Genomic DNA, 72,089 nt, shown 5'->3' with positions numbered 1-72,089 from the left:
GAAACAAACAAATGAACAAAGAAAACAGAACAAAAATGAACTCGTAGATACAGAGACCAAATTAGTGATTACCAACAGGGTAGGGGGTTCGGGGGTCAGCCAAATGGGTGAAGGATCAATTGTGTGGTGACAGATGGTAACTAGACCTTCATTGTTGATCATTTTGTAGTGTATACAGACGCCAAATTATAAAGCTGTGCACCTGAAACTTCTATGTTACATGCCAATTTTACTTCAATTAAAAAAAAGAAAAGGTTTTTTAAATGAAAAAAAAAAAAAAAAAAAAGAAAGTTTAAGACATTGTAAGTCTTCAAGAATTAAGTTTACGGTGTGCAATTTAATCAGAGTTTGAGATTAAATCGGGAACTGGGTATGTCGAAGAGGATGGAGGAAATATTTATCTTAGCCAGGATTTAGTTGCTCATAACCCTGAAATTTCAATAAAATAAGTGAAAAGTGGTAGGTGGAGAGACTCAGGGCTATAATTACACTGAACAAAGAGAACTAAGCCCAGATCCCTTTTTCTAGCTGGCATCATGAAGATGTCCTGGAATACACTTTTGTCAGTGACGAATGCTACCTTGTGTTACACTGAGTATAAGATGCCTATAACGCACGATCAGAAGCAGTCGTGAAAGAAGGGCTATATCTACTCCTGTAGATGACATCTGTACCAGTGCATAAAATTGACTCTATCCTGCATCTATGCATAAAATTTACGCTTATATCCTCTCTTCGCTTTGTTTCTTTTAGGCTACACATTTTCTTTAAATATGTGAACAAGATCTATTGGTTTAATGTACCCGTTATCCTAAGACCTAGAGGATGTTAAAATGGACTTGAAGAACATAGGTGAAACCCTGAAGAAAAAAAAAGTCAATAAATTTTTATCTTAAAGGAGTTGCATTTTTAACGTTATTTTCTTGGAAGATGTGCCTTTGAGATAGCTGTATATATTTTGTTCAGGCAGATGCATTGTGACTTCTTGGTTTAAAAAGATGTAGAAGTCTGTGAGAATCACTAGAAGGGGAAAGGGTAACACTCCTTAACTTCACTGAGGCCATGGCAGGCAGATCTATTTTAAATTCTGGTGGCAAAGGGATATTTGAAAAGTATTTATGAAGTTATCTCATCTGTTTTTCCAAATAATATTCTTCATGTTCTCCAAACTTGGGAAAGCTTTATGGAAAAGAGTGAGCCATAAAGTGGATGATCTTGCTAGTAGTACGACATTAATTTTCTTGTATGATTCATATTTCAGGATAGAATTTGTTTTTAAATATTTACATATTAACAAAAAAGCACTTTTCCTTCATCCTTTTTCTCCCAATCATTTATTTTTCACCTTTACAACTTTTACATTCCCTAGAGAAAAACATGGGCTATCTTCAGCACACCCCAAAATTCTGCCTTGTTTTCAAGCCCAGTGATTCTACTTTGACCAACCTCCCACCAAAGGAGATAGGCTTTGTCATCATACAGCCTTTCGGCAGCACTGAAAGATATAGCACAAGTCACATGTGAGTTGAGCCTTAAAGAAGTTACTTCGATGTCTTTGAAAATGCAAAAATGCTCACCAATAAAGAAGAAAGCGACCAAAAAAAAATTATAATTTCCCCTTGCAGGTAGTTTTAAAAAAGTGTTTTGTTTTTAAATCAGGTTCAGAATTATTCTGTTTATACTGAAGTACAGATCTCAACAATAAGGGTGAATCCTTACCCAATATAAACAAGAGTTTAATATTGGTTCCATCTCTGGGTGAAAATAAATAGCTCTGAAGAGTCAACTTTCTCATTTTTTCCCCCACACTCTGCCTATAATAGTTGTTTTATGTCATTCCTGTCAGAGCTCTGATACAAAGTTGGAGTAGTATGATATAGTCCAGCTCTAAGTCTTTATGAAAGTTATGAAAGGAGATGTCTTTGCCAGCAATTTAGAATTCTAAATGGTCAGTCTTTCTGGATTTTAGGTTGCTCCTCCCAGACCAACCTGTGGTAGACTTACTCATGGTCTTTGGAATTGCTCATATTTGGGGTTGAAACTTTACTCATCTCCTTACTTGTGGTTTTAATTTACCAGGTCTCTTTTGAAGCCATGCTTTTTTCTTCACCCATGGAATGGGATAATGAATATGCCAACCTCATGGAGTTGTGAGACTTAGGTCCCATTTGTTTATTTTTATTTCCATTATTCTAGGAGTCAGTTCCAAAAAGATATTGTTGAGATTATGTCAAAGAGTGTTCTGCCAATGTTTTCCCTGTGAGTTTTATAGTATCTGATTTTACATTTAGGTCTTTAATCCATTTTGAGTTTATTTTTGTGTATAGTGTTAGAAAATGTTCTAATTTTATTCTTTTGCATGTAGCTGTCCAGTTTTCCCAGCACCACTTATTGAAGAGACTGTCTTTTCTCCATTGTATATTCTTGCCTCCTTTGTTGTAGATTAATTGACCATAAGTGCGTGGGTTTATTTCTGGGCTTTCTATCCTATTCCATTGACCAATATTTCTGTTTTTGTGTGAGTATCATACTGTTTTGATTACTGTAACTTTGAAGTATAGTCTGAAGTTAGGAGCTTGATTTCTCCAGCTCCATTTTTCCTTCTCAAGATTGTAGTTGTGAGACTTAAATGAGATAACATAAGCAGGGAACCTAGCTCAGAGTCTGTTACTTGGGAATTGCTCAGTGGAAAGCTACAATTTTCATGATGTTGCTGATGGTGTCATAAAGGGGTATTTCCAGTCTTATAGCTACTGAAGCTCCCCTTCTCGGGTATGAGCAACCAACCAGAGGCATCTGAAAGCGAATGAGCTCTAGTACTGAGACGCACTCAGGACGTGTGGTCACTGTTGTTGGGTTTACTAACCATTAAAAAGAGTGACTCACTTCTTACAACAAGTGACTTGCAGCTCCAAGGCCCTAAAAGACTGTAACCAGTAGACACTGCCCTTCAGTGTGCATGCCTAACTCTATTTTAGCTGTAATTAAACACCTTAAATCTGATCGTTTCTACCTAAGCTAATATGCTTTAGTGAACCCGGTACCTAGTACAGACCCTGGGGTGGAGTAAGCAGGTGTTCGGTATATGGTCATCGGGGAGTAAATCTAGCTCTTTCCTTGGTTCTTGGTGGGAACTCTGGAGCACACCTTAATAAACCTTAGCAAATACAGAAGCAACTGGATATTCTTTGAGGTGATCTGACACAGTTGTCATTCCTTCATTTCTACTAATATTTATCAAGTTTATGTGCAAGCTCTTTAGTTAGTATTCATATTCTAATTTTGTTTAATCCTTACAGGATTAATATTGAGGTAAATAATATTTCTATTTTTCAGATAAGGAAATCGAGGCTTAGATAAAATGACTTATTAACTAACATCAGCTAAGTTTACTGTGATGTGTGGACTTGTGTAACACCTTAGCTGCTATCTGGATAGTGGCATGCCTCACCTGGAGTGAATTTGGGGTACTGAATGCTGTATATTCAGTTACCCCCAAGATCCTTCCTCGAGAGCATATTATTCAATATTTAGATGCATTCTTTTTTTTCAGGCTTGGGCTATGTTATGCACTGAATGTTTGTGTTCTTCCAAAATTCATATGTGAAGGCGTAATTCCCAATGTGACTATTTGGAGATAGGGCCTTCACGGAAGTAATTAAGGTTAAATGAGGTTATAAGGGTAGGACCCTGATCCAATAGAATCAGTGTCCTTATAAGAACAGACACCAGAGAGCTTGCTCTGTCTCTCTCTCTCTCCACCGTATGAGGACATAACAACAAGGCAGCCATATACAAGCCAAGAAGTGAACTGTGTTGCACCTTGAGCATGGACTTTCCAGCCTCCAAAACTCTGAGAACATAAATTTCTGTTGTTTAAGCCATGCAGTCTGTGGTATTTTGTTACAGCAGCCTGAGCAGACTAAGACAAGCCCTCATAAGGTGTAGATGCTTGGATGTTCTCTTGTATGCTCAGTTAGTACACTGGTAAGCAAAAATCAGGTGTGCAAAAAAAGTCAAAATGTAAAATTGATTAATTTTATTATAAAATTATAATAAAATTTATTTATAAAATTAATTTTAATTAATTAATTTTTTAGACAATTTTTTAGAGCATCTTTAGGTTCACAGCAAAATTAGAAGGCAAGTATAAAGATTTCTCCTGTCTCCACACATGCATAATCTTGCCCACTATCAATATCCCCTAACAGAGTGGTACATTTGTTACAACTGATGAACCTACATTGACACATCATAATCACCTAAAGTTCAGGGTTTACCCTAGATTTTACTCCTGATGTTATACATTTCTGTAGGTTTGCAAAAGTGTATAATGACATGTATTCATCATTATAGTTTCATACAGATTATTTTCACTGTCCTAAAATCCTGTGTGCTCCACCTATTCTTCCCCCCATCAACCCTTGATAACCACTGATCTTTTCACTGTCTCCATAGTTTTGCCTTTTCCAGAATGTCATGTAGTTGGGATTGTATGGTACGTAGCCCTTTCAGAAGGATTCTTTCACTTAGTAATATGCATTTAAGGTTTCTCAGTGTCTTTTTATGGCTTGATAGCTCATTTCTTTTTTTTTTTTTTTTTTTTTTAATTAATTAATTAATTAATTTTATTTTTGGCTGTGTTGGGTCTTCGCTTCTGTGCGTGGGCTTTCTCTAGTTGCGGCGAGCGGGGGCCACTCTTCATCGCGGTGCGCGGGCCTCTCACTGTTGCGGCCTCTCTTGTTGCGGAGCACAAGCTCCAGACGCGCAGGCTCAGTAGTTGTGGCTCACGGGCCCAGTCGCTCCGCGGCATGCGGGATCCTCCCCGACCAGGGCCCGAACCCGTGTCCCCTGCATTGGCAGGCAGACTCTCAACCACTGCACCACCAGGGAAGCCCGATAGCTCATTTCTTGTTAGCGCTGAATAATATTCCATTGTCTGGATGTACCTTGGTTTATCTATCCATTAACCTACTGGGGAACATCTTGGTCGTTTCCAAGTTTTGGCGATTAAGAATGAAGCTGCTATGAAAATCCAAGTGCAGGTTTTTGTGTAGATATAAATTTTCAACTCCTTTGGGTGGAGTTAAATCCAGATCTGCTGACACTGCTCCAAGAACACACAGCTATAAATAGCAATGTCAGTGTGGGCCGGAAAATTGAAATCCACCGGCTTCCCCTGTTTCCATTTGCATTCCTTGACTCAGAGGTGGTACTTAAAATAAAAAAAAATGTAATAGTGCACTCAAAAAGTCAGCTTGCTGAAGAGATATCTCTAAAATTTCATTTGTTTTCCATGTTCACAGCAATTTTTTGAATTTTAATCTATAAAAATCTGTATCTCCATGTACAACTTTTCCTTTCCTTTGATAGGGTCACTTCTAGAACAGGCTGGAAATCAGAGTCAGAAAAATGAAATAAAACTCTGAGTTTTCATTCATCCACATTCTTATGTATTCTTGAGAGTCTCACTTTTGTTACCAATGACAGTGACAAAATTAATTAAGGACAAAATGACTTAGTATCCTCTAAAATTTCTCCTTTGTTCCTGTAGTTTCTAACATTTCTGGAGAATAATACTTAGAAAACATCTGCGTTTTGACCTCTGGGTTTATTGCACTGAGTGAAAAACAGGGTAAAAGGCGGTTATTAAGTCATTGAAAATGGTATCTGTATTTACTATGCCCTTTCATTTATGCCTTCTGCTCTTGACTTTAAACACTTGTTTCCAGGAGGGACAAAGCTTTGCTAATGCTCTGAGGCTCACTTTTCTCTCACGATTGGAAGAATTTGATGGTATCCAGAATTACGCATGAAAGGTAGAAAAGCTGTAGGGTTACACTGAAAGGCATCTTGGGAGAGGCTGAGTTTTTCTTTCACCTGAATTAGGAGCAAAAAATATTAATGTGTGTATGCCCCCAAAAGAACAAAAAGGGATCCATTTAAAGAAATAGCTTACAGGAAGGTCATAGCATTTTAGTGCTGACAGTCACTCCACCCTTACCTTATATTCTAAATGAGAAAATTAAGACCCAGAGGAAGCTCCAGACTTTTCAGTTGGTCATTGTGATGTCAGAAAAGTTTTGAAACATATGCATAGTGTTCTCAAATGCTTGTGCTATTCAGTGCTCAACTGAAGACTTCAGGGGAACCTCTGCACATTTCTAGAGGTCTCTGTGCAGGATTTTCCTCTGGGATCCTCTGCCCTGTGAACTGCAGCTGCTTCAGCTTTTCCTGGACTCAGCTGTCTCCTCATCTTGTGGAGTCCCAGCAGGTGTTCTGGAAATGCATCAGGCTGTAAGAGTTTGTTTCCCCTCTCTTGGGAAATGCATCTGTAAGGCTGTAAGAGTTTGTTTCCCCTCTCTTGGGAGTCACTGTCCTGCTGCTGCCTGATGTCCAGTGTCTGAAAAGCATTGTTTCATATATTTTGTTTGTTAGCTTCTTTATTTAGTGTCATTGTTTCACACAGGAGAATAAACCTCGCCCGTTTCTCCATCTTCCCTCCAGCTGTTTGATCCAGGCAGTTCAGTTCACCTTCTGTTTTATTAACTTCTGCTCTTTATTATTTCCTTCCCTCTCCTTTCTTTTGGTTATTCTGTTGTTCTTTTTCTAAATATGTTAACATATTTAGTTAACTTTTAGTCTTTCTAAATGATGTATTGAATGGTTTAAAATGCTTAATGTTTTCCTATTTGCTGCTTTATATTTTGGTAAGCTATTTAATAATTGTTATGACTTACTAGAAAATTATTTTTTTCTCATCATGTGATGGTCCTATTTATCTCTGAAAATGCTTTATCCATAAGTCTATTTTATCTGATGTTGATATAGCTGCACCAGCTTTCTATATTTTTATAGTTTCTTTACATTCTTATTGAGATTTAATACACATACAGCAAAGAGCATGGAGGGCGCTAATCTTAAGGGTTGAGCTCGATGAAATTTTTAAGTACACAGCCATGTACACACCATGTGGATCAAGAGAGAGAACTTTTCTAAGCATCCCAGAGAGTCACCAGCATTTTTTTCAGTTGATATTTTCTGTGTACATCTTTTTCATTCCCTTTACTTTCAACCCCTCTGTGTCGTTAGTTTGAAAGATTTTTCTTTTAAACAATGTGTAACTTTTCCCAAAACTGTAGTAAATAGATATTTATATTCAATCAATAAAATGTATTTATTTATTTATATAAATTACATTAAACCTAAGCCACTAGATATCAGCAACATCCTTCATCCCTGGTCTCCCCCATGAGTAAAAGTAGGTTAGCAATAATTATTGAGAATTTCTGTGTGTCTGCAAAAGGGTGTCCTTAACTGCTTATGCTAAAAGACTCAATCCGTATTTTCTTTTAGTATTTTTCTGGTTTTATTTTTACATCTTCAACTTAATTATGCTAAATGTATAATGTGGTAAAGAATAATTAATAGACATCCGTTATTTTTCTTCTTGAGAATTCTAACAAGTTTTCTTAATACAAAGAACAATCTACCTTTTTTATTGATCTGAAAACAACTTTCCTTTCACATTAAATTATTATGTACATTTGTGTCTATACATGAACTATAGTCTCTGTTACATTCTATTTATCAGAATATCTATTTCTTTACCTACACTATGTTCTTTTGGTTAACATTTAATGAACATAGCTTTATGTTATGTTATAATACACACCTGGAGAATTTCCCATTCATTGTTCTTTAGTGTCAGGATTTTCCTGGCTATTAGCACACTTTAATTCTTCAAGGTCAGGATTTCTCACCCTCAGCATTATTGACATTTTGGGCTGGATGATTCTTTGTTGTGGGTGTCTGACCTGTGCATTGTAGATGTTTCATGGCATCCCTGACCTTTACCCACTAGATGCCAGTAGCCCCACCCCACCAGTTGGGACAACCAAAAATGTCTCCAGACATTGCCAAATGTCTCCAGGGGGGAAATTGGCCTGTATGAGAACCACTGTCTACTAAATTTAGTAATAATTTTGTCAGAGGGACAGCAGAGCACAGTGGTTATCTGTGCAGGCTGTGGAGTCAGGCTGCCTGGGCTTGAACCCTGACTCTGCTACATACTCACACTCTTGGAAAATTACTCAGGCTCTGTGTGTCTCAGTTTTGTCATCTGTAAAATGGGAATTAATATACCTGACAGGTTATAGTGAGAATTAATTGAGTTGTTTTTATAAAATGCACAGAATATAGTGCCTGGAATGTAGTAAGTTTTCAATAAATATCAACTTACAGTTTTTCACTTTCCAAAATATATCTTTGATATTTTATTTAATTTATTTTTTTAGCTATGGTTTTCTTGTAATCTTATTTTCTTAATTGAAGTACAGTTGGCTTACAGCGTTGTGTTAGTTTCTGGTGTACAGCAAAGTGATTGTTTTATATATAATGCATATATATTTTATATATACATTATAATATGAAATATATATATACATTATATATTATATATAATTCTTTTTCAGATTATTTTCCATTATAGGTTATTACAAGATACTGAATATTGTTCCCTGTGCTGTACAGTAGGACCTTGTTATTTGTCTATTTTAAATATAGTAGTATGTATATATTAGTATATATCCTAATTTATCCCTCCCCTCCTTCCCCCTTTGGTAACCGTAAGGTTGTTTTCTATGTCTGTAAGTCTTTTCTGTTTTTTAAATTTAAGTTCGTTTGTATCATAATTTAGATTCTACATATACATGATATCATATATCATTGATATTTTAATTGCATTGATTTGGGGGATTAACTGATCTGGGGGCAGAAGTGATCTCTTTGGGACATTGCAGCCTCCTTTCAAAGAACCAGACATGGCCTTTCCATTATTCTAGTTCTCTTCTAGCTTCCTCAGTAGCTTCACAGCTTTTTTCATAGGGTCGTGCTTCTTTCTTAATCAGCACACATAAACGAAAAATAGAAGTAGGGTCCTTCCAATTTCCTCTGTTTATTTCTTGAAGCTCTACTCTGTGCCCTCAGGTAGAAATGTTACGCCAACGCCAGTGCCCTCTCTCTGTTTGGTCCAAAGCAAATAGTCTACAGAGCTTCTAGTATGAAGTTGGGGTTATTTCCTAATTTTGAACAATATTAGCTTTTATTTTACAGTTTTCTTTATTCTTTTGGTTCATTCAAGCACATTTCAAATAGAAGGACTTTGTGAGTGTTTTCTTAAACTGCTAACTTCTCTAGACATGTTCAGCTTTTTACAGAACTACTTAAAATTTTTCTTTTTCTTCATCTGTTTTTAATTAGTCTGCTAATGTTTGGGGTTTCCAAATGATTTATTATTTTATCCTTTTTCATTAGGGGGTGATGTTAATAGTGAATTTGGGATTGGAAGCAACTGTTTTGTTGGAAATCAATGGGAACTAGTACAAAAATGGACTGTGATTTTTACCTTTTGTGCAATTATTTTGGCTTCTTACAAGCTTATGGCACTTTCCTTAGTATTTACCACAAACAACTAAAATTGTATAAAAATTGTCATTCCCCTCCTTACACTAAACTGCAAAAAGATTTTTTTTAAAAAAATTGAAGTGCAGTTGATTTATAACATTGTGTTAGTTTCAGGTGTACAGCATAGTGATTCAGTTATATACATATATTTTCCAGATTCTTTTCCATTATAGGTTATTACAAGATATTGAGATATAGTGACCTGTGCTGTACATTAAATCTTTGTTGTTTATTTATATAGTCCATTTGCAGCAACATGGATGGACATAGACAATATCATACTAAGTGAAATAGGTCAGACAAAGACAAATATTGTATGATATCACTTATATGTGAAATCTAAAAAATAATACAAATGATTTATTTACAAGATAGAGACATAGAAGTAGCCCTTTTAAAAAAGAGTTGTGGTTGCCTCTTGCAAGCAGCCCCATGTAACCTGATATATAAACACACTAATTGCCTTTTTTTTCATACTTGAAGATGGTAGAATAAATCACTAAACATTTCGTGTTATCTGAGGAGGATGGATATGTTGGGATGATGTCTTCCTGCCTGGGGCCAGTGTAATGCACCATGCAGTCCCCTCTATTTGCCCTGTAACTCCATCTCCATCTCCCATACATTGCTTTGATACAGGCAAAAGCTGAGGTCTTGCTACTCATCTCTTAGTCCATTTGCTCTTAGTAATTTTCTTTATAGTTACAGCAGCATTTATTTCTTTTATTTACCATCGACCTATCCAAATGTTTTCCTTGCTTTTGTATGTGTAAATTGATTTCCAGCTTGTTGGCAGTTCTCTTGTAGCTACTAGTATAAAAATAGAGGAAATGTATCAATCTTATATGAAAAACTTCATATGGGTGTGTGTGTAGGGTGTGAGACAGGAAGAAGTAATCAGTATACAACAGCATATGTCTGCCCTATAAAGTTTTAATATTTATCAGAGTTTATAAAGGGGGAAAAATTAGTGGGTATTTTGGAGATGCTGGAAGATATTTCTAAACATTTTTCTAAAAGATTGCTCCAGATTACTTTACTATATAACAATGAGAGCCTCAGCATATGTGGTATTATACTAAAAATAACACTTTCAGTTTCATAGATAATCAAGCAATTTCCTATTGTTTTAATTTGCATTTTAAAACATTAGCGAGGCTGAAAATAAATTAATGCAATTTTGAAATATGCGTGCCTAAAAGTTGAATAAAAGTTTATCGGTCAGAAGGTAGAATGAGTTTTGGAACAAGTTAGATGTTTTGAAAAACAACATTGAAAGTGTTAAATATTTTCATAAGATGTGATAATTGCTCTAGCAAAATTTTACCTGTCCGAAGTGTCTGAAAACTTTCTAGTCAGTCCATCAGTCATTCCACAAATAATTTTTGTAATGATATCTCTTTTCTACTCACTATTCTAGGCACAGAGAGGTCCCCCCCAGTCATTGCCCTCGAGAAACTTACATGCTGGTGTCTGTAGGTGGCATATAATAAGTGGGGAAACCAATGCTACAGGATGTTGTGAGACTATTCTATTCTCTTGGAATTGCCCACTAAGATCCATAACTGAAAACAAGAATGACTGAAAACCACCCCTTTCTAAAGGGAACCACTGAGGTGGTCTCACTGCTGGTGCCAGACCTCCTCACAGGGCTTTCTTTAAGTTTATAGAACCAGACCTTCTACTGGGCTAGTCTATATAAGAGGAAAGTAGACAGAAGAGATTCACTGGGGCTTCATTGTCAGTGACTTGGTGTGGTAAAGGGTGAGGCCCACTCCACCCCATTCCCAGAATCTAAGTGGGAAAAGGCAGAAGGAAGCTCTGAAAGAAAAGCTTATAAAGACTGGTGATGCTTGCAGAAGAGGTGGGCAAGACTAACATTCTGTTTGGGCAGCATTTTGCCAGGATGCTCCTATTGCTACATGAGTAGCGGGGAGAGAATTGGGGCTGGACAAGAGGGCTCAGAGAAGGGCAGGGGTTGAGTGGCTGAGCACCATCCATTTGATGTGTAAAGATGCCAGAATAGGGCTTCCCTGGTGGCACAGTGGTTGAGAGTCCGCCTGCCGATGCAGGGGACGCGGGTTCATGCCCCGGTCCCGGAAGATCCCACATACCGCGGAGCGGCTGGGCCCGTGAGCCATGGCCGCTGAGCCTGCGTGTCTGGAGCCTGTGCTCCGCAACGGGAGAGGCCACAGCAGTGAGAGGCCCGCGTACCGCAAAAAAAAAAAAAAAAAAAAAAAAGATGCCAGAATAGCCAAGGGATCAAGTGGAAAGTAGCTGAAGAATTACCCTGTTGGTATCTTACACAAGAAGCCTGCCCCCCAGGCCAGGAGACACTAACAGTAAGAGCCTTGGGATAAGAACTTGGTGATGGGAATTGAACAAGAATGGAAGAGGCAGAGCTGGCATGAATCCCCATGTTATGGCAAAGCCCTCTGAGATTACCTCTATGACTTTGAGAAATCCAGCATTGAAATTTTTTTTAATATTTATTTTAAAATTTTCTTTATTTTTTTGGCTGTGTCAGGTCTTAGTTGTGGCATGCGGGATCTTTTTTTGTTGTGGTGTGCAGGCTCTTCGTTGTGGCACGTGGGCTTCTTTCTAGTTGTGGTGTGCGGGTTTTCTCTCTATAGTTGTGCCGGGCGGGTTCCAGGACATGTGGGCTCTGTAGTTTGTGGTATGTGGGCTCTCTCATTGAGGCGTGCGAGCTCAGTAGTTGTGGCACGTGGACTTAGTTGCCCTGAGGCATGTGGGATCTTATGTTTGATCCCGGCCAGGGATCAAAACCCCCGTCCTCTGCATTGGAAGGTGGATTCTTTACCACTGGACCACCAGGGAAGTCCCTGACCTTTTTTTTTTAACCTTTCCAACAAACAAAAAATTTTTTTTAATCTTATTTTATTTTTTGTTTCATATATGTTCTTTAATAATCCAGCACTGAACTTTGACTCCCAGAGTCCACTGGTGGCTGGATTGTGTAAGCCAGGTCAGCAGCTACAACCATTAAGCAAATGACCACAACCACATACAGTTAAATAAAACGATGTCCGTTCTATGCTTTTTGTTCTCTGCTTCCAACCCAGGGGAGCTAAAGCCTAGAAGGAAGAGGGTAGTAGCCATGGAACTTTGAATTAGGTACGAGATTAGCATTTTGAAATTGGAATCATTTTAATAACAAAAGGGACTGGAAAGTTTATTAACTCTCCAAGATGTATCTAAGGAATAAGAAAGGTATATTCCGTATAGCCTAAGTGAATAAAAGATTGAATTTTTTTACTTTAAAGAAATGAGACTTTTTTTTTTTTAAATAAATTTATTATTTATTTATTTTGGGATGTGTTGGGTCTTCGTTTCTGTGTGGGGGCTTTCTCTAGTTGCGGCGAGCGAGGGCTACTCTTCATCGCGGTGCGCGGGCCTCTTACTGTCGCGGCCTCTCTTGTTGCGGAGCACAGGCTCCAGACGCGCAGGCTCAGTAGTTGTGGCTCACGGGCCTAGTTGCTCTGTGGCATGTAGGATCTTCCCAGACCAGGGCTCGAACCCGTGTCCCCTGCATTGGCAGGCAGATTCTCAACCACTGCGCCACCAGGAAAGCCCGAAATGAGACTTCTTTATAACCAGTTTACAAATAAAGAGGATAGTCCTAGGGACTGAGTGCTATGAAGAAAATAAAGGAAAGAAAAGAGGTAGAATTGAATGGATGGAGGAGAGAAGAAGCTGCTTTGCCTTGGCGTGGCTGGGGAGACCTAGTTCATTCGACAACATTTTATTGAATTTTTCTGTATTTCATTCACTGTTCCCAGGTTTGGGGATATAGTAGTAAGCAAAGCAGACAAAAAAATAAAATCAACAATCTTCTTTGAAGGTGTGAGGCAGGAATGATGTGAAGGAGGCAGCCCAGCAAAGGTATGAGGTAAAAAGGAGAAAAAAAAAGAATACAATTCCTGAGAAAGGAGCAAGTGAACTGTGTTGGCGTTTCAGGGAAAGGGTTTGGCTGGAGACCAGTGAACAAGGAGCGGGTTGGAGAGAGATGGGGCAGGGAAGATAAGGCTGGTCAGATCCTTGAAGAGCACGCTAAGGAGTGGGGTTTACTCTGGTGTAATGGGAAGCCCACTAAACATTTTAAGTAGGGGAAGTACATGATCTAACTTACATTCTAGAAAAATTACTCTCATTGCTTTGTGACGGAGAGAGTGTAAGAAACATGAGTAGAGGCTGGAAGACAAAACGTGGGGCTGATACAGATAATCTCACCTATTCTTTTTAGTAGGAATAAATGATACTGGTCGCTTTTCAGTGCCCTCCCTTTTCTTAATTTCAAAATACCTAGGGATAGGGGTACTTTGACCTGAGGAAATTAAAATATTCAGCACTTTTATGCTTGAGTGGGCCTAGAATGAAGTTCATTGATTTAGGTTAAGTAAGACTTACATTAAACTGATTGCTTTCTGATTTAAAGATGATACCTTTGAATTGAGAATAGAAATAATTTTCATATAGTTGGAAATATTTGAAATAATTACTCAACTCCAGTTAAAACAGAAGGTCTAAAAATTACTTTATTAGCTTTCCTCAGAGCACATCTTATTACAAATAATACCACCCACAAGAGAAAAGAGCCATGAGATGGTTCAAGGGCATCCTATGAGTAACTTAAATAGAGGCTGAATAACACATTCTCCTAATATATGATGCACTGATAGCATCTGGCAAAAGCATTTGAAGAGACCCAAACTGAGACAACAACCCTAGTCAATAAGCTCCACTGAGTGATGTTCTTTAACTGATAATGTGAACTCAGGTTGAAGTCTAGTCGTAGACTTGGAAAAGGGAAGTTTGAGAAATTATATATTGTTCATTGTGCAATGACTGACCTGGCCATGAGATCAATTCTAAGAAATGACTCTAAGAGGCAGATAAGTTCAAGGCTAAACTCAAAAAAATAGGAACCACTCAACAGATGTTCATCATCTCAAGTTCTATTCCTAAACCCTTCTGTACTGAAGAACTTTTTGGATCTCCACTGTGGAAATGAAATTCTTGTGTCTAATTTGAACTTACTCTTAAGTTCTCAGTAAGACACAACTAAACAGTCTCTGAAACATATTAGACGTGCAACAGAGTTAAAAGAACTCATAGATTTGGATGACCGTTTTTATCAGTTATAAGTAAAACCCCATGCAGATTAATGCAGGCTATCCATTAGGGAAATGTGCTCTAGCACCTGTCTTGTCATGATTTTTTTTTTTTTAAACTTTGAAAACATTAATGACTTTTATTGTATAACCCACAGATGAAAGATAATCTTTCTCCACCCATCTCAATTCCTGGAACACTTGTGGTACTTCACTAGTGATGTGCATCATGTTTTCTCTTTAATTATAATCATGCCTGTTCAGTAATTTCCTTTCTACATTGCACAGAAGCTTCTTATGAGTAGTTGGCAGATGCTTTTGGAGTGGAAGAAACCTGGGCTTGAAACCAGGTGCCAGTTGTGTTCAAATGATAATTACAAAGACAAAGGAAGATTTAAATTTACAAATTCTCAAGAGCTGTGGGAAAAAAAGCACTTGGTAGGGTTTAATAAATACTTACAATGAAAAAAAAATCCCCTAACAACTAGGAGTGAGCTTCTTAAACAATAATGGTTATAGACTGAAAACTTATAGGAAACATCATTCTTAATGAAGAAAACTTTAGTTCAGACATATTCCTTTAAGAAAAGGAGCAAGAAGGATGCCAAACTGTCAATGCCATTATATAATGTATTACTGGACATAGTGGCTAAAACAACATGTCTTAGCCTCCATGGCATTTAGTTGTGGTTGTGCATCTAAGTCTGGCCAATTGCATGTAAGTGAAGGTTACCACTTCTTCCATTGCCAGTCTGGCCCAGAAAACTTCAACCTGAGCATTTCTCCATTCTTTTTCCTGGCTTAGGTGACTTTGCAGGTTGAAGAGGCACTAAGCCTAGATCCCTGAATGACTGTGTGGAGCAGAAATCTCTCTCCTCTCCCCACCCAGATTCACACTGCACACTTATATGAGCAAAATTACCAACTTTAATTGTGCTGAGCCCTTAAAGTTGGGGCCTCTTTGTTTATAGCATTTAACCTATCTAATACAAGAAATAGGGATGCTACCATAGCGAACCCCTGAAATATATGGCATTGGGTTAGTATTTGGGTGTCAGGAGACAAAGAATTAGATATTATTATTTGGTGAGTGTTATCTACAAACAACCTTAGAAGGAATGTGCCTTCTGCATCTGTAGTTTAGGAGAGTGGTTAGAGAGAGCCCAAATTCTGGTGTTTGTTAATTTTTACTGCTTGCATGGCTGTTATCATAACTGACACTATCTTGGGCACTTACAGTTTTTCCTTTTCTTCCGTATTGACTCTACCCAGAACTATACTGTTGCAGTAAATCACTTCTCTGTCATCAAGGGCTTTGTAGTTAATAGATATTGTTTAACAATAATCAGAATCAGGTGGCCTCTATGCTCTGTTAGTCCCCAAACAATGATGAAAACCTTTGCTGATGTATTCCAGGATCCCATGAGACTAGTTAACCCTTTCATGAATCTTGACTTAGGAATACTTGTCCTGTTTCCAAGCACCTACGCCTATACCTTGGTTAACTGTAAATTGTCCCTATGGCCCCTCACTGGTGCAGAGTGCAGCTGTGAATGCTTCTGGATCATTGCCTGCCCAATCCCACCTTGTGAGTTAGTTACCCAATAATAAATTGATCTATTGATTATATGGAGCTGCCTGCCTCATTTTTTGGTCTCAAGATGTCTTCTTAGCTTGGTGGACACTTTTCATTCCCTCCTTCCTTAAACACTGCCTTTAGCAATATATTTTAAGAAAATAATTAGTTCAGGAAAGAATTGGCTTTTATTTTTAAGAAGAAATTAAGGATCTCAGAATGCTGGAGAAACCAAACGCTTCTGGACCTAAAACAGTAGAAGATAAGACTGAAAAAAACTTAGAGGAAAAAGATGTATCGGTGCTTCTCATTAACCAAAATAATCCATCCCTATGGCTAAGATTATATCAAGAATATTGCTTTTCATCTTAGCCCATTATTGAAGGTGTCTCGAAGGAGCTATCATTAAGTTAGAGGCAAGGATTAATGCAAGTACACAGAGAAATTAAGAGATTTGGAATTGTGTCTCAGAAATAATTTTGGGTGTAGTTACAGGCAGATGGAGCTGATTGAAAGCAAATTGACTAGAAGTCACTTAAGTTTCTAAGGGATTTGTGTTACCAAAGTAACCCTGAGCCTGGCTTGAAAAAAGCCTTTGCCTATTTCTTATCTAAAACAACCCTGGCACCATTAGAAAATGTGTTGCAAAATGTGTACAGTTTTCAGGAAGGGCCCACTGCTCAAAACTCACTTCAATGTGACTGTGATATTTAATCACCAGGAAGAGCCTTTCAAAATGCAAAGCCAAGTGCTATGGAGAACAATAGACACATCTTCTCCATCCTGGGCTTCACAGTTCTTGTCCATAAGATTCTCTCATTGCTTTGCACCAATGACTGACGTGTGTTTCACATTCATATCTTTTTTGAATGGTAATTATTTACGGCTAACATCCTAGCCCAGCTCCACCATTGTGTATGGGGGGTGGCAGGGACAGATAGCTTGTCTTCTTAGTTTCTTGATAGTTTGACCATGAGGAACTACATTTTAAACCTCATGAGAAAACCGTTCACCATCAACGAGATCCTAGGCTTTCAGTCTACATGCTGTGCTAGAGGGGAGAGGAGGAGAGTGTGATTTCTTTGTGTGAGAATAGGGAAGTACACACGAGTATCTCATGACCAGAAGCATGAGGTCATGGCAGGGACTGTCAAACTGTCCACTAAGATCCATTCTACCCTTAGTACTGGGCATAGGGCTTGATTTTTCCCAGACTCCATTGCAGTTAAGTGAAGAATGAGGACTGAGTACTAATCAACAGAATGTGAGTGAAGATGATATATCCTCTCCCATAATTCCTCTACCAGGTTTGTATGATGTTAGGGAGTGTTCCAATTTCATTCTTTTACATGTAGCTGTCCAATTTTCCCACCACCACTTATTGAAGAGCTGTCTTTTCTCCATTGTATATTCTTGCCTCCTTTATCAAAGATAAGGTGACCATATGTGCATGGGTTTATCTCTGGGCTTTCCATCCTGTTCCATTGATCTATATTTTCTGTTTTTGCACCAGTACCATACTGTCTTGATTACTGTAGCTTTGTAGTATAGTCTGAAGTCCAGGAGCCTGATTCCTCCAGCTCCTTTTTTTCTTTCTCAAGATTGCTTTAGATATTCGGGGTCTTTTGTTTTTCCATACAAATTGTGAAATTTTTGTTCTAATTCTGTGAATAATGCCACTGGTAGTTTGATAGGGATTACATTGAATCTGTAGAGTGCTTTGGGTAGTATAGTCATTTTCACTATGTTCATTCTTCCAATCAAGAACACTGTATATCTCTCCATCTATTTGTATCCTCTTTAATTTCTTTCATCAATGTCATATACTGTTTCTGCATATAGGTCTTTTCTCTCCTTGGGTAGGTTTATTCCTAGGTATTTTATTCTTTCTGTTGCAATGGTAAATTGTAGTGTTTTCTTAATTTCACTTTCAGATTTTTCATCATTAGTGTATAGGAATGCCAGAGATTTCTGTGCATTAATATTGTATCCTGCTACTTTACCAAATTCGTTGATTAGCTCTAGCAGTTTTCTGGTAGCATCTTTAGGATTCTCTACATATAGTATCTTGTCATCTGCAAGTAACAGCTTTAGTTCTTCTTTTCCCATTTGAATTCCTTTTATTTCTTTTATTCTCTGAATGCTGTGGCTAAAACTTCCAAAAACTATGTTGAATAATAGTGTTGAGAGTAGGCAACCTTGTCTTGTTCCTGATCTTAGTGGAAATGGTTTCAGTTTTTCACCATTGAGGATGATGTTGGCTGTGGGTTTGTCATATGTGGCCTTTATTATTTTGAGCTAAGTTCCTTCTATGCTTACACTCTGGAGGGTTTTTTATCATAAATGGGTGTTGAATTTGTCGAAAGCTTTTTTCTGCATCTATGAGATGATCATATGGTTTTTCTCCTTCAGTTTGTTAATATGGTGTATCACATTGATTGATTTGAATATATTGAGGAATCCTTGCATTCCTGGGCTAAACCCCACTTGATCATGGTGTATGATTCTTTTAGTGTGCTGTTGGATTCTGTTTGCTAGTATTTTGTTGAGGATTTTTGCATCTATGATGTTCATCAGTGATATTGGTCTGTAGTTTTCTTTTTTTGTGACATCTTTGTCTGGTTTCGGTATCAGGGTGATGGTGGCCTCGTAGAATGAGTTTGGGAGTGTCCCTCCCTCTGCTATATTTTGGAAGACTCTGAGAAGGATAGGTGTTAGCTCTTCTCTAAATGTTTGATAGAATTTGCCTGTGAAGCCATGTGGTCCTGGGCTTTTGTTTGTTGGAAGATTTTTAATCATAGTTTCAATTGCAGTGCTTGTGATTGGTCTGTTCATATTTTCTATTTCTTCCTGGTTCAGTGTTGGAAGGTTGTGCATTTCTAAGAATTTCTCCACTTCTCCAGGTTATCCATTTTATTGGCGTATAGTTGCTTGTAGTAATCTCTCATAATCCTTTGTATTTCTGCAGTGTCAGTTGTTACTTCGCCCTTTTCATTTCTAATTCTATTTATTTGAGTCTTCTCCCTTTTTTTCTTGATGAGTCTGGCTAATGGTTTATCAATTTTGTTTATCTGCTCAAAGAACCATCTTTTAGCTTTATTGATCTTTGCTATCATTTCCTTCATTTCTTTTTCATTTATTTCTGATCTGATCTTTATGATTTCTTTCCTTCTGCTAACTTTGGGGTTTTTTGGTTCTTCTTTCTCTAGTTGCTTTAGGTGTAAGATTAGGGTGTTTATTTGAGATGTTTCTTGTTTCTTAAGGTAGGATTGTATTGCTATAAACTTCCCTCTTAGAACTGCTTTTGCTGCATCACATAGGTTTTGGGCTGTCGTGTTTTCATTGTCATTTGTCTCTAGGTATTTTTTGTATTCCTCTTTTATTTCTTCAGTGATCTCTTGGTTATTAAGTAGTGTATTGTTTAGCCTCCATGTGTTTGTATTTTTTACAGATTGTTCCCTCTAATTGATATCTAGTCTCATAGCATTGTTGTAAGAAAAGATACTTATACAATTTCAATATTCTTAACTTTAACAAGGCTTGATTTGTGACCCAAGATACATTCTATCCTGGAGAATGTTCCATGAGCACTTGAGAAGAAAGTGTATTCTGTTGTTTCCGGGTGGAATGTCATATAAATATCAATTAAGTCCATCTTGTTTAATGTATCATTTAAAGCTCGTGTTTCCTTATTTATTTTCATTTTGGATGATCTGTCCATTGGTGAAAGTGGGGTGTTAAAGCCCCCTACTATGATTGTGTTATTGTCGATTTCCCCTTTTATGGCTGTTAGCATTTGCCTTATGTATTGAGGTGCTCCTATGTTGAGTGCATAAATATTTACAATTGTTATATATTCTTCTTGGATTGATCCCTTGATCACTATGTAGTGTCCTTCTTTGTCTCTTGTAATATTCTTTGTTTTAATGTCTATTTTGTCTGATATGAGAATTGCTACTCCAGCTTTCTTTCGATTTCCATTTGCATGGAAATGGAATTTCCATTTCCATCCCCTCACTTTCAGTCGGTATGTGTCCCTAGGTCTGAAGTGGGTCTCTTATAGACAGCATATATATGGTCTTGTGTTTGCATCCATTCAGCCAGTCTATGTCTTTTGGTTGGAGCATTTAATCCATTTACATTTAAGGTAATTATCGATTTGTATGTTCCTGTTACCATTTTCTTAATTGTTTTGGGTTTGTTATTGTAGGTCCTTTCCTTCTCTTGTGTTTCCTGCCTAGAGAAGTTCCTTTGGCATTTGTTGTAAAGCTGGTTTGGTGGTGCTGAATTCTCTTAGCTTTTGCTTGTCTGTAAAGGTTTTAATTTCTCCATGTAATATGAATGAAATCTTTGCTGTGTAGAGTAATCCTTGCTGTAGGTTTTTCCCTTTCATCACTTTAAGTTTGTCCTGCCACTCCCTTCTGGCTTGCAGAGTTCTGCTGAAAGATCAGCTGTTAACCATAATGGGATTCCCTTCTATGTTATTTTTCCCTTGCTGCTTTTAATATGTTTTCTTTGTATTTAATTTTTGACAGTTTGATTAATATGTGTCTTGGTGTGTTTCTCCTTGGATTTATCCTGTATGAGACTCTCTGTGCTTCCTGGAGTTGATTAACTATTTCCTTTCCCATATTAGGGAAGTTTTCAACTATAATCTCTTCAAATAACTTCTCAGACCCTTTCTTTTTCTCTTCTTCTTCTGGAACCCCTATAATTAGAATGTTGGTCCGTTTAATATTGTCCCAGAGGTCTCTGAGACTGTCTTCAATTCTTTTCATTCTTTTTTCTTTTTTCTGTTCTGCAGTAGTTATTTCCACTATTTTATATTCCAGGTCACTTATCTGTTCTTCTGCCTCAGTTATTCTGCTATTGATCCCTTCTAGAGAATTTTTAATTTCATTTATTGTGTTGTTCATGATTGTTTGTTTGCTCTTTAGTTCTTCTAGGTCCTTGTTAAATGTTTCTTGCATTTTCTCTATTCTATTTCCAAGATTTTGGATCATCTTTACTATCATTAGTCTGAATTCTTTTTCAGGTAGACTGCCTATTTGTTCTTCATTTGTTGGGTCTGGTGGGTTTTTACCTTGCTCCTTCCTCTGCTGTGTGTTTCTTTGTCTTCTCATTTTGCTTAACTTACTGTGTTTGGAGTCTCCTTTTCACAGGCTGCAGGTTCATTGTTCCCATTGTTTTTGGTGTCTGCCCCCAGTGGCTAAGTTTGGTTCAGTGGGTTGTGTGGGCTTCCTGGTTGAGGGGACTAGTGCCTGTGTTCTGATGGATGAGGCTGGATCTTGTCATTCTGGTGGGCAGGTCCACATCTGGTGGTGTGTTTTGCAGTGTCTGTGACCTTATTATGATTTTATGTGGCCTCTCTGCTAATGGGTGGGATTGTGTTCCTGTCTTGCTAGTTGTTTGGCATAGGGTGTCCAGCACTGTAGCTTGCTGGTCGTTGAGTGGAGCTGGGTCTTGGTGTTGAGATGGAGATCTCTGGGAGATTTTTGCCGTTTGATATTACGTGGAGCTGGGAGGTCTCTGGTGGACCAGAGTCCTGAACTTGGCTCTCCCACCTCAGAGGCACAGCCCTGACGTCTGGCACAAGGTGGCCATCCCTGGGTTCACATCAACATGATCTCAGGCACAAACCTCCTTGGTTTTCCATTTTGTCTTTAAGTTACTTGTTGAAACAACTGGCCCGCTGTCCCCAGGAGTGTCACGGCTTTGGCTGCTGGGACACCTCCAGAGCCGGCAGCCTCAGTGAGGCCGCCCTCCCCTCGGGCTCTGGGGAAGTTCCGTGACAGCAGAGGGAAGAGACCCTGAGCCAGGATTTCATAAGCCATTTTTTAAATCAATATTGATCACTTTTTGTAGTAAGTCAGACAGAGAAGGACAAATATCATATGATATCACTTATTTGTGGAATCTAAAATATGATACAAATGAAAACAGACTTACAAAACAGAAATAGACTCACAGTCATAGAAGACGAACTTACAGTTACCAAAGGGCAAAGGTGGGGAGGGATAAATTAGGAGTTTGGGATTAACATATACACAGCACTATATATAAAATAGATACAGAACAAGGTCCTATTGTGTAGAAAAGGGAACTATATTCAGTATCTTGTAATACACCAGAATGGAAAAGAATATGAATAAAGTATCAATCACTTTGCTTTAAAAATTTTTTTAAACTACGAGGAAACACAGTACTAGTTGTATTTCCCTATCTACCTATAGAATATTTGAGAAAAAAGTACATGAACTCCTGGTCTGTCTTAGTTGTGATTTCAAAAAGAGTTACGAGTCATCTATGTAATAATGTACCATTTTGGTGGGCTCTGCTCTAGGAACAGTGAAGAAGTTAGGATGGGAAGATGCTCTGTCGTTGCCTTGAGACTCTCATGGAAGAAAGAATAGGCAAATCACATGATGATAGAAGTTCATGCTGTGTAGCTGTATTAAATAGGAATGAGGAAGAACGCTGGGAACTTTTACCTCCCAATATACTGGAAGTTTTGTGAAAACCTCGCGGTAAGTAAATCAAAACAAATTATTAAGGGTTTTGAAATTATTACAGGTTATCATTTCTTAGTGGATTGTGTTTAGCTTTAGAAGCGAACAAGAACTATTACATGTCAGGATCAATGGGGAACACAAACTCCTATATCTTTTTGGTCGCATGATCCCAGTGAGAGAGATGAGGGCTTCATTTGCTTTCCTTTTGTGTTTTCTTTATAAGCCTCTGTGGGAACCATGGTTACTGCTATATGAGGTGGCCATTAGATAACTAGAAATAAACACTGTTCTGAGTTGCATTGTTAGAAGGGGAAACAGACACAGTTTTCTGCCTTCTGTTGCTGGGGTGACATTGCTGTTGTTTCTTTGGATTTCCAAGAGGGAAAAGTAGCCTGATTCTTCTCATTTTTTAAATTTTAAAAAAATTTTATTGAAGCATAGTTGATTTATAGTGTTGTGTTAATTACTGCTGTACAGCAAAGTGACTCAGTTATACCATACATATATATTCTTTTTCATGTTCTTTTCCATTATGATTTGTCACAAGATATTGAATATATCAGTAAGACCTTGTTATTTATCCATCCTATATATAATATTTTGCCTCTGCTAATCCCAAACTCCCATCCTTCCCTCCCCTAGACCCTTCCCCTTGGCAACCACAAGTCTATTTTCTATATCTGTGAGTCTGTTTCTGTTTCATAGATATGTTGATTTGTATCATATTTTAGATTCCACATATAAGTGGTATTTGTCTTTCTCTTTCTGACTTATTTCATTAGTATAATAATCTCTAGGTCCATCCATGTTGCTGCAGATGACATTTCATTTGATTCTTTTAAACTAGGATTTGAATGAGGTAAAATTTGTTAAGTTGTTGAAATATCATATGCACACTGGCTGCTAACATTACAACAAACAGATATACATCTTAATATGAAAAGAAAGTTTTTAAGACTACAGCACATTAAAAAATAGGATCACATTCCTCCTAAGGTGTACAGACTAAGTTATCTTATTGATGAACTAGGAAACAAAATCTTTCTGTTTCACCCTTTTTTGAAACATTTCTCTTTCAACTTCCAAGAACTATATTTGCAGAGTCACCACACATTTCAATCACACCCAAAAACATGTTTCATGAGATACGGGTAATGGTATGCCAAAATGTCTCTGGTGTTCAGTTTTGAAATAGAGCCCTAGCTTAAAGATATTCAGCAAGAACCCACAAACACTGGTAGCATTTTACTTTTAAACTAGTGGCACTAGTTCTTAAACAACAACAGGAAGAAAGAAACTATTGAATATTGTTGCCCATTTTTTTCTGAACTTGTTCGTTTATGCACCTGTACTTCTGATTTGTTCAGAGTAAACAGGCTATGTTTTCTACCTTTTCACTTAAAAAGTAATTTATACACACATTTTCACACGGAACAGAGTCAACATACTTGTAACTTTTTATGGTTATGGAACAGTCTATTTTGTTAAGATACTAACAAGAAAAATATGACTGACATACAGACAGTACTGAGTTGTTGGACATTTGTGCTGTTTTCTTTATTCATGTTATTAGCCACTGCTATGAGTATATATTATTTTGTAATAAATTACAAGATAATAAATTACAAATTGCTCTTCTATTTTTTATTGGAGTACCTTCTTCAAAATGGAAATACTGAGCCAAAATGTATGGGCAAACTTGTAAATTTGGGGATACATTTTTCTACTGTTTCTGAGTCAATTTAGAGAGTTATACTGATAATGTATGTGTTTTTATCCTTAGCCTTATCTATTTTCATCAACAAATGGTTTTCCTACGTTAATAATTCTATCAGTATAATGGTTAAATTGAATGAATAAGACTCACAGAAGAAAATTAAAAATAACTTTAGTTATGTCGCCTGTGTCATTTAAAATGTATTCTATGGAACTGGTTCTTCCACTGTTCTGTCAAAACCTGGGTAGACTCCATTACTATTCTGGTCACTATTAAGTAATACAAATAGTCCTCCAGTTAGTAATTAAATATCTATACCATATGACCCAGCAATTCTGCTCCTAGGTATATATCCGAAAAAAACAGAAACACTAATTCAAAAAGATATATGCACCCCAGTGTTCATAGCAACATTATTTACAATCACCAAGATATGGGAAGTGAACTAAGTGTCCATCAATAGATGAATGGATAAAGAAGATGTGGTGTTTATATACAATGGAACACTATTCAGCCATAAAAAAGAACAAAATTTTGCCATTTGCAGCAACATGGATGGACTTGGAAATAAGGTTGGACAGAGAAAAACAGATACTATATGATATCACTTATATGTGGAATCTAAAAACTACAACAGACTAGTGAATATACCAAAAAAGAGAAGCAGACTCACAGATAGAGAGAAGAAAATAGTGGTTATCAGTGTGGGGGAGGGGCAATATAAGGGTGGGGGAGTGGGAGATACTAACTATTAGGTGTAAGATAGGCTACAGGGATATATTGTACAGCATGAGGAGTACAGCCAATATTTTCTAACAACTGTAAATGGAGGGTAACCTTTAAAAATTGTACAAAAAACTAAAAAAATTTTTTTTAATTTTATACCAATGCAATAATCAAAATTTCCATTCTGATTTTAAATTAATATTTTTACTCCTTCTCCCACCTAAGATCAGGAAAGAGATGGTCAAATTCCTTCCCTCACCCCACCTAGAGCTTTCACTCCTCTTCCTGCATCTTGCTACCCAAAGTTTCTGACCCCTCTCTCATACGAACACAGTAAGGGAAAAATTGGGTAAGGGGGTAGGAAAGTTCTGACTAGACCAATATCTTCACAGCGGCCCAGCTTTCTACTCTTGGCAGAGCTTTCCATTCAAATCTTTCTTTTGTAGGTGCTTTTGTGGGTTCTGCAAAACGTTCCCATCACTGGGGACTGCTCACCTACTATTCTCTTGGCTTCTGTAAATCCATCTTTGTCTCAGTTGGTTGTCTCCATCTTCTTCACTCCTAAGGTATCTGGCAGCACTTCTACTTTCTATTTAAAGCTAGTCCCTCCTCTAGGAATTCATGTCTGATATGCCCAACAGTCCCCCACAACCCAGAACCCATAGAAAGCCCATAGGAAAGTCTTTTTCCCCATTGGCCCCTCCCCACCAAATTTAGGAATGCTTGTCATCCCCAGCATCACTACCTGTCCTGGCTGCACTGTCGGAGCAGGACTGGGGCATCTATTGTTTAGATTCCCAAGTGAGAGTCAGACTTCTGTAGTGTTTCAGAGGACACAAGCGCTCCCTTGGTTGCTGACCACCCTATGCACTTCATTTTGAATAAATCTCAAGACAGTTTTGCAAGGTGGTTATTCTCATCCTCACATTACAGATAAGGAAACAGAAATTATGTGAATAAATAAGCAAGGGTTCAAACTCTGGCTCCAAGATCGATTCTCTTTCCATATCATGCCACGTGAAACTTTCAAGATATCACTATGTATAATGGCATTTTAAATATTAAGAAAAAGCGTCATGAAATAAGAAGCGAGTTTTATCAAGCCTCACAGGAATTACAAAAACGAATGTAAAGTCCCTGCTCTCAATGACACCCAGTTAAAGTAGGGGATGGAACCCAAATAATAGTACAAGCAACACATGAGAATTCAGAGCACTTGTTTAAAGCTAGAAGCTGAAAATCTTTTATCAGTTGCCAGTAGACAAAGTCCAGCTAAATAGAGCTGAGAACACAGATTCATTTGAACTGTGTTGACATAATAAGAGGCTTATGCATGATACTGGGCAGAATTTTGTACTGATTTTTGTTTAAGTGACATTTGGCTCTTAGGAGTTTCTTGTATGAAATTTGCAAAATTTGATAAGACAAATACTTAGAATAACTCGGAAGGCTCTCCCTCAATTACTATTATGGGTATCATTACAATAACCCTTTAACCACGTCATTCCTCGCCTCCCCATGTTCTGCCTTCAAGCATCTCTCCCCTTTCTCCATTCATTTTCTCCCTACTGTAGACCTTTGCTCACACTTAGGCAAACAAACACCCAGGCCTGAAGGATGACGTTTTCTAATCAGCTTCCCTCCCACCCCCACTCCAGTCCCAAAGTTTAAAAAATTCTAAGTGAACCATTCATAGGGGCATGATGACCTCATAGGTGAGATTTCTTTTCTATAATCTTATGATGATTTAATTATAAAAATATGAAGAGTAAAGGTCATTTTTTTCCACCACAAATATTAAATTAAATGTGAAAAATCCTTTGATAGAAGTACAGAGAAATTGAGGAAAAGTTAAAGGAGGTTAAGCAATTCCTATTTCAGTTATTCTCTGGCCTCTCTTGCCCTGGTAGAGATGGCACAGTCACTCTGATCACTTATTGCCTCTGAGTCGTAAATTACTTTAGAGACAAGGTTAGTCTCATGTTCTCTCTTGGTTCAACATTTTGTTTTTATTTTAAAAATACATTTAAAGTTGGCTTGATGCTTGGGTCATTCTTTTGATTAATTTAACCCAATAATACTGTTAAAACAACTTTTAAATACATATACCAACAGAAATATGTTGTCCTTATTCTTTATTTTTATATAATCAATTTAGTACAAGAATACTCTCTGAACATACAAATAGGTTAAGATTTAGATTTTTTAACTTATTAAACAGTAAATCTACATTCCCAGGCTCAAATATGTACATAATATTATTTACTTAATTATCACACAACAATGAAAAGCTATATGGATTTTTGTTCGTTTGGAAATAGAACATCACAAGAAGGTACTTTGTTTTTACATTGCTTTTCAAGTTTTACTGTAAATGAGTGATAACTGTATAGTCACAAAGCCTTAGTCTCGTATCCAGAAATTTCTTTTAGATTATTTAAACCAGTTTCCAAAACTTTACTAATAAGAGAAACTAGGACTGGACAGATTAAAGAATTTAATTGACAATACAGAGTAACCTTTTAATATATTTACCTGCATGTTAAATTTTCACATTTGTTGCATTTACAGAGTTATTAGGAAGAAAAAAATCATTAATTCTTTCTCAGGATACTCTGCCCACTGACATAACTAACTCTCCCAGTCGAACACAATGCATCAGTCAGTGCCCTGAACGAGTTAATGCTCTAGACTATCAGACAGTTATTTAAATGAGCCATTTACATATGTGTAACACCTCACTTTTTTAATGGGAAAAATCTTTGTGTTGATTTATGCATTATAGGATGAAAGTAGGTGTCATTTCATACATCTATATCTATGTCCATGTCTTTATGTATATGTACATATGTGTATGTATGTATATGTGTGTGTATGTATGTATGATGCAAGGCATTTCCAAGCACAAGCTTTATTAGTGTGACTAAAACATCTTTATGTATATGTACATATGTGTATGTATGTATATGTGTGTGTATGTATGTATGATGCAAGGCATTTCCAAGCACAAGCTTTATTAGTGTGACTAAAACATCATCATCATTAGTGTAATACATACCCTGCCTGTTCAGCAATGAAGGAAATAATAGCATTTCGCTGTCCTCTTAATTTGTTCAAAACAATGAAAATAGACTTGGAAGTTTAGAATGAGAAGAGAACTTAGATTTTATCTAGATATTACAAGCCTTTCATTTGACAGCACAATCATTAAATACAAAAGAATAGAATTGTCAGTCTTAAAGAATTGTGGACGAAGCCAACTAAAGTTTTGGATAAGAATTCCAAGTTACTTAATTATAAAAATTATGCTAACACACAAAAACAAGCATGAAAGAAATATTTGTCACTGGACTCATTCACAATGAATTTTCATCCTGAAATTGTACAACTTTGGAAGATATACAATTTATTGGGTTTTTTTTACATGCTCATTTTTCACTTGACCAAATTTACATGTTTATTTTTCACTTGACTGAAGTCTTGTCTTTGAGTTCTTCCAAAATTTGGCTTGGTGAACAGATTCTCATCAGTTACTATACTGTAGAAGGATTATAGAGAAAAACAAAACAAAACAGTAGTATAAAACATAGTTATATTTAAATACAACAGGAAATTAATGCATAAAAAAATTTCAGGATTCTATATTCTATCAGAGTTGTCCTGGAATACAATTGTTAAGAAATGAAAGGAATTTCTTTTCATATTAGCTCTATTAGAGTTATGTGTAATGAAAAAAAATTTCTTAGGAAATCTATTGTAAAAACCTTAGGTAAGGAACAAACATAATCACTCTGTTTCTAGTTTCTGCAGAGATGAGCAACTAAGAGAGAACTCGTGTAGGGGTAGAATATAGTGGGAAGGCCATAAATGATAAGTGAGTTGAATTACAGATGTGTGTTTGAATTTAAGACAAGTAGTCTGTAATCTCTTTTAGGAATAATTTTTTTTTCTTAGACATAAGCAAGGGCAAGTCTGTACAGAAACTCACTGCTAGATTCCTCTCTGATTCTAGCATGTGAAAGAAGGGCTGATCTCCTGCACCAAATCTGACGTTCCAACTTTCTTGGCTGGTAGGTTGGATTTATGTTACTTCCGCAGACTGTGTGAAAGGGATGGGATGAACTTTTGCTGTTATGGAAGCAGAGCATTCTTCACAGTTTCCTTCTATTGGGGAATTATAGGAACTGTGCAGCTCAAAATTCTCCCATAAAAAATGGGCTGGCAGGGGTCACATGTGGCCGCCACTGTGGGCAGCTAACTCAGATTCACTTATTCTCATTTCCCACCAACCATTAATTGTGTGCAAGTTCAAGGAGGTTAAAGCAATTCATTCTTTATACCCTACCATTTCTAGTTCTCATTGAGATGGTACAATCACTGTAATCTTATTGCCTTTGACTTGTAAGTTACTTTAGAGCAGTATTCTACAAAAGTAGGGCTAAAACAGTTTTTTGGAATCTTATGTGTTTCCCAAAATTTCCTGTGAGGTGTGGGGATTAGATTTTTTTTTTTTTTTTTTTTTGGGATTAGATTTTATAACCTATTTTGTTAGAGCAGACAGATAGCTAGATAAGAGAAGAGAAGGGAAGCACAGGCCAAACAGCAGGAAACATACAGTTTATAAACAAGGGGGTCTTTGGGCAGACAAAAAAAACCGAGGACTGACAGGAAACCACACATTTTGGGGTAACAGGTGTCCAGGAGGCAGACAAAGAAAGGTGGGAAAAGTCAGGAATCTCCAGTGTCCAAACGTAACCTTTTGCTCATTATGCCCTCATTACAATAAAATTAGCCTTGCAGATAAAATGTTGCCATCAGGCACCGAAGCTGTGACACTTCTGATCAAGGCTAAATAAGGACAAAAATCTCTCCTCTCCTTGGAAAGGTGGAGCTGGGATGAAAATCAGGGAATGCAACTCCAAACTTTTCCCTCCCCAGTGAATATTCTGCCCATTCATTTTTGTACCCCGTATAACCAGATTGCTAAAGGAATTCAGGGCAGCTACTCACCTGAGTCTGCCCGCTCTCCCCTTGATAGCACACTATCGCTTAATAAATCCTCACTTTATTTTCTTGACCTCCGTGTCTCGTATCTGAATTCTTTCTGCGATGAGACAAGAACCTACTCTCCAGTAACAATTTCATTAACTTACTAAGACACATTTAATAACTTCATTTGCACAAATATGGGGAAATGAATTGAGCCTAAAATCTGATTCATCTGACTTCCCATTGCCTTTACAAATATTTGGGAAATGAATGGCGAACTGAGGCATTAATCTTGCTAGTGTGGAAATGCACCCAATTCCTTGACTACACCATATCCTGTCTTCTTTTATGCTTTTGCTCAAGCTCCCCTTTTGCTTAGAACTGACTTTCCCCCAGAAATGTTTCTCTGTCCCCTAAGACTGCCCTCTGGTGATTTCATTTCCAGAAGCTTTTGCTACCTGCCCCGGTCTTTTTTAGATGCTAACGCCTCTGCTACCTTAAAACTTGTTCCCTACAATGACCACAGTCTGTTTCCCCAACTAGATTCTCAGCTTCTAGAGGACAGAGATTCCTATTGGTATATCTAATGCGAGTGTGGTGCCCAGCCCACAGTAAGCATGTGGTAAATAACTAACAAGGATATATTAATGCACTTTGATGGATTAAATTGTCCCAAACTTTTGTGGGCTATTCCACAGAGAGGCTCAAGATTGTATGGAAAAAAAAAAAGAAAAAAAAAGCAGACAAAACACTAAACGCTAAATTTGTCATCAAAATAAATCAGTAGTTAAAAGCATATAGAAATTTAGGTAACAACAACAACAAAAAGGTTTTGACTGGCAAATTCTCCATTTTAAAAGCAGCTTCAAAACATTTTTTTTAAGCAATGCATAATGTAGATAAAATAAATACTTAACGCATATTTGTTCTAGCTGCAAGTCCTATAAGGAAGTAACCTTAGTAAATGAAGTGAATCTGTTACATGACTCAAAACTTTTGTTGTTTTAAGTATCTGCAGATTGGGTTTATGAATCCTGTTAGCTGAGAATTACATGTAGGCCATTCAGCCTACGAGCATGAATTTCCTAGGACTAAACAATTATGTAACGATCATCATTAAGCTTTAAGAAGCTATAAGATAATGTGATGAGGCTAGTTCTGCATATGTGGTTGGGGGTAGAAGTTTAAAACTCTCTATTTTTTGTGACCCCAAAGTCCTAGCAAGTCCTTTGAAGATAGATGTTAGGTATAGGGTTAAAACTGGAATCTAGAAATTTATAGCCCTTGTTAATTATGGGAAAAACTTCAATCGATTTTGTAGAAGGCAGAATCAGTTCCCTTTTGCTTGAGCATTTAAAGCCCATTCCAGGGCTTCCCTGGTGGCGCAATGGTTGAGAGTCCGCCTGCCGATGCAGGGGACACGGGTTCGTGCCCCGGTCCGGGAAGATCCCACATGCCGCGGAGCGGCTGGGCCCGTGAGCCATAGCCGCTGAGCTGGCGCATCCGGAGCCTGTGCTCCGCAACGGGAGAGGCCACAACAGTGAGAGGCCCGCCTACCGAAAAAAAAAAAAAAAAAAAAAGCCCATTCCACAGAGACTTGTTCTTGGTGGACATATCCCCAAATAGATGTCACTTGCATTTATGTCTGAGGCAAATTTTAATAGAACTATATACTCAATTAGTGAGATTATACAACAGGCCATATTTAATAAAATTGGCTAGGTATTTAAACACATAGAGGCAGCAACTACTACACAGCTCTTATGAATTGCTCTCATGCTGGTATGGATGCTCCAGCATTGTTAGAGTTTACTTTGTTTTCTTTTCTGCAAGAGAGTACTAATATCTGGATGTTTTTAAATGTAAAAATCTCACACTTTTTAAGGTTGGCATGAGTGCTCTTTTTGGAAAGAGTATTGGGTGAGTCGATACTATTCTGGGCGAGCAAGATACACCCGCTATTTTCCCCGTGTTCGTGTCCCCCTTTGCGCCTGGGAGTGGAAATGAGAACAGAGCCAAGTGACTGGCCATTTGTGCAGAAGTCATTTGGAAATGGAGCCTGCACTATTTATATTATAAATAGGCCACAGGTACTTACTATGGCCAAGCACTGTTCTAGGTGCTTTACTTGAGCTGGTTCATTTAATCCTCATGAAACTCTATGAGATGAAGGCCATCACCATGTCCATGTTAAATTATCTCCACATTCACTGTCATCATCTCCACGTGAATAGCTCTCTCAGGGTTACACAGCTGATAAGTGTTGGAGTATGTATTCAAATCCAGGTCTGGCTCCAGATACGGGACTATTAAACTATACCCACTGGAGGGTCTCCTACACACAACTTTGCAGTTTGGAAAATAAGAAGTACACAAATAACTTGGTTTTTACTTTACTTATCATATTTGTTTTACTTTTTTCTTTTTAAAAGATACATTATGCCTAAGGGAGAATTTCATTATGCTGTAGATAAACATTCACAAAAAAAATTCTTACAGAGGAGGCATTGATAAAATAGAATATAAATGAATCCTAATTGGGTGCACCCTTCCTAACTCAGAAAGAAGTAAGTCATTAATTTACTTCCCTTTCAAAAACACAAAAGGCAATAAAAATATTAGCACCAACCTGTTTCTCCTATTTTTACAGAAGTTAAAGGATCGCTTGTTCCAGGAGTTGGATTTCTCTATGAATAAAAACCAGAATAATGTTAATACCACAGTTTTATAAACTTAGACACAATAAAGAAAAAATACCTCAGATTAAAAATATGTATTTTTTGGCTAAAGTTTGTTTTCTTTTGATTAAACTTCACTTTGCAGAGTTCTTCTGTGGGAGAAGTCATTATTTTGTAGATATTTACAAACTTTGATTTAAACTTGTATTTGTATTTCTAAATAGTATTTGTTATTTCTGTAGGTGAATTATTACCCCAAACCTTCACTCTGTCATATTTCCCTGCTGTAATGAAAAGACGAAATGGAAATTTTTTAAAAAGAGATAAGTTCTTTTAGTCATATTAACCATGACCCAATTCTTCTATATCCATATAGAAGATTTTCTCTGAATTTTGTCAACTAAGTATGTCATTGACTTTTTCAGATTTTAGATCATCAACCAAGAGAGAAGACAACTAAATTTAAGTTCGCTATCTATGCCCAAACCCAAGGAGATTATTTTCCCCAACATTTAAACTGTAGACGAGGGGTCATCTCCCATTCAAGTCGTTACAAAATCTTTCATATTAGAGTAGCTGCTCTCAATTACTTTGCTTTTATTAAGAAAGTATTATTTAGAGAAGATACGTTGACATGGAGTCATGCTAATCAATCATAGATTTGTATGATTATCAAAATCACCTAATAAAAATAGTTAAAAAAGAAAAGGGCAAAGGAACTTTATGTAGATTTACTGTCAAACTTGTTATAGCCCTGCCATTGCAATATTGCTATCTATCTAAACAAGCCTTTTTAAAAGAATATATAGTGTTTATAGTATGGAGATCACAAATAGTGTGAAAAAGAACTCAATTGTACCATTCTTTTGTGACTAGGGACTTAATGATCTATGATTATAGTTCCAATTACTAGCATTATAATCACACACACCAATGTTGCGTCCGAACTGTCTTATAAAGAAAGTTACAGTAAAGGTTGTGTGCGTTGGACTCTGTCATACAGACTCAAAATTAATTTTAGGGGTGAAAAAAATCATTCATGCTGGAAAAATCATAGGTGGAGTTTGAAAAATCTGTCTCAGGAAATATGAGAATTTAAAAAAGCAAACATTTTAAACATGCATGAATATATCATGTTATTTTAACTATTTTTCATACACAAATTAAACTAGATACTATAATTAGAAATTGACTATTTCATCCATATCCATCAAAATATATTAAATCAAGTTAGACAAAAAGTTTGGAGGATCTTTCATTGGAAGAGGGGGATAGATTTATATTTGGGGTTTCTTTATAGGGCAAGTGCAAAAAAAAAAAAAATTCTGTTAGAGTAATGCAGTGACTTCTATGTGTCCAGTTGAAAAAGATGAGTTTTACACAGTTTTGTTTCTCTTGGAGTTTAGTTGAACGCAGAGGACTAAACCCTCCTAGAGCTATTTACACCAGCATTTACAGCAAAATTAAAAACTGAGTCCTCACCTTTATCAGCAGGCCAATAAGCTGAGCACTTATGAGGATAATTCCAATGATAACAGCCATCACAGAATAAATAATGACTGTTATTACTATGAGAGAAAAATAAAGCAGCAAATTACAAAGTGTGAAGTAAATGACATAGCAATTGAAAAGTAAAGCAGGTAAAATCAGGGTAATATCACTTTGTCTTTTTTATAGAAAGTACATTAATAAACTTTTATGTATATTTTAGTTTTTCAAAAATTAGGTTTTTCACAGTAACCACGTGGGAAACTGGGACTTTAAGTGGTAAAATCTTTTGTCCAAGGTCACACAACTAACGACAGTACCAAGACCCAGGGGTTTCAACTCCAAGTCTGGTGGAGTTTATAGGACCTCAGAGGTTTAATTACGGATAAGAGCTATGTGGACCTTATACCCAATAAGGGAGAAACCACAGACTCTTTCATAGTTTCAGTGATATGGGAGAAAATAATGTCTTGATGTATAAAAGAGTATTGGACAGATCATAGAATCAAAAATTTGGAAGGAACCTGGTATAATCACGTTGTGAAAGGAAAAGAAGTCTAATGAGTTCAAGTTACACTAGGTGAGATAACTAGTTAGAAGTAGACTGGTAACTACTATCCAGCTCACCTATATTCTAAGCCTCTGTTCCCTCTATAGTATCTTTATGCGTAGTCTATAATAAAATCACTAAAAATCTTTTTCAAATCTTTAACACGTTGGGAGTGAGACAGAATTTAAGTTAGAGGTACTCTCACATATTCACGGCATATTTGCAGTGCTTCCAAATGAAGTATATAGAACTGAGGGCAAGACATACAGGGAAAAGAGCATATTTATTTGGCTAGTTTATATTTAAAAGCCTTATTACTGGTAAAAAAGTAAAAGTGGCTTTTCCTATCACTGGTATTGTCCAGCCTTCTTCTCCACTTAGCTTTAATTTATGAGATAGTGACTCAGTTATACAATCCATTTTTCTGGTGTGAGTATGGACACAGGCCAAGTGGGAAGGGAGGCCTAGAGATGCAGAGTAGTAAACAAGCACATAAATGAACCAGAGCCAAAGCGACAGCAGCACCTAAGTGGGGAAGCGACAGTCCCCAGATAGAGAGGATTGGGAAGATAGCTCCAAATTGATAGCACAGGGCCCGGAACAAATCCGGATGGAGACACAAATGGTCTGTATTTATTCTGGATTGGTGCCAATTAAGTAGGTGATTTCTAAGCCCCTTGCTTTCTTTATAGTAGGGAGGGGAGAAGTTCCAGTGTTTTATAAGCTCTAGACTTTTCTCAAGTACCCATAGTTACTTAGAAAGCTAAAAAAATATCTAACTTAAAAGAGAAATGATGATCAAATTATGTATTGCTGTTTCCAAAATGTTTAAGGAAATTATAGATGCCTATTTTAATTTTGAAAAGAGCATATTTTGTTTGCCTTTATAATTTTGTGTGACTAAAGTCAATAACATATACTCTCTTGTTTTTAAAATAAACTAGTGGTTACCAGTGGGGAGAGGGAAGGAGGACAGTCAATATTGGGGTAGGAGAGTAAGAGGTACAAACTATCATGTATAAAATAAGCTACCAGGATATACTGTACAGCACAGGGAATATAGCCAATATTTTACAATAACTATAAATGGAGTATGACTTTTAAAAATTGTGAATCACTATATAGTACACCTGTAACTTATATAATATCATACAGCAATTATACTTGAATTAAAAAAAACAGCAAAAAAAGAAAGAAAATAAACATAGAAAATAAAATTGACATTTCTATTTTCATAGGCATTTAAAACTAGCAAAACAAAATTTTAAATGGAATGATCATCATTCCACGTCAAATATTACCATACCTGGTTGTGAGAAATTGTGTGGATATCTTTGTCTTGCGGCTAAAAGGATAGCGTTTCAAAATAAAGTTAGAAAACATAAGGCATGTTTTAAAAATACCATTTTGGAACCAGACTGTCTAGTGGATTTCTTTTTCTTAACTGTGCTTAGAGAGCTAATGTTCAACTTTCAGCAGTGAGCTAGTAAAATGTATGAGGTAATGTCAGTCTTATTAGTAATTCCAGTATCTACTTTCAACTACCCAACAAGTTTTCATGACTCAGAAATTAGTAAACCATCTCATGAACTAAAGGGAAGGGTGTGAAAAAGTATTGGAAGAACCATCCGTGGACTTCCACAAGAAGCAGTGCATTTTTTAAAAATGTAAAAACGGTGATCAGAAAGGAGACATATTGAGCCATCATCCTGCATGGACATCAGTCCAACCCCAAAAGAGGCCATGTTGCTATCAATTTTCCAGATTTATGCCACAGCCACCATGAGGATCCAAACCCTTACTGTGTCTCAGCTAAGTTTTTGCCAGCAGTCCCACTGGATTCCCTTTCTGTAGAAGTTTCTAATACGGTTGCTTTAAGGCTCCGCTGGAGTTAACCTCCCCCTTATCAGTCCACAGCTAATATTTCTTTTTCTGCTGTCTCCAAATGTCATTTCATGTCAAGAAGCTGCCTTACTACTGTAGCCACACAATTTTCTTGAATTTAAATATTATGAATAACATATCACACTATGTTGTATGACATACAAATCAAGGACTTGGTTATATTTGGTCATTCTTTTGCACTTATGCATAAAGGTTAACTGGACTTGTCTTCTCTATCTTTGTGGCAGTTTATAGTTGTGGCTGGTGTATGAGCTCTGGAATAAAACAGATAGGGTTTCAGTCATCTGTATGCCTCTTACTCATTGTGTGGCCTTGCTAAGTTACTTAGTTTCTCTGTGCTTCAGTATTCTCTTGGCAAATGAAGATTATAATACCCATCTCTTTGAGTTCCTATGAGGATAAGACCAGCTAATGCATGAAAACACTTAGTACAATGCCCCACCCACCATGCCATTCTTCATTCATAGGATTCAAGGCATGTAGCACTATGTGTGTCTGGAGTTGACCCATCAATGCTTTCTGGTTTGACACTAACATGTTGGCTTCACACTGCAGTCACTTTGAAAATTAGATTGTTTAACTGGACCCAGAAACCTAATAATTAGTTCCAAGCACTCAGCCTAATTTTCCTCTCTTGCTCTCTGTCCTTCTGAAAATCCATTGCTTCCATTTATCTCAGTGTATTTTTTCAATGATTCTATTAGCTAAAGATCCGGTAGCCACGCTAAGTCTTCTTTGAGGCTTTATTTTAAATCCAGAGGACCCTGCCTAAACCCCACCTACAAAAAACCCTCTCCCCTTCTACTTTCAACCTGCCCTTGTAAAGTCATCTTCTTCTCCCTAGAAAAATAACCAGAGAGAGAGTGAATGCCACCTGACCGTTCTTATCTCAGCACCCAGATGGCTTATATTTTACTGGGCGCTTATGATGTGCCAGGCTCTGAGCCAAGCAATTTTACACACATTTTCTTATTTAATCCTTAGAGAACACTGTGAAATAAGTATAATGAGTCCCACTTTAAAATTAAGAAGACAGAGGCCCTTTGGGGAACTCAGAGTTCAGCTCACTCAGGGTCAGCACCTGGGACAGGGCCAAGCCCTTGGCTGAGTCCAGCTGGGTTTAACCACAAGCCCCCCTTCACCACTGCACTACTGGATCCCTTTTATCTGGCCCACTATTTCATGGTCACATTCGTTGTTTATGTGTTTTGCTAGATTGTTTTAATTGTTTTAACCCACAGTATTTTTTCAGTGTGACAGTCCAGAAGTGAGAATTCCTCTGTGGGAGGGACTGTGTCTACTTTGCTTCCATTTCTCAGTCTTTGTCACAGTTTCCCCACAGTGGTAGGTCCCATTAAATAGAGTTGCACCATAACAATGACTCCAGAGCAACTGCTTTAAAATATGAACAAACCTTCTTCCTTTTCTGTAGTAGGTACAGGCGTACTAGGAGAGTTTGTCTTTGGACCACTAGGAGTGGTTGATATTGAGCCGTCGGCGGAAAGCAAAGCTGTACAAGAGAGAAATTGAGAGAGGAATCAAGAATGAGGCGATGAGTGGACCAGAGAGCGTGTCACAAAAGACAAATTTATCCCACATCTCTCCCAATGGCAGCTCCAGAATTTGTATATCACAGGGCCTTACAGAGGAGGAAAGTGAGCCTTGATTTCCTCATCTGTAAAATGATAATACCTGCCTCAAAATGACATTGTGAGGACTAAGTTAGTTAAATATATATATGTGTGTGTATTCACACACTCATCGGTCAGTACATTACTTGGCATGTAATGGACGTTATATTCAGCTTGACTATTATTATTGTTCTTATAAGGGGGGGCGACTTGAAGCTGCATGTGCCTACCATTTTACATAACTTTGGAAAACTGTCCATGTTAAAGAAAGACGGAGACTCACGGCAGTTATACAAAGACTGAAGTTCTGCCCCATGCCTCCACCTCCCCAGTACGATCCTATTTCCCCAGTAAAAACTAAAACAAAGACACTATTAAATTTAGTTTTCTTCTAGCTTGATAGAGGATGAGTCAGTTCTAAGGTTCTCCATCCATTCTCTCTTTCAAAAGTAGAATTTCCGAGCTCTAATAGAATTGTAGGAAATGCTGGCTCCGATCTAAGATTACTGGCTAAGGATCCAGATAACCAAGTGATGTAATGAATTCTAGGTCATGGTTATTCTTTACCCCAAACATATATGCACACAAATACAAATACAGAACATGTATTCTCATGTATCGTTTAAGATCTCATTGAATACATAATAAATTGGTTTTTATAATTAAGCAATTATCCATTTATTTTAAAATAAGTTTTATAAATTTATAAATTCTTTTATGAAGTTTTATAAATTAAACAAGATTTTTATTGTAAAAGCAATAGATTGAATAAATTAAGCTTGGAAAATACAAGAAAGGGCAAAGAAAAATACAAAAGTCATCTATCATTCCACCACCCAGAGACAGATACTTTAAACATCTTGGTATATAATCATCTGAACTTTTAGCTATTGCATCTAAATATGGAATAACTGTGTTTAAATATGTAAATAGCATTTAAAACATATATACCATGAACATATAGCCTATATTTTGAATACTCTTCTATTACAAGATTTTTAATGACTGCATAGTATTCCATTGTATGAATACTGTAGTTTATTTATGAATCTCTGACTTTGAACATTCATATTATTTTTACTTTTATGAGAGTTAATACCATTCTGAGACAAACATCAGTGCACGAAACTCTGCAGAGGTATCTCTGCTCATTCTTTTGAGACACTTTAGTGAAGGAACTGGTACCCAAGTATGATGGTATGGGGGTGGAAGGACCCCTGCAAACACTTCTCAGGACAGCATCATCCTAGCTTCTCAGCTAAGTGCTCAAGGTTTCCTGGAGAATCCACAAAGAACTGAAAATACCTTTGGCACTTCTGCTCAGTTTACTGAAAGACAGATTTCCAAGGCCTGCCTCTTTCTACCAGCTGCCAGCTACTCAGTTCACCCTCAGATTGTTCAGGCAAGAACCCACACTGTCTGAAATATTTTCTCCTCTCCTATAGATCCTATTTTCACCTTGTTCCTTGACTTGTCATACTGCTTGATTCATTACTTGTAATGTAAACAATTGCCACACAAATTAGGCAAATGGTGTGACAAATAACTTGTATCTCTAAGTTATCCTTCAACATTCAGGGATGGTGGTGTAAAAGATAATATAAGAAGAAGAGTGTTTTTTAAATTGTTGTATACTTGATTTTAAATGTTTTAAGTATCCAGCAAAGGAATTCAGTTATACATATATCCATCTATCTATTCTTTTTCAGATTCTTTTCTGTTATAGGTTATTACAAGGTATTGAGTATAGCTCCCTGTGCTATACAGTAGGTCCTTGTTGTTCATCTATTTTGTATATAGCAGTGTGTATCTGTTAAGAACAAGTGTTTTTAAACAATAACCAGATGACAGGAATTTTGAGGTTTCATCAAATACCCAGATTAAAATTATGGAAAGAAATATTTTCATTAGGAATCAATGAAAGTATGTAAACATTATAAAAAAGGATATGTAATGAACAAAAGTCATCTATTTCTCTTAGTTAGTGTTACATCTTCTTTACACCTTTCAGTTCAGTGTCATTCATTCACATTTAGGGCACACGTTTATAACCCCTTGTGGATACCAATGAGCTTTTCTGAAACAAGTGTCCTGGGCTCCTAGATCCCAGGGCTGGCACATTTTGAATTCCTCAGCACTAGAACAGGGCTCTGTACATAATAGGTATTCAGTGAAATACTAACAATTGTAAATGTTTGGCCAGTTTCTTTTCTGGTTTAAAATTTTTTCTTCCAGTTTTACTGAGATATAATTGACATACAGCAATGTATTGTTTGGGCACTTTCTTATAAAGAAACACATAAGTGAGTTTCCAGATTGCATCTAAAATGAACATAACAATGAATTAAACAAGTCACATAACAAAGTGGCATGCACAGAATGAGTGTAAGGATAGTGAAAACCTGCATCTACAGAAGACCAACAAAATATTTTTGAGATTTCGATCACACACAATTTTACAACTAGAAGAAAAGAAATCCCGAAGTGAAAAAACAAAACCATACCAAATTTAAAGTTTTTAAGTGGTAAATGAGTTAAAAAGTTAAAAGTTTAACTGAAGCCATCTAGGAGTTTTGTTTGTTTGTTTGTTTTTTGCGGTACGTGGGTCTCTCACTGTTGTGGCCTCTCCTGTTGCGGAGCACAGGCTCCAGACGCACAGGCTCAGCGGCCATGGCTCACGGGCCCAACCACTCCGCGCAGCATGTGGGATCTTCCCAGACCGGGGCACGAACCCACGTCCCCTACATCAGCAGGCAGACTCTCAACCACTGCGCCACCAGGGAAGCCCTAGGAGTTTTGATTGAGTGCAAAGATGGCCCTCCTCCAGGCTTCCTGACAGTCTGAGTCAGGATTTGCAGGGGTTAGTTAGGGAGGTGTGTTCTGTCTATGGGACAGTGCCCCCTCCTGTTTGTGAACACCCTCAAGACCCTGCGTGACCCAGCCCCCCGTCTCCCCATCCTCATTGCTTGCCACTCCAATTTCCTCTTGTGGTCCAGCCATGCTGTCATCTCTTGGTTCCTCAAATGAGCCATACTCTTCTCCATGCCCAGACCTGTGTGCCTATTCTTCTCTTTGCCTGAAATATCCTCTCGTGGCCCTAACTTGCCTAGTTATCTGCTTTTCAGGTCCCAGTTCAAGGCCATTTTCTTTCTTTCTCTTTTTTTTAAACTTTTAATTTTATATTGGAGTATAGTTGATTAACAATGTTGTGGTAGTTTCACGTGTACAGCAAAGTGATTCAGTTATACATATACATATATCTATTCTTTTTCAAACTGTTTTCCCATTTAGGTTGTTGCATAATATTGGGAGATCTTCTCTGGTCTCCCCTACTTAGATTTAGACTAAAAACTCTGCAAAGTTCCCAGTGCTTGGCATGGTGTGGTAAAGCTCAATGAAATCTTACGATAGACTGTTAGAATCCAGATGTGTTCCATAGGCCTTGATGGTGTGGATGAAAAAAGTCACCTGCCATATCAGTAAACAAAGGATATTGCAGCCATCAAGCTGTCAGCCACTGCAGCTGCCCCAGACTGTGCACCCTGAGGGGATTCAGGATGGAGGAAAGCGGGCTACTGGCCCTAGACAGTTAAGGTACAGATCAAAGGAATGATTTCAATGGGCCCTGACTCTTGCATCTTCCCACACATGGAGAAGCACTAAATTTATTAACTTGAGGTGTCTGGTTTTCTTTAATTAACAGTAATCTTTTGATATTCCGACTACTTGGTTTTTATTGTAAAACTCGTACATATCTTGGCTCTTCCTTTACCTCTTCAGAGCAGTCCCTCAGAGCGACCTGAAAGGCTGTCTTCTGGGCTTAAGTCCTCAGAAATTCCGCCGAATAAAACATAATTCTCAGCTTTTAGGTTGTGCATTTTTTTCAGCCGACAATGGTTCCTAGGCAACTTGGGTATTTATTTTCTTGTTCGTTTATTTACAAAAGTGTGTAGGCATGTCTCTTTTGTACTAGGAAATACAATGAATTAATAAATAATTCATGGTCTTTCCATCAAGGAAATTCCAGCTTAGTCAAGAGAGATAAAAATTTAATCTAAGTGTAATGAAGTATTTTAGGGGATGGTGAAGTGAGGGCACAGGAGACAGTGGTCAGTTCTGTCTGAAAAATGAGGAGGTGGAAAGACCTCATGGAGGGGTTTTCTGAACCCACCTTGAAGGAAGTCTAGGGTTTCACCCGGCCAACCATGTGGACATTTAGGTACAGAGTCAGCAGGGTCAGTGATGTCCTGGCCCTTGAGACATCCTGGCAGTTTGGAGGAACTACAAGAATCTATGTGGCTACAGCATATGGTGTGAGAAGCAATGAAGGCAGTGAAGTTCCATTTGTTGTGGGCCATGACATGGAATTTCCATGGACCAAGGCAGTTGGAAAGATGATGAAGGGTTTGAACCAGACTTTCATTTGGGGAGGATCACCGTCCATGGCATGAAGGATGATGTGGGAAAAACAAACAAAAAAACCATGCCCAGAACTCTTTAGAAGAGGATCCCATCTTGTGTTCAATAGTGGTCAAGATATGCAGTCCTTTTGAAAACAGGGCACTCCTCCTTACAGAGGGTCCTTATCACTTGTCAGCATTGCCTTTGGTGGAGAAGGCCTATATAGATTAAGGGCTTAAAGGGACAGAAAATTACAGCAAAAAAAGAATATGAATAATTTTAAACAAAGTGAGAGAAGGGGAAAACAGAATTTGCTAGGGATAATCAAAGTCTGTAACATTTTTGCTATCAAAATGAGAAAATGCTTAAGGAGAGAGAGATCATTAAAATTAGTTTTGAACTTTGGCAAAACAATTTTAACCCTCTAGCAAAGAGATAGACTTCTTTCTTCTCTACCAGCTACTCCTCAAGGGAAAGGACCATTTGGTGGAAATTTTGTTCTGAAGAAGCAGAGGCTGGAGTCCCAAGCCTCTAAATTGTAGTCAGAACTCAGGAATATCTAACATTGAAGGCAACAAGTTGTTCAGAGGAACAGTGTCCTTGAGGCAATTTCCAAAAATTGCACATGCTTTATCCAAGTTCCATTGGTGAGTGTCACGTGCTATAAAAACTGATTGGTGGCCAAATGGATTTGAGGCTGAAATTTTCCATGTATGTTCTTAGAAATACCTGCTTTAATTCTCCAGGTTTAGTTTCTCTGATACAATTTCTTACTAACATCACCTAAAACCACCAGCACAGTAAATAAATAAATACTAACTTGCAGTCAGTAAATAAATGACCTAAGAAGAACTTGATAAAAAATGTTTTTTAACATCATTGGCTTAACAATCTAATTTCTGTAGCTGATCTGTGAAATGACCTTTGTCATAGTTATTCTTCCGTTTTCTGAAAAAAATAGATAACCTTATAAGTGTTTTGATACGAATACCCATGCTTGGTTAGTGGTATGAGAAGGGCTCAGAGACCTCAAAGTCCAGAGTTCACAATCAGTGTCAGCTTGAAAGAACACGGGCTCTGATCATACAGACAAACTTTTAATTAAATTTTATTCTAACATAGATTCATATGGAACAATTTAAAGAATTTTATCCATCACCTCAAATTAAATAAACCAGCCCCTAATTGGAAAATGTCACCTAGGAGAAACAAAAGAAATATCTCTTGATACATCCTCAGATGCTTGAGCTCCTTTCACAATTCAAGAGAAGGAACCCCAAATCCCACAAAACATATCTCCAACAACCACCAAGAATGTTCTAGTGCTACATCGATAGCAATAGAGCTCACATTTATTTTACTCTCCCAGGTTCCTAAGGCCCTAATTGGCTAATAGGCAAGCGGGGCTATATTTAGTCATGCGAAGTTGCAAACTTGCTATGAAAAGCAGATTTTAAACAGGGCTTTTTACAACATAGTCTTCAGTTGGGCCAACTAGGTAGAAAGATTCCAAGGAAATGTGTAGCCATTAAGCAACAGACACGGTTTGCCTGAACCTCTTAAAGGGTGGATTACAGGAAGGGTTTCTCTCCTGCTTCTTTTCCTCTTGTGCTCTAGGTCCCTCCGTTTCTGTTGCTAAATCAGCTTTCAATCTGTCTGCCTTGTTCGCTGAATAAAGGTCAATTTCAATATTGTCTTAATTAATTCAGAATGTACTTTTACATTTTACCTTACAAAGACTTTTGGATTATTTAATCCAACTTCCTTACTTTATAGAAAAGAAATTTGAAAATTAAATGATTAGCTCAGTTTAACACAGCAGGTAAGGAACAAAACGGAGAACAAATTCTGCTGCTTTCCCATAATATTCCCACTTTCCAGATCTCTGCCTGGTTGAGATCTTGTCAGCAAGATTTTTGATGTTTTAGCATATTAGCTGGTGAACATTGGGGTGCATTGTACACACAAAAAAAAGGCAACTAAAGTCCTTGAGATTCCCAGACATCCTAAGGGCCAGAATTGTTATAATAATCATGTAGTCTTCATCTTGATGATTTTTTCACACCAATATATTATACTACTTCCATTATATCTCTTAGTTCTCAGTGTCCCCTTGCTATAGCCACTAAGAAAAACTGTTTTCTGCTCTAGCAATACTGACCTGAGAGTCTTTTCCTTAATCCCTTTACTTCTGTTGCAGGAACACATCCAGACTATACCTGAAAAATTCCCCCTTTCTCCCCAAGAGAAGCATATTTACCTTGTGGTATCATTGAAGACATTCCAGCATCTGGCCACCCAGGAACAGATGGGTCTTGGGCCATCACTGCACATTTCCTTAGCTGCACTGGGCTCTCAAAACTTACTCTGAAGTTCTTGCCCCGTGCCTACTTGCAATGAATCACTGGCTGAAGCTTGAAGGATGGGTGGAGTATTCGGTAGAAATGTGGAGGAGGAGGAATTAAGGTAAAGAAATAACGTGGGCTAAAATATGGAGAAAGAAAGAGTACAAGGTGCATTTATGTGGAGGCTCGGGGGCAGCTGGCAGGCCAAGGTTGGCAAACCTCTCAGACCTACAAGAGTTTAATGTTCAAGTGGCGAATTAGCGCAAAATGGAATAGAAGGGTAGGTTTAGCAGGGCCTCCATCTCCTAGTTAAAAACACTTTTTTCATTCTCCAAGTAGTGAGATGGCGTTTGCTTTGGTACTTTGCACAAAGTACGTATTAGGGACTGGAACTGAATCACTTCATTTTAGATTTGGGAAGGAAGGAGTGAATGAATGAATATACCACCCAGAATATTAAACATTCCAAATTTGCACGGTGGTGTCATCTCATATTTGCCTGACGTCGGAATTGTTCCAGAACATTCACCCCTTTTGTGTCTTATCCTCACTGCTCTGACCTCACGGTTGGTCATGAAAACCGTGTCTGGGTGTTGCAGGAGGGACATGACAGGGCCCCTGACACTGTTCCCAGTGTGTGGAGGAGGTGGGGTGACTTGGGGGTTAGGGACATAGTTGGGAACGGAGGTCCTGTCTCCCGGCACTCTGCTCTGAGTTCCAGCCACTAAACCACACAGCTCCCCCAAACAGCTGACCTTGCTTACATGGAATGTCATCAGAAAGAAGGTAAAATGCAACGTTGGACAAACACCCTACAGTTTTGCTCTCTGCCCAAACTTCAGCTGCCGAGCTCCTGTCAGGATGTGATAAAGTCATTTTACGCAGCTGTTGGTTTTAGTTTGGTTCCCTCCTGACTTGCAGTTGATAGAAGTCTTATCTCACAAAAGCCAACTCTTATAAGGATACACCCCCCCTATGAAATGCTTTCAATAGTTTCCAAGTCAGAAAAGGAAATTTCCTAAGTGCTACAGTTTTCTGGCATTGTGATGACCATGAAAACTGATAGATAATGTATTTGTGGAAGTTCTGCCCAGCTCATTTGTGGTAAAACTGGGCAAAAATCTCACATCTGCTGGCTTCCAACTCAATGTCCTTCTGCCAGGCTTCTTTGTTTTCTACAGAACGAACGTACAAACAGAGCTCTTGCCTATTCCAAAAGATGTTTGGAGAAGGCTGTTGCCACGAAGCAATATTTTAAAAGAAATACTCAGTTTTGCCCTTGAACCAAAGGACTGACAAACTCATTTTGGGTCAACTTGTGATAATATAGTTAGATGTCCCTCTTGTCTCTTGTTATTCATTTCTCTTTTTTGGAAAGGTTTTAGTAAGCCAAAGTAGCCAGTTACAGTTTAGAAAAATTGAACTTTCTAAAGGATAAAGTTGTTGATGGGATAACATTTGAGCTTAGTGTTTTGAATAGCCCTCAAAATTTTGTGCACTCTCTGGTTAATAGCTCTTAAAGAAGGACACAGCATATCCACTGGTGCAATTAGTGGGCCAGATGTCAAACGCAATGACCCAGTTTCTGCTCACCTGCAGAGTGGCTTGCTTTGGCAGTTCCCAGCAGCCAATGGGTTGCACCTCTGCCTTCCTTAACTTGGTAGAGAACAGCTCCTCCCTGAGTCTGCCTTGGAGCTGCTATGGCTTAGGAGGACAGTGGTTTCCCTCATGGAACCCTGAACTTTATAGCCTGGTTCTGTCCTGCCCAGCTTCTAGTCACCCTCATTGCTCCAAACTATTACTGAGCCAGCGAATAAGAGAGAGAAAAACCAGCCCATAATCCCAGCCATTGTGCATTCTTCAGCCTGGATAGATAGAAAGCAAGGGATATTTCTGTTCATCGTCCCAGGGCAAAAGGAGATCAGGATTCTGGTCCTGGCTTTGCCACTAATTGGTTGGGGATCTGAGTAAGTCACTGAACTTTTTTGGGCCTCAGTGTCTCGTTTCTAATATGAGAGTGAAGGAACAGATGTCCTTTAAGGTGCTTCATTATTCCAAAATCATAGACATTCATATGTCTGAGATGGTAATATTCATAATCAACACGTATATTTACTACATAATAGGCATTTTCTCTTCAAAACAATTAGCTGAGAGCATATTATTATATATTAACCATCATGTGTAGAGGAGAAAAACAAAGATCAGAAACATCGCCTAATTTGCCTAAGATCACGCAGCTGATAGATGGTGGAGCTGGAGTTTGAATTCCCATCTCCTTGACTGCAGAACTGTCTGCCAAGGTCTACCATAATCTATGCAAAATATAAAGAATGAGGACACCAAATAAATTTCATTAAGAGAAGATGAACTTCTCACCAAATTAGGCAACTAACTCTCAAGCAAGCCTTCCCTTGCAGCAAATCAGGGCTAACTGAAAAGATGCAAAAATAATAATTCACCTGTGCAGAAGCTGAGGGTAGGAGGGTTATTCCTCTAACATACAGTGACAGAGTGACCTGTAGTGTCAGATCCAGGTTACGGAAGGCCAGATGTTTCTGGTTGGTAACAATTTGTTAACCGAAATCTCACTTTTTCCAGTGAAGCATCTTCCAGTCCAGTTACTCTTTGCTTATCATAAATCCTCAGAACTAAAGGAGATTTCACATACTTTAGAGGTGTCAGCTTTAAGATATTGGCATTTCTGTAGCTAAACTCCCTATACGTATTAGGTTAGGGGTTAAAGGAAGTTAGACTGGATGAGAAAAATTCTAATTAAAAATGAAAACTTTACCCCAAAGTTCTCACACCACCGAGACTTCCTGTCACTGGCTGGACAACCATGAATAGGAACAGTGGAGATTAGATCAGCATACTCACTCTTGACTGCACGTTAGAATCATCTGTGGTACCCAGACATTGGAGTCTAATGTTGCCTGCAGCAAGAACCATTGTCCCAGTCTAGATAAACATGTAGAAACTTCATTTTCTTAATCTTTAAGATCTTTTCTTACATTTTCAAAGGTTCTTATGTCACCCTTACCTGGTGTTGCACAGATTCATAAAATGATTGGATATTAGCCTGATTTGCTTGAGAAAGAATACCATTCACACTTTTCCATATTAAATGATGGTATTTCTTGGGGTTTTGTCTTAGGAAACCCCATCTCCCCGACATTTGATTTCACTGTAATGCACTTCCCAAGGGTAAGTTCCTCAGTGTGTGAAACAGACAAAGTGGAATGGCTCTGGTGGAAACCTGGGTTCCAGGCCTGGAGCCTCATACCCCATGTCCACAGCCACCTGGGAGCTTCCCCAAGGAACTCCACAGGCACTCAGCTGGAGAATCCTCAGCCTAAAACTGAGTTTTTAAATTTTAGGTTGGGATCCCTTAGTGTAAGAGTTGGTAAACTTTTTTTCTCTAAAGGGGTAAAGAAAAAAGATTTTAGGCTTTGCAGGTCAGTCTCTGTTACAGCTCTATAATTCTGTTGTTACAGGGCAAAAGCAGCCACTGACAATATATTAGCCAATGTATAAATGAGTGAGTACAGCTGTGTTCCAGTAATTATTTATGGACACTCAGAGTTAAATTTCATATAATATCCACATGTCACAAAATATTCTTTTGGTTTTTTAAGCACTTAAGAATGTAAAAATCATTCTTAATTTTCAGGCTATACAAAAGCAGGTGGTGGGTTGGATTTGGCTCATGGGCTATAGTTTGTTGGCCCTGGCATTAGTGTATTTGGAATCTCTGGATGTGGAACTCAGTCATCAATACTTTTTAGAGTCCCTCAAATGATTCCAACATGTAGTCAAGATAGTGAATTCCTGCTATAAGGGGCCATGAAATCAGTTTACTCAGTTGTCACTGGCATTAAAAAATTAAATTGTATAAAATAGAAGAGTACGTGAAAGTACATCACACACTGTAAGGACAGTTACGATTTTGTGAAAGTTTGTTTCATACATATATATGTTTATGTGTTTGTCTCTGTGTACAATGAGTTGCAATGTACATTCACGATGTGTTAATCGTCCTTGAATATGTCTTGTTGATAGATACACCTGGCTATACCCTATCTGAATACCTGGCCTCCAGAGGGGCTAAGGGAGTCAATAGCCCTTGTCACAATTGAAATCCACTTAAGGCACCCACAAGCTATTGGCCAGTTAGCTTCATACTCCAACAGCCTTATCCAGCTTATATAAGGTCTATAAAAGCAGTTAGAGTTTCTGTGTGTGCTGTACCATTAAAATGGTACATTGCTGAATTGCTTGACAAGATATTTTGAGATCTGTACCTGACAGAACAGGGAGGGTACCAAGAGGCAAATTTGTGCCGTGTTTCTCCTGGTAAGACGCAATGTCACTGCCGCGATCCATCTTCCCAGTTGCCTTCAACAGATGCACTATGTTCACATTTTGTGCTTTGGGTTTATTTCCTTTCCTTTCAATTTTTAAATATCATCATGACAGAGAAATAAGTGGCGATATCAAAGGGAGAGCCCTAGATAAAAAGTTATCTAGTCCAGATAAAAAGGAGCAGAAGGTTAACATCATAGTCATAAAATTAGGGTTCATTAGCTGCACCAAAAGGAGAAGACAGACTACAAGCCTTCACTATAGGCTTCATTTTAGTGAAAGCACGAGCAGGACACTGAGTGACAATGCCGCAAGAGTAAGGAAGGGCCAAGCTCGGAACATTAATGTGTATGACAAATAAGGCAATATCATATATGGATTAAATGCACAGACTCTAGAGCCTGAATGCCTGGGTTCAAACTAATTTCACTAACTACTGGCTGAGACCTTGGGCAGCTGATTTAATCACTCTGTACCTTTGTTTCATAATTTATGAAATGGGGATAATAATTGTCTATCATATGGAGTTATTGACTAAGATAAATGAGTTAAATAGATACATATATATTTATATAAATGTTTATAAAAACAGAAAAACTGATCTTAAAATTCATATGGAATTGCTAGGGACCCCAAATAGCCAAAATCATCTTGAAAAAGTACAAAGATGGATGACTTACGTTTCACAATTTCAAAACTTACTACAAAGCAACAGTAATCAAAACAGTGTGGCACTGCTCTAAGGATCAATGGAATAGAATCGAGAGTCTAGAAATAAACTCATATATCTGTGATAATTGATTTTCAGCAAGGGTGCCCAGACCATTTAAAAGGGGAAAGATCTAAAATATCAAGGGAGATAAGGCTGTAGACAAGCTGAAGCCAGAACTCTCCTCCTGCATTTTATACTGGGGGTTGGTATGGTGCTTGGGGACTGAAGGAAGAATGTACAATGTTTTGTGACTTGGGGCTTGCAGTTTTTTTGGAGTCATTCACTTTACTGAAACAGACATGGGTCAGAACACTGCCTGACTCCCAAGATGTGGTAGGAGTCTCAGTGAATAAAGCATCCTAAGGTTCTATATGCTGCCACTTTCCAGATACTCTTAGCTAATAAAGTGTGGCAGCTGGGGGCTTGGAGTTGAGTTATTGTATCATAACAGAAACAAGCCCTGTAAAAAACAGAAAATGGACCTTTTCCAAAGAAGACATACATATGGACAACAGGCACATGAAAACATGCTCAACATTGCTAAACATCAGAGAAATGCAAATCAAAACCACAATGAAATATCACCTCACACCTGTCAGAATGGCTATCATCAAAAAATCTACAAATAACAAAATGTTGGCAAGGATGTGGAGAAAAAGGAACACTTGTACACTGCTGGTGGGAATGTAAATTGGTGCAGCCATTATGGAAAATAGTACAGAGATTCCTCCAAAAACTAAAACTAGAACCACCGTATGATCCAGCAATTCCACTCCTGGGTATATATAGAAAGAAAATGAAAACACTAATTTCAAAAAATATATGAACTCCAATGTTCATAGCAGCACTATTTACAATAGCCAAGATATGGAGGCAACCTAAGTGTCCATCAAGAGATGAATGGGTAAAGAAGATGCAGTACACACACACACAGACACACACACACACACAGACACACACACACACACACACAGGAATATTACTCAGTCATAAAAAAGAATGAAACTCTGCCATTTGCAACAACAAGGATGGACCTAAAAGGTATTATACTTGTGAAATAAATCAGAGAAGGACAAATATTATATGTTATCACTTATAATGTGGAATCTAAAAAATAAAACAAATGAATGACTATAACAAAAGGGAAACAGAGTCACAGATATAGAGAACAAACTAGTGGTTACCAGTGGGGAGAGGGAATGGGGTAGGGGCAAAATAGAGGTAGGGGATTAAGAGGTACAAACTACTATGTATAAAATAAATAAGCTACAAGAATATATTGTACAGCACAGGGAATATAGTCAATATTTTATAATAGATTTAAATGGAGTATAATCTATAAAAATATTGAATCACTATGTTGCACACTTGAAACTAATATAATACTGTAAATCAACTATATTTCAATTTTAAAAAAAACAGAAAATGGGAAAATAGTAACCATGGGTTATCTCATACGTTTACTGTCAATTCTTGCTCTTTTGTCTGTCAGATCCGTGAAATCAATTTCAGTATACATCACAACCAAGTTTATTTCAGTAGTAATAAGCACAATGAAATGAATATGCTGGTGTCTAGGTTTTCCTCTGTTAACGTTTGTCAGCATTGCTTAATGATAGAGACATCTTAGAAAGCAAAGATTGTGTGTGTTCAGTTTAATTTAAAAAGTTTTAAAAAACTTTTCCTAATTATATTTGATGATTCTTTTCACAGAGAATTTAGAAAGTATGAAAAAGCAGAAAAAAATGACCTCCAATCCCAACACCCAGAGATAACCCTGGAATATTTCTTTTCAGTATTGTTGCTTTAGTTTTAATTTAGTTCATTTATCACAGAAACTACACAGAAAGGTACTTATTAAATATATAGATATGATAATAATGGCTGGAAATCTATTGCCCGTCTGCTTTTGTTGGTAACTTACCTGATGTTGTAACACCTATTTCTGGAGTAGTTGTGGCGACAGCTTTAGTAAAAATATAACCTATAAAGACATTTGAGAAAATTATTTAAAATGTGCTTCCCCAATAGGTTCATAGATGTTTTCGGTCATCCTCTAGAGACCAAAGTAAAAAGAAATTCATTACAAGAATGTTAAATTCAACTTCCCAACTTAAAATCAGTGTAAGTCAATTTTGAGATACTGTCTCTTCTTCCCCCTCTTAGAAATCCTTCTCCAGGAGTTCATAGTGAGAGTGTTCATTTCTTTCTAAAAATTTCACATCAAACTAGAGATTTATAGATTTGGTAGCTAGCCTAACAGATCATCTCAGGCTGACCTTTGAGGTATCACTGAAGTTTAGAGATGAAAGGGATTTTAGATGCCATCTAGTCTGTGTTTTATTTAAGAGGCAGGAGAAAACTGAGGAACCATGGGGGTCAATTGATTCTCCACAGTTAAACTAACCTGCAGCAAAATTCTGGTCACTTGTCATTTCTGCAACTATTATTAATTGAGTGCCTACTATGTGCCTAGCAGTGTGGAGGATGCATAAAGGAAGCACAGGTTTGACTTTTAAGAAATTTAGAGTGCTGTTGTCCCTGAAACCCAGTTCAGAACTCATTCCCATAACAATTAAGTGGAGAGAAAGGGTCTCCTCTTGGATCACTGAAGAAAAAGGAGAAGCCTTGTTTCTTTGCTTAGTCATTCTAATGGTGTGTCTGCAGGCGTGTGTGGTAAGGTGCACATGGCTAGTCATGGTCCAGGGACACAGAGCTCTCTCCAAAGGCTTCTTAGCATCAGGACCCGATTTTCAAATCAAAGCTTTGGCTTTTCCTTGAACACACTATGTCTTCTCCTGCCTTAGAGCTTTCGCCCTTCATGTCCCCTCCACCTCCGGTGCCCTTCCCCAGATTTTGCAAGGTTGGCCTCTTCTCATTGTTCAGTTCTCATCAGAAATGTCACGAACTCAGAGAAATATTTCCTGCTCCTCTTCTCTACATCAGCCTTCTGCACTGTGTTCATTACCTTCCCTGGTTTAATTCTCTGTGTGCTATTTTTCACTGTCTTTTCTTCTTTTAATAATTTACTTGTTCTGCTGAATGTCTGTATCCCCCTCCCCATCTGCCGCCACCCGCCCTGAACTCCAACTCTGGGAGCTCATTTATCTCCCTGCTGTGGCCTCGGTGTTTGTCATCTGACACATAATTACTGAACGAACAAATGAGTGAATGAATTCAGGGACTGGGAATAAAATAATTTCAAAACAACTTACTCTCTGTTGGGAGGATGACATCTGATACTCTTAGAATTAGAAGTTTTGACTTTACCCTTAAGATTACTGGAGAAGCAAATAAGTTTTTTTCCCCATTTCCTCACACTTTTCACATTCTCCTCTTCAACTAATGAATAAGAGGGGGAAATTTTTTCCAGTGTCTTTCTATTATTCTATAAAGTCGTCACATCAAGAGAGTTTCTTTGGAGTAGCAGTCCCCAACCTTTTTGGCACCAGGGACCGGTTTCGTGGAAGACCATTTTTCCATGTACCAGGGGATGGGGGTTGGGGGGGATGGTTCAGGCGGTAATGCGAGCCATGGGGAGCGGCTATAAATACAGATGAAGCTTCGCTCCCTCGCCCGCCACTCACCTCCTGCTGTACAGTCTGGTTCCTAACAGTCTGGTTGGGGATCCCTGCTTTGGAGGATTCCAGAAGATGCAAAGATGATGACAGCCTTGGCCCTGGAGACCAAGGCAGCCTTTGGAGTCACTTGAACTTGCTGACCTCCTGAAGCCTCATTTAAGGCCTTACTGCACTACCGGCTTGAGCACTGGTAAAATGAATTTCTTTCTTTTCCAGGAATCCTTTCCACATATTCTTCCCCGCCCCTCCCCCAAATGGGTAATGTGTCTAATTCGATTGAGTAACCCCACTTTGCCCTCTGGAACCACGCAATGAATACCTCTTGTCTCTTCTGTGTAAGAGCTCTACAAATGTCTGAATATATTTAAATATTCTGCCACATTCCTTCCACGTGTTTTCTTTTCTTCAAGCTAAATGTTTTCATTCCTTGCCACTTAAAAAAATTAGAGCAACTTTGTTAATCTTCTGTTTTCCTGGAATTTTCCCATTCTCCATCACTTCTCAGAAATCCCCATCCCATACCCAGGTTTGTTTCCTAGTTTATGACTATCATCGTAGCTAAATACTTATTTACTACTTTACTATGTGCCAGGCACTGGAGTAAGGACATTACAGTAATTAGTTTGTTTAGTCCTTAGGCGCTTACTAGGAGGCAGGTACCAACATTGTCTGCATTTTACAGACATGGATGCTGAGGCCAGGAGAGGGTAAGTAAGTTGCTTAATTTCCCCAGCTTTCAGATATGAAGCCAGGTTTGAACCTAGTTCTGTCTTTCATGCCCGTGCTTTAACCATGACACTACTCTATCCCCTGATGTATCTTAGAAAATGCTGGATCCCTTCCCCATCTCCTAGAGCGCCCAGTAGATCCTTGATGCTTGCTGTAACTCGAGTTACAACCATGTTTGAGGGGCTAGACACATTTCAAGTCATTGCCTGCTCCTTATCTATGTGCCGGGCACCAGTATTTCTGACACATAAACACTCCATTTGAGAAGACGTTAACCATTAACACTCTCGGGAAGAGGCCAAAAGTAATGATAATTTGATACCACTTCATAATATGCCTATGTTATTTCTTTTTTTAATGAATGGATTTCGATTTCTCCCCAAACCACATAACCCCTTAGCCAATAAGAGTTCTTTCTTTTTTTGTTTTTTCCACCTTACACCTCAGTAATGGACCACAATGTGAGAAATAACTCCCCCATGGATTCAGGGTTCATGCTTGCGGCTTGTACATTTTTGTCAGGAGAAGGATGAAATCATAATTTTTTGGAAGACTTTTTTGAAAACTGAAGACTGTATATCCACTATCACCTTCACGAATGACTTTCTAACTTAGAAGTTAAACTTGTGAAAACGCCGGTAAAGCAACACATTCCTTCACACAGAGATGTTTCTCAGTGTATTTGGTAAAATTCTTTTAATTCTGGCTAGGCATAGGATTGAAGCATGCTTCACATCCTGGAACTGTGCTGTGATCCAGTCACAATTACTGGGCCCCCTGGAGCCATTTCTTTCACGGAGTCCCAATAAGAATCCATCCTCCAGACTGGGATCTGAGATACTACTCATTTAGGTATTCGTTTAAGTCAGATAGGACTAAAATGGGATAGTTTATCTTTGCATGTATAATCCTATATCCCATATTACAGCACCCTGCGAAAAAAAAATTCCACTTACCTGACAATAGTAGCACAAAGATCATTTTTCCGTGCATCCTGAGATCATGAGCTCGCTTGCCAAGGTCAGTGCAAGAAATCCGCCAAGGAAGACTGGTGTGACGTCTGTGGCCTCAGCCTGCACTCTGTTATCTTTCAGGCCCACCTCCTCCAGGCATTGGGTGATAGGCCGGGTGGCATTTTTAAATGATGCAAAGTTGTGAACCGTCTATCCATAAAGATACGTGGTTTTCTGCTTAACTGGGATTATTAAAGTGTTCAGTCAAATCTTCACTTTAGGGAACTGGCAGCTACATGTTAAATTTACTTTGCATAAATTCAGTGGGCTTGATAAGGTAGTAGCAGTCAGGAGCCACCCAATTGGACAAACAAGAATTAGACTGTGAAGGCTTGAGACTAGGGTCTGAGCCAGGCTGAGGTCACTATAATAGAGCTAGGAAAATTCTCATTTTTAATGTGGAGTTTCTTTTGGGCCAGGGAGAAAATGACTTCTTACACGAAATAAATGTATTGGAGAACTGGAATTACCACTGGAGTGCTCTGAGGTTTGAAAAAACTCTCCAACCCATGCAAGTCATACAGCAATGTAAGAATACATGCGATGCAAGAAATCTTTAATTCAAAATAGAGTTTGAATGGAACAGCTAGGGCCCACACAGAACCAGCGAGGTGAGTTTCCCTCCAAACACACCTCACTAAGGAAGCATAAATGGATGACGAGACAATAAATGTGAAGTATGGCCATCCAAGGAAGGTCAGTTTTAAAGGTCAGTTTTAAAGGTGGAATTAGATCTGAAACAGCTCAAAAGAAGGTGTTTGGGTACTCTACCTCAAACACCTCACTTCCTCTAAGAGTCTGCAAATCTTTCCTGCTTGGCCCAGAAAATCAATTTGCTAAGTCAGCAACTTGTTAAATAGATTCTATTTTTACCCAAAGATGGTTTTAAAACAATATTTATGAAACTGATATTTGCAGCTTCAGGAAACTGAGCCACTGAGAAAAATATTTACTGGGGAAAAGGTGGAGATAAATATCTGTTAACATCCCAATCTCCCTGAGATTGAGGGATAGATGGGGAGCTGAGATGCAGACATGGAGGAGGCTGAGGGGCACGGAGTGGCACTCGGAGGGACAGTGCAAAATCTGAAAGCCCTGGAATCCTGGAGCCCCTCTGAAGGCCCCACCGATGAATGCAAGACAATTGCAGCAAAATTTACACATAATTCATAGTAACCAATATTTAGCAAACCAATGACTGGCTTAAATTCAGTATTTGCTGCGGGGGGAATATCAGGCTGGGTTGCAGAAATTGTTCTCAACAGAGAGCCAAGTAAAGGAGTTTTTTTGGATATTAATATGAGCAATAAAGATTATTTCACATGACTTTATATTTTTAAGGGGAAAGCAATTAGCATGAGCCTTGAAAATGCTATGTCTCTTTGGAAATCAGTAAATAAATTAGTTACTATCCTCACAAGGGACTGTTAGGCAGCTGTTAAAATCATGTTTTCAAAAATATTTGATATGGAGACTTGGGATAAAATAGGTAAGTGGAAAACAGCAAGCTCGGAAACTGTATATGCAGAAATAAAATCATGTTTGATTCTTTTTTCCTCTGTGCTGTGTTACTTCTGCCTGAAACCTGCTTATGCGCTTCTCACATGACCTACTTCTATTCTGCTTAGGATCTCGATTTAATAGTTCTTCTTCCAGGAAGTCTTCCCTGACTTCGAACATCTGCATCAGGGGTCCCTGCTCTATACTCATACTGTACCCTCTTCCTCCCTTTTTATAGGACTTACCATATTGTGTTGCAGTCATTTTTGTGTCCCCAGTGGACTATACGTTCTAAGCAGGCATGCCCTGCCTGTGGCTATCTTATTTACCACTGAGTGTTTGGGGCACAGTTGATAGTAAATACTTGTCAAATCAATAAATGACAAATGAATATTGCAGTGCAGAAGAAAGTAACTTCTCTCAGGCAGTCCTGGGGAGCAGAAGCTGCTCTCTATATGTACACATAAATATATACATATGTATACATATATATAGAAAGATAGATAGATGATAGATAGATAGATATTCCCTATATCATACCTTAGCTTCAGGTTTCCCCCTGTGTGGAGGTCCCTAATAAGACAGGAAGGAGAAAAGGAAACTCAGCCTAAAATCCAATTTCTTACCTTCTTCAGCCCGGACTGATTGGCCTCCTTTTCTTCATAAGACCTCGTGCTTTCCTGGAAAATCACTTCATTCATCAGTCTTGAAGCTCCTGCAGTACTTACACACACTGGTTCATTTGTTATCCTGCACGACCCCTTTTCTTGTATCTGTAGGTCCTGTGATCTTTGTTCTAGTTCCAGCATCTGGCAGAACACCCTACAGAGGCTGAGGGGCAGTCAGGAAATGGTCCTCGGTACTGGCAACTGGATGACATATGTAGCCCCCTACATGAACCTGAGGCCACAGGACAGGAATGGATGCTTTGCTCTTGGTCACTTGAAAGGATTAGATAGCTCCTAATGACATGAGGAGTGAGAAATGACCTTGGATCAAGGATGGGTCTGCAGCTTCCTTCAGGCAGACACGTTGACCCTATGTGATCTGATTAAAGATAGACAAAAGCTGTGGGGCTTTCAGTGAAGTAACTGGAGGTCAGACCCAGCATTACACCACAGGGTGTGTGGAAGCAGAACTGTATGGTGCCCTCTAGTGGTATATCCGCATAATGGAAGGAAAAATGTGAAATCTGAAAATGAAACAGTAAAAAACACAGGACGTCACCTTACGCTTTTCCCTTTCTGGCATTTCCCCAATTTTCTTTATATTCTTACTGAGACACGTGTGCAGGATCACCAACAAATCCTACCTGTGAGATATTTTGTGGAAAGGTGTCAGAGAAATCTACCTATCTTTTGAGAATTTTGAGTTTATACCTTCAAACATGGAAACCTTATCCCATTTGTAGGTACATTATGTCCGTGGGCTACTTTTTCGTATTGTCATTAGTCAAGGAGAAAGATGAATTATAATGTTGCAAACGAGGAAAGTCAAACTGGATCTATTAAGCTAGCTCAGACTTGTTTCAAGACAAGGAACTGTTACTTTTTGTCAATTACTTCTCCTATTTCAGGATCACATGATTCCTGAAGATGGTTGCAGGCTAGTCTGATCTGCCTATGGAGAAGTCGGCTTTTTATGGAGGCTGAGGAAAGTTGAGACACGGTGCTTGCACTGTTGGCCTCTTGGTGTCTTGTCACCTTACGAATCTCCAGCCTGCTTTGCCAGGGTTGTTCAACTTCTTTCCTCGACCTTGTTTTCTCTTATCATTTCAAAATTAAAATAAAACAAACACAAATTTAGACAGATCTGACACTCAAAATAACCCTGTTACAGAGGCAGAACAGATATTATCATTCTTCTCTTACACATCAGAAAACTAAGGGGTGGATAAGAAATTGCAAATGTACCCTTGATTTGATTTGACCCTAAGGGTTTTTTAAAACATATGGATTTAGTTGCCATTATTTATTTATTTATTTTTAACATCTTTATTGGAGTATAATTGCTTTACAATGTTGTGTTAGTTTTTGCTGTATAATAAAATGAATCAGCTCAATGTATATATATATCTCCATATCCCCTCCCTCTTGCGTCTCCCTCCCACCCTCCCTATCCCAGCCCTCTAGGTGGTCACAAAACACTGAGCCTATCTCCCTGTGCTATGTGACTGCTTCCCACTAGCTATCTGTTTTACATTTGGTAGTGTATATATGTCCACGCCACTCTCTCACTTTGTTCCAGCTTCCCCCTCCCCCTCCCCATGTCCTCAAGTCCATCCTCTACATCTGCGTATTTATTCCTGTCCTGCCCCTAGGTTCATCAGAACCACTTTTTTTTTTTAGATTCCATATATATGTGTTAGCATACAGTACTTGTGTTTCTCTTTCTGACTTACTTCACTCTGTATGACAGACTCTAAGTCCATCCACCTCACTACAAATAACTCAATTTCATTTCTTTTATGGCTGAGTAATATTCCACTGTATATATGTGCCAAATCTTCTTTATCCATTCATCTGTTGATGGACACCTAGGTTGCTTCCATGTCCTGACTATTGTAAATGGAGCTGCAATGAGCTTTGTGGTACATGACTTCTTTTGTATTATGGTTTTCTCAGGGTATGTGCTGAGTAGTGGGATTGCTGGGTCATAGGGTAGTTCTATTTTTAGTTTTTTAAGGAACCTCCATACTGTTCTCCATACTGGCTGTATCAATTTACATTCCCACCAACAGTGCAGGAGGGTTCCCTTTTCTCTACAACTTCTCCAACATTTATTGTTTGTAGATTTTTTGATGGCCATTCTGACTGTTGTGTGGTGATACCTCATTGTAGTTTTGATTTGCATTTCTCCAATGATGAGTGATGTTGAGCATCCTTTCATGTGTTTGTTGGCAATCTGTATATCTTCTTTGGAGAAATGTCTATTTAGGTCTACTGCCCATTTTTGGATGGGGTTGTACATTTTTTTGATATTGAGCTGCATGAGATGCTTGTATACTTTGGAGATTAATCCTTCATCATTGCTTCATTTGCAAATATTTTCTCCCATTCTGAGGGTTGTCTTTTTGTCTTGTTTATGGTTTCCTTTACTGTGCAAAAGCTTTTAAGTTTCATTAGGTCACATTTGTTTATTTTTGTTTTTATTTCCATTTCTCTAGTAGGTGGGTCAAAAACAATCCTGCTGTGATTTATTTCATAGAGTGTTCTGCCTATATTCGCCTCTAAGAGTTTTATAGTGGCTGGTCTTACATTTAGGTCTTTAATCCATTTGGAGTTTATTTTTATGTATGGTGATAGGAAGTGTTCTACTTTCATTCTTTTACATGTAGCTGTCCAGTTTTCCCAGCAACACTTATTGAAGAGGCTGTCTTTTCTCCATTGAATATTTTTGCCTCCTTTATCAAACATAAGGTGACCATATGTGCATGGGTTTAACTCTGGGCTTTCTATCCTGTTCCATTGACCTATATTTCTGTTTTTGCACCAGTACCATACTGTCTTGATTACTGTAGCTTTATAGTATAGTCTGAAGTCAGGGAGCCTGATTCCTCCAGTTCCATTTTTGTTTCTCAAGATTGCTTTGGCTATTCAGGGTCTTTTGTGTTTCCATAAAAATTGTGAAATTTTTGTTCTAGTTCTGTGAAAAATGCCATTGGTAGTTTGATAGGGATTGCACTGAATCTGTAGATTGCTTTTGGTAGTATAGTCATTTTCACAATGTTGATTCTTCCAATCCAAGAACATGATCTATCTCTCCATCTGTTTGTATCATCTTTAATTTCTTTCATTAGTGTCTTATAGTTTTCTGCATATAGGTCTTTTGTCTCCATAGGTAGGTTTATTCCTAGGTATTTTATTCTTTTTGTTGCAATGGTAAATGGGAGTGTTTCCTTAATTTCTCTTTCAGATTTTTCATCATTAGTGTATAGGAATGCAAGAGATTTCTGTGCACTAATTTTGTATCCTGCAACTTTACCAAATTCATTGATAAGCTCTAGTAGTTTTCTGGTAGCATCTTTAGAATTCTCTATGTATAGTATCATGTCATCTGCAAACAGTGACAGTTTTACTTCTTCTCTTCCAATTTGGATTGCTTTTATCTCCTTTTCTTCTCTTATTGCTGTGGCTAAAACTTCCAAAACTACGTTAAATAATAATGGTGAGGGTAAGCATCCTTGTCTTGTTGCTGATTGTAGAGGAAATGGTTTCACTTTTTCACCATTGAGAACAATGTTGGCTGTGGGTTTGTCATATATGGCCTTCAGTATGTTGAGGTAAGTTCTTTCTATGCCTACTTTCTGGAGGATTTTTATCGTAAACAGGTGTTGAATTTTGTTGAAAGCTTTCTCTGCATCTATTGAGATGATCATATGGTTTTTATCCTTCAGTTTGTTAATATGGTGTATCACATTGATTGATTTGCATATAGTGAAGAATCCTTGCATTCCTGGGATAAACCCCACTTGATCATAGTGTATGATCCTTTTATGTGCTGTTGGATTCTGTTTGCTAGTATTTTATTGAGGATTTTTGCATCTATGTTCATCAGTGATATTGGCATGTAGTTTTCTTTCTTTGTGACATCTTTGTCTGGTTTTGGTATCAGGGTGATGGTGGCTTTGTAGAATGAGTTTGAGAGTGTTCCTCCCTCTGCTATATTTTGGAAGAGTTTCAGAAGGATAGGTGTTAGCTCTTCTCTAAATGTTTGATAGAATTTGCTTGTGAAGCCATCTGGTCCTGGGCTTTTGTTTGTTGGAAGCTTTTTAATCACAGTTTCAGTTTCAGTCTTGGGAGGTTGTGATTTTCTAAGAATTTGTCCTTTTCTTCCAGGTTGTCCACTTTATTGGCATACAGTTGCTTGTAGTAATCTCTGATGATTCTTTGTATTCCTGCAGGGTCAGTTGTTACTTCTCCTTTTCAGTTTCTAATTCTGTTGATTTGAGTCTTCTGCCTTTTTTCCTGATGAGTCTGGCTAATGGTTTATCAACTTTTATCTTATCAAAGAGCCAGCTTTTAGTTTTATTGATCTTTGCTATCATTTCCTTCATTTCTTTTTCATTTATTTCTGATCTCATCTTTATGATTTCTTTCCTTCTGCTAACCTTGGGGTTTTTTTGTTCTTCTTTCTCTAACTGCTTTAGATGTAAGATTAGGTTGTTTATTTGAGATGTTTCTTGTTTCTTAAGATAGGATTGTATTGCTATAAACTTCCCTCTTAGAACTGCTTTTGCTGCATCCCACAGGTTTTGGGTCATTGAGTTTTCATTATCATTTGTTTCTAGGTATTTTTTGATTTCCTCTTTGATTTCTTCCATGATCTCTTGGTTATTTAGTAGCATATTGTTTAGCCTCCATGTGTTTGTATTTTTTACAGAAGTTTTCCTGTAATTGATATCTAGTCTCATCTCGTTGTGGTCAGGAAAGATACTTGATATGATTTCAACTTTCCTAAGCTTACCAAGGCTTGATATGTGACCCAAGATATGATCTGTCCTGGAGAATGTTCCATGAGCACTTGAGAAGAAAATGTATTCTTGTTTTTTTGGATGGAATATCCTATAAATATCTAAATCCATCTTGTTTAATGTATCATTTAAAGCTTGTGTTTCCTTATTTATTTTCATTTTGGATGATCTGTCCATTGGTGAAAGTGGGGTGTTAAAGTCCTCTACTATGCTTGTGTTACTGTCGATTTCCCCTTTTAGGGCTGTTAGCATTTGTCTTATGTATTGAGGTGCTCATATGTTGGGTGTATAAATATTTACAAATACTAAAAAGAAATAAAAAGAGGTATATTTCAATTAAACATCAGTAGGGGATTTAATTAAAAATCTGGTCCCTCTGCCTAATGAAACTTCAAAGCTTTTGCACAGCAAAGGAAACCATAACCAAGACCAAAAGACAACCCTCAGAATGGGAGAAAACATTTGCAAATGAAGCAACTGACAAAGGATTAATCTCCAAAATTTACAAGCAGCTCATGCAGCTCAATAACAAAAAAAACAAACAACCCCATCCAAAAATGGGCAGAAGACCTAAATAGACATTTCTCCAAAGAAGATATACAGAATGCCAACAAACACATGAAAGAAAGCTCAACATCATTAATCATTAGAGAAATGCAAATCAAAACTACAATGAGATATCATCTCACACCAGTCAGAATGGCCATCATCAAAAAATCTAGAAACAATAAATGCTGGAGAGGGTGTGGAGAAAAGGGGACACTCTTGCACTGCTGGTGGGAATGTGAATTGGTTCAGCCACTGTGGAGAACAGTATGGAGGTTCCTTAAAAAACTACAAATAGAATTACCATATGACCCAGCAATCCCACTACTTGGCATATACCCTGAGAAAACCAAAATTCAAAAAGAGTCATGTACCAAAATGTTCATTGCAGCTCTATTTACAATAGCCAGGACATGGAAACAACCTAAGCGCCCATCATCGGATGAATGGATAAAGAAGATGTGGCACATATACACAATGGAATATTACTCAGCCTTAAAAAGAAATGAAATTGAGCTATTTGTAATGAGATGGATAGACCTAGAGTCTGTCATACAGAGTGAAGTAAGTCAGAAAGAAAAAGACAAATACCGTATGCTAACACATATATATGGAATTTAAGGGAAAAAAATGTCATGAAGAACCTAGGGGTAAGATAGGAATAAAGACGCAGACCTACTGGAGAACGGACTTGAGGGTATGGGGAGGGGGAGGGGTGAGTTTTGACAGGGCGAGAGAGAGTCATGGACATATACACACTAACAAACGTAGTAAGGTAGATAGCTGGGGGGAAGCAGCCGCAAGGCACAGGGATATTAGCTCCGTGCTTTGTGACAGCCTGGAAGGGTGGGATGGGGAGAGTGGGAGGGAGGGAGACGCAAGAGGGAAGACATATGGTAACATATGTATATGTATAGCTGATTCACTTTGTTATAAAGCAGAGTGAATCACACCATTGTAAAGCAATTATATAACACACCATTGTAAAGCAATTATACCCCAATAAAGATGTTTAATAAAAAAAAAAAAAGGAAAGGAAAAAAAAAAAAAAAAAAAAAATCTGGTCCCTCTGAAAGCACAGGAAGATCTGTCAAGGGTGAGCTTGCAGTCCCACATGGTGGCGGTCCACTGGAGCTGCCCCTTGGGACAGGTAGGCTTTCTTGACTTAGCCAAGCCTTCCACTTGATGCTTGCTGCTGTCAGCTTAGACAGAGTTCTCCTCTGATAAAACCTCAAAACCTCAGCATCTCACAGCAACATCGCTTCATTTCCTGCTCACAATCCTGTTTGTCTGTGTTGATTCCAGCTTCCAGGATCCATACTGAAGGAGCAGCCCCCATTTGGAATTCTTGTTTCAGAGGGAGAAGAAAAATGGCCAAATCAGGCAATAGCTTTTAATGCTTTGCCTCAGACGTGGCATGTGCCATTTTGGCTCACATTCTATTGGCAAATCACAGGCCAAGCTGACAGCAACGGGGCAGAGAAGTACATTTCCTCCAAAGGAAAATCCTGTTAGTTGTATGGCAATGGTGAGGATATAGAAAACACTTACATGGAGGACAGTGAATGATTGAGAACAATAATACAATCAACCACATTCATTTATACTCTCTTTCTTGCTCCTGTCTGCATTTAAGTTTGCAAATCCAATTTAGATAGTTAGGAGACCTCTTCAAGGTCTTCTAGAGATGAGATTTAACCAGGTCCCTGTTTCCTTTCTTTACAATTTTAATGTAATGTGCTGTTTTGGAGGTATGCTCAGTCACGCCCTAGAAGTCAGAAACTCTCATCACTACGTGGTTAGTAGGCAGTAAACAATGGCTCCAGGTTGCTCTAATCCCATTGTGTTATCCCCCTGGAATCAGGTATTATGCATCATCTTTCCATTAAGGATTAACAGGTCCATTGTGTTCTACATCCATATAACTGTCCCATAAATGATTAGTGACCTCCTACCAAGTGCTGGAGATACAACCTTCTGTAATTCAAGTTCCCCTCCAGGAACTTACAGCCTACCTGGGGGACAAACAAGTAAGGAGGCAAGTGCATCATGGAGTGCCCAGGATATATAATCGTGAGCAAAGGGCACTCTGGGAGCACATAAGAGAGGCCCACTCAAACATAATGTTCTGGAAAGGCTTTCCAGAGCAAGCAAGGAAACCTAGAGAATGAATAACCAGGTCAAGGGAGAAGATGGCACATTCCAGGCAGAGAAAATAGCATAAGTAATGGTCTGGAGTTGAGAGACAGCACTGTAGTAGTTTGCACAACTGTTTGAAATTCCAAGGACACACACACAAACGTGCACATTTGCACTTTTCAGTGTCTAGGAGGTCAGTCCACTCTGCCCTTTACCTATGTAAACATGAATTTGACCCTGGTTCTCTACATGAAGAAATACTGGGGGAAGCATATCAACAAAAGATAAAGAACAAATCTATAGTAATTTCTTGTATGTATATTTTATTGAGATGTAACACAAATTTTAAGGGTGCAATGTGATGGATACACATGCACACACACATATACATACATACACACATGTGTGTGAGTGTGAGGGTGAGTGTGTGTGTGTGTGTGTGTGTGTGTGTGTGTGTGTAACCACCAGTCAGATCAAGATATAGAACACTTTCAACACTCCCATTATTTTCTTTCTTGCTCATTCCGGTCAATACCTATCCTGTATTGAGGTAACCACGACCCTGTCTTCTAACACTGTTGATTGGTCTTATCTGTTCCTGAACTTCGTAAAAACTGAATGACACGTTAGAACTCTTTTGTGTCTGGATTCTTCCCTCTTTAACATAAAGTCTGAGAGATTCACTCAGGTTGATTTTGCATGGAAAAGTAGATCTTTCATTTATAGTACGGTGGTTGTCCAGCTGTCAGTCTTTATTGAAAAGACCATCTCTTCCCAAGGTATGGTTTCTTCATCGAGGGTAGTATGTGTATTTGTCCTCTGACTGCTTTTAAGGTTTTCTCTTTGTCTTAGGTTTTTAGGAGTTTGATTATGAAATGTCTGTGTGTAATTTTCTTTGGGCTCTGAGCTTCCTACATGTATGAGTTGGTATTTTTAGCAGTTTTGGAAAATCTTGACCATTACCTTTCAAATATTGGCTCTCTCTTCCTTCTGAGATTTTGATCATGCATACATGAGACTTTTAAACTAATACTCACACATATGGGGTTTTTTACACCCATACCTTCTTTTCTTACTGTGCTTCAGTTTGAATTCTATCTAATGGCCTTTAATAATCCTTCATCTACGATGTCTAGTCTGCTGTTAAATTTAGTCCTAGATATAGTCCTATATCATGAATTCTTTGATGCTACTTTCACATTTTTAATTCAGAATGCACACAGTTCTTTTTTATATGTTCCAATTCATGGTTGAAATTCTACTTATTTTCATTTGTTCTGTGTACCTTTTTCTCTGAGTCCTTGAACATAATAATCATAGTTATTCTAACGTCCTTGTTTGTTGACTGCAGTATCTGGACATCTGTAGTTCAACTTTTATTTTATTTATTTATTTTCATTATGATAAAATATGCATAACATAAAAGTTATCACTTTAGTCATTTTTAAGTCGACATATGGATGGCATGCGTAGGTGCATTCACATTGTTACAATCATCAGCTCTTATTTTCTAAATATTATTTGCCACATTTTCCTGTCTCTTTTCATGCCTAATAATTTTTATTCTTCTGTGCAGGACATTGACCTTAACTTTTAAGCTTCCCATCCATGCAGCTTCCATGGAGATGTCTCGAGGAAGAGATTCATCATGGTTTGTTGCAAGCCCCTTCCCTCTGGTAGGATTTTGTTCTGTTTTTCCAATTTAGCTCCCCAGACTCCTGTGCCATTCTAGAACTCAGCAAGTGTCCTGTGGGAGAAAACAAGCCTCGTAGTGGGGCTCCTCTTGCTCTTAGTCTGTTACGCCAACCTGATTCACCGCCACATGCTCTGATAGTTTTTTCTCCCCCTTCCACAGCCTAATGTCCCCATGGAAGAAATCAACAAATAGGTAAATTCCCTCAGTGAAAAAAAGATTCCTTCTATGTGACGATGTGACCTCCTGTTACCTCTCATATCTGCACCTGGTTATGATACCTCTAACAGAATCTTCCTGATGATATTCCCACATTTTCCCCAATATGCCAAATTTGAAGGAGTAGTTGTTTCAAGTGTCAATGAGCAAATAGCTCATTGACCCTTGAAGGATCACTTTTAGTGACAGACTTCCGAGTTCTTAAAAACTAACCCAGAAACAGGTGGTATTTGATAATATTCTGGAATTATAGATCCCAATATCTCTTCCATTTTCCCTTTCTTGGCCTCACTCTTAGGGTCAGAGGACAGAAACTGAGTGGTTTGCTGTAGCAGCAAATATAGGTGAGCTTCTCTGGGCCCTGAGAGCCAGCTGAACCCAAAACAATAGATTTATTTTCAGGTTATAATACCATGGGATGCCTACTACATTGTTACTCCATTAGCTCTGTTATTCTTGCTTCTGACCAGTCCATGATATTAATGAAAAGTTATTGGATACTAACCAATTATCAGGCTAATTACTGTACTAATTACTTCTTGTGGGTAATGTATTAACCCTCATCATGATTCTGTGCAGTAAGTACCGTTCCCCTAGCATGTGGTAGAGCCAGGATTTGAATCCAAGCAGTCTCTCACTAGGTCCCAGGTTTATATTCAATACTACCCTCCATCCTTCTATGCCAGATCACATAGTGAAAATCAATTAGCAGGGTCTGGAGGGGCAGGGACAGGGCAAACACTAAGATAAGGACACTGTTTCTTAGGTGCACACAGGAGTAGGTGAAGAGCCTTTGTGTAGAGACCACTCTGTGCTCTGAGACAGGTACATACTGTTCAGAGGAGTAAACTTGACTCATTACGGCTGGGGAGTAGAGTGTGAGCAGTGAGGATGGTGGCAAGAGATATGGCTAAAGACTGTGGTTGGTGAGACCATCAACTATGTTAGGCTTTGGGGTTTTATCCTGTGGACAACTGGTAAAGCATTGGAAGCTGTGCAGCAGGGTGATGCCATACTGTCCACAGGATGGAGAACAGATCTTTGGGAGGTAATACTGCTGTCAAGGAGAACAGGAAGAAGGCCTTAGCAGGCAATGATGTGAGAGTAAAGCCAGATGATTGAATAAGGCAGCTGTTATGGAGTAAGTTGAACTGATTCAACAACTGTTTAGAACTTCAGGTTGAACGGTCTTGTGTTGAATTGGATAAGGGGGATGAGAGAGGCAGGCTAAAGGTTGCTTCCAACCTTTTCAGCTTACATGATTGGGTAAAGCATGGTCCCATTTACGGGGATGGGAAATGCTGGAGGCAAACCAGGTTCATGAGGGAAGATCATGAGTTTCATTTGGGAATACTGAATCTGAGATTTCTCTGGAAGATCTTAGTGGAGAGGTCAAGTAGGAGGATGGATGACTGAATCTGGCACTCGGAAGAGGAATCTGGACTGGAGATAGAGGTGCTGCTATTGTCAGCTTGTAAACAAGGAGAATGGAGGTAATGATGGACAGAAGACAAGGGAAAGTTTATAATGTCTTCAGGCTGGATGGACAGTTCCCAGAATGTCTCTAAGCCTCGCCTTGGTAACTAGAGACATGGATGGAATCTTGGCCATATTGTCTCAACTAAGTTCTGTGTTCCTGTAGCATCCAGCTGGAGCCTTATAATTATAAGATACCATTAGTCCAGAATTCAGAGGTGGGCTCACAGTAGACATATATTTTATTATGTGATGATTAATTTTGACCATGGCTGATGAGCTCATACATGGACAAGTGATACCACTTGAGCCCATCTGATTCCCCACCGGAGAATATTTTCTTGAAAAACACAGAAGACTGGAAGTTAGAAATTAAGCTCTATTAGCGATGGAATTCTCGGGTGAATAGCGACCAGAATTTCCTGAGCTCCACTGAACCGCATGTGTTCCCACCCTTTGTGATGTCTGGAGTCTGTGAGGTAGCCCAAAGTTCTTCCAAGAAATTCTCTCATTCTATGAAGCTATTTTGAAGCGGGTTTGGGATACTTGTAACCAAAAGAGTCTTAATTAGGACAGGCCTTGATGTGTCTAATTAGGGAATCATTAATAGAATAAAGCAAAGGCTGATGCTGAGCTGAGCTGGCCGGGGACCAAGACAGGCAGCTTTACAAGTCTCCATGATGGGTGGGAAGACAGCAGTGATCGCACTCCTGGAAGGTATTACAGATTGCTGGGCTGCAGAGGACTAAAGGGCCCTTTTGTGCATGGCTGATCATGTGGGGATGTTTAGCACAATCCAAATATGCCCCTTAGTCCTGCCATGACACTCCCGTAAGTGAGATATGAGCCTGCACTGTCTTCCAGATTCCAGACAAACCCTGCTGACTTTTTATTTTTATTTTTTTTTACTATCTGTCTAGTGCAGAAGGGATTCAATTACTCTTTAGTCTTAAAAATATGCCAAAGGATGGCATTGGCCTTCTGTGGCTTGGAGCAAGCTTGTATTGCACAAATCTGTTTCTCATTTATGTGGTTCAGCCAGATCGCCAGGGTTGGGTTTTTTTCCCTCATAGAATGTGGCCGTACAGAAGGCCAACATCTTTTTTTATTTGGGTTTTCTACTCAGATCCTGGACAGAGTAGGGAAAAAGAAGAAATTACTGGAAAATTTTGATGTCTATCTTTACAGGACCAAAAAACCCTCCTCAGAATAAAAACTGAGGGAAGAAGCCATTTTTAAATACTCTGTTAAGTTTCATATTTCTATTTATAATATAAATAAAATTATTATAGATTAAAAAATACTCTGTTAATTTCTGTTACTAGCCTCATGTCTTATCAGTGTGTATGATTTAACCAATGAGTCATATGGGAATACTTCTTATGCACTGCCTTCAGTATGAAAACTGTAACTGGCACTAATGGAGTTTAAAAGAACGTACAAGAAAATGTTATGTTGTAAGAAAGAAAACAAGGTTTCAGTCGTGTAATACTTCAATAGCTTCGATAGTGATTTAGGGATTTAGCTGTTTAAATCTGGTAGATTATAATAATTTTGCAAAATGCCATAGCTAGTAAAAAATTAGAACCCGGAAATAACCTAAAACGTGTTCCTTAAAAAGACATGAGACTTTTAAAAAAATGATACAAATGAACTTATTTACAGAACAGAATTAGACTCACAGACATAGATAACAACCTTACGGTTACTAAACGGGAAAGGGGGTGGGGGAGGGATAAATTAGGAATTTGGGATTAACAGATACACATTACTATATATAAAAGAGATAAACAACAAGGACCTACTGTATAGCACAGGGAACTATATTCAATATCTTGTAATAACCTATAATGGAAAAGAAACTGAAAAAGAATACATTTATATATATATGTGTATATATATATATATATATATATATGTATAACTGAATCACTTTGCTGTACACCTGAAACACTGTAAATCAACTATATGTCAACAACAAAAAAAAGACACAAGCCTGCCAATGAGACACCTAATTGACACCATTACTTGTATGGGGAGACGTTAAAGTACAAAATAAATGTCTCATTTTGATAATATGTATCATTCAGTAAAGAAAAATAACTGGCTCTATATAGAGTCTTTGCCTTGGGTGAGCAGGGTTAAGATACCGAGGTATATCCCTCATGGTATTTTGAGTAGAGAGACTCAAAACACAGAACGTGTTTTAAGCTGGTTCTTTCTAGCCAGGCTCAGAAGAGACTATGTTTAGTACCTTTTTTCTGGATCTACGGAGCTACTCTTTTTGTTTTTATTTTTTTCATTTTTGTTTTTTACATTTTTCTTTACTGAATGATACATTAGCCAGCATTGATTTATTTTGCTTGAAATCATATAACTCTAACAGAATAGAAGAAGGCACACACCATCAGAGAGAAGTAGCCTGAAATTCAGAATCTGAGGCAATGCCACACCTGGGACCCAGGATGCACAGATTCAGCCTGGATCTTCTAATCGAGGCATCAGTAGCTTTATGGCATCTGTATCTTCATGCTGGGAGAAGGCCAAGGACCCAGCCTGAGAAGCCCCTCTCTCTGTGGATGTTGGGCTTCAGCTGTTGTTATTTAATCTTGGGGAAAAGCCAGAGTGGCTATTTGTAGGTAGTGGGAGGCCAGCAGTGCCTGGAGAGCGTGGCTTGAGAGCAAGAGCAAGTTGGCTGGACCTTGTAACACATCCTTCAACTTCACCAAGTGATGCTTCTACTTCAAGGACCTGATACACATCCATTGTTCTGAAGAAGTGCCTCTCGATTTTTCTAGCTCATGCTACCCATCCCTTCCATCTTTTCTCAGTTTTAAAAAATACTTATTTATTTATTTATTTATGGCTGCATTGGGTCTTCGTTGCTGTGTGCGGGCTTTCTCTAGTTGCGGTGAGCAGGGACTACCCTTCGTTGCAGTGCGCAGGCTTCTCATTGCGGTGGCTTCTCTTGTTGTGGAGCACAGGCTCTAGCGCGTGGGCTTCAGTAGTTGTGGCACACGGTCTCAGTAGTTGTGGCTCACGGGCTGTAGAGCACAGACTCAGTAGTTGTGACACATGGGTTTAGTTGCTCTGTGGCATGTGGGATCTTCCCGGACCAGGGCTCCAACCCGTGTTCCCAGCATTGGCGGGCGGATTCTTAACCACTGCGCCACCAAGGAAGTCCCTCTTTTCTTAGTTTTAATCAACCCAGAAGACTGATTGTTTTTTACTTTCTGTAATTCGTATTAAGAAACAAAGGGCACATGAATATGTTTTATTAAAAACGACACAGCCCCCTGATAGCCTAATACATTCTCCTAGGAGAGAGAGGGTATGAATATAGTACAGGTCTTTGACAGTGTAAACTCAAGCAGTATAGCCAGGAAATGTAATTTATACATTTAGAAAGTATTTCACAAGGTGCTACCCTTACCCTGATCATTGCAAAAAAGATGTTCAGAAATTCTGTTCTCCCCACTTACCTTTCTTCTACAAAATCTACCCAACCTTATTTATCTTATACAGAGA

At 38.2% G+C, this 72,089-nt stretch overlaps 1 protein-coding gene across 5 annotated transcripts; it reads right to left on the bottom strand.

Moving 5' to 3' along the window:
* Positions 1–28,494: 28,494 nt before the first annotated feature.
* GYPA (glycophorin A (MNS blood group)) lies at positions 28,495–55,724 on the bottom strand. Of its 5 annotated transcripts, XM_032632830.1 has the most exons (8): positions 55,459–55,717; positions 52,117–52,176; positions 38,153–38,248; positions 36,140–36,178; positions 34,278–34,363; positions 32,747–32,804; positions 30,139–30,232; positions 28,495–28,666 (listed from the first exon to the last, which is right to left on the bottom strand). In XM_032632830.1, exons 1-7 carry the CDS (start codon positions 55,493–55,495, stop codon positions 30,189–30,191), a joined length of 420 nt encoding a protein of 139 aa, XP_032488721.1. In that variant the 5' UTR covers positions 55,496–55,717; the 3' UTR covers positions 28,495–28,666; positions 30,139–30,188. The 5 variants fall into 5 exon arrangements, with proteins under 5 accessions (XP_032488721.1, XP_032488725.1, XP_032488723.1 ...); XM_032632834.1 differs by lacking the exon at positions 36,140–36,178 and having other exon boundaries at positions 55,459–55,724; XM_032632832.1 differs by lacking the exon at positions 30,139–30,232 and having other exon boundaries at positions 55,459–55,710.
* Between the last annotated feature and the right edge of the window lie 16,365 nt (positions 55,725–72,089).

Source organism: Phocoena sinus, chromosome 5 (assembly GCF_008692025.1).
Source record: "Phocoena sinus isolate mPhoSin1 chromosome 5, mPhoSin1.pri, whole genome shotgun sequence".
Taxonomy (NCBI): domain Eukaryota; kingdom Metazoa; phylum Chordata; class Mammalia; order Artiodactyla; family Phocoenidae; genus Phocoena; species Phocoena sinus.
This window is presented reverse-complemented; position numbering and strand designations above follow the sequence as displayed.

Coding starts and splice junctions, on each gene's coding strand:
- GYPA (XM_032632830.1), bottom strand. CDS start 55,495: ATGCACGGAAAAATGATCTTTGTGCTACTATTGTCAG. Junction 38,249..52,116: donor AATAGGTGTTACAACATCAG/GTAAGTTACCAA, acceptor TCTCTTGTACAG/CTTTGCTTTCCGCCGACGGC. Junction 36,179..38,152: donor TACTACAGAAAAGGAAGAAG/GTTTGTTCATAT, acceptor CTATCCTTTTAG/CCGCAAGACAAAGATATCCA.